Source organism: Medicago sativa, chromosome 2 (genome assembly GCF_051527215.1).
Source record: "Medicago sativa cultivar Bolivia chromosome 2, Bolivia_mono, whole genome shotgun sequence".
NCBI lineage: Eukaryota > Viridiplantae > Streptophyta > Magnoliopsida > Fabales > Fabaceae > Medicago > Medicago sativa.
This window is the reverse complement of record NC_140750.1, coordinates 71,814,918-71,880,030: the sequence shown is the minus strand read 5'-3', so window position 1 is coordinate 71,880,030 and position 65,113 is coordinate 71,814,918. Positions and strand designations below refer to the sequence as shown.

Below are 65,113 nucleotides of genomic sequence, written 5' to 3'. Positions count from 1 at the left end.
TGTAAGACTCTTTGTGTTTGTGATATGGTGACATAGTAAAGTAAGATCACACGTAGGCACAATATTGTAGAAAAGGTGGGTTGATCATGGTTTCATGGATGAAGATTTATTATGTTCCCATGTTTCATTAAGTGAGAGAAAGAAAAGTAGGAAAAAAAATATAATTTTTTTTTTGAACATGAGACAAATGATACGAGAAAAAAGAAGCGTGTTTTGTCCATGGTAATATTAGAAATAGAGTTAATGGTAATTTTTTGGGTTATTTGAAGGAGTTAGAGATTTATGAGTAATTATTTCATCAAAATTATAGTCAATAAAAAAATGTTCACATTAATTTAAAATATCTAATAAACATATACTACAACTAAACATAACACATATGTATTTTTCATTGTCAGATCGTGCTAAAAACCCTAAGTGAAAGTACTTGAAATGTAGAGGTTGGATAAAAAAAATTGCATGAAAGGGAACAACATCCAAAAACTTATATTTAATATAAAAAATTAAGCAATTAAAAACTAAAAAAAGTTCATTATAATGTTCAAAGTTCTGAGGGAGCCTATAATGGGTTTGAGCATCATATTTGACTACGAAAAAAATCCTGCAAGTTAGATTGACACCATATCTTTACCCTAAAAGCTTAAGACATTAGATGTATTAGTCTTCCCACCTATATGTTGTTCAATATATACTATTTCATTCAATCTATAATTTTAACTCACACATGGTACATTAACATCTCTTCCTTAAATGTAAGACTCTCTGTATATCTGATATGGTGTGATAGTCAAATGAGGTCAGAGGCACAACATGGTAAAAATGTGGGTTGGTGACGGTTACATATATGAATGTTTTTGTTTGTTTTTTTCATGAGAAGATATAAAGTAAATTAGAAAAAGAAATAAGATAAAAAAAGGAATTTGAACACGAGAAAAAAGATAAGTGAAAAAATTAAGGAGTGCGTGTTTTATCCGTGATGGTATAGAAAATAGAGTGAGTTGCATGTAATTATATAGATTTGTAAAAGGTGTTAGAGATTACTGAGTAATTATGTTACCAAAGTATTAGTCTCATTAAAAAACATCAATTTAAAATGTCTAATAAACATGTATTTTGTAAACTCAGCATAACACATCTATATTTTTCCATTGTCATATCCCACCAAAAACCTAAAGTGAAGGAATTAGAAATAACAGAGGTTGAATAAAAAAAACTGGCATGAAAGTGAATGACGAACTAAAATTCAAACCAAAAGAATTCAATGACACTCAGAAACTAACAAAATAAATCATCATAATATTAGGACTTATTCGGGAGTCTACAATTGATTGTATCATCACATTGGGCTAAGACTAACTACACTACTGAAATTGACATCACATCTTCTCCTGAAGTCTTAAAACATTAGATATATGGGTTACCTCACTTATATGTTTCTTTACATAAACTATTTCATACAAAGTGAAATTTTTACTAACACTTGACACAATATCTGTGTTCCATCACCAAGAACTTCTCCTCCGCAATGTTAAACATAAATAACATACCATCGTTGGATTTTCTGGAGGAGCCAGTACCGGTCGATCGACACATTTGAGATGGAGCAACCACATAAGTGAGAATGATACTGCGTCTTCATCCAAAAAATTCATGCTTAAGTATTAGTTTTTTTCCCTCTTATTAGTTAATAAACCTTCGTTGTTTTATCCCATGTTTGAATTTAACTGACACTAGATACATCATAATATTGTCTCCCTCAACTATGACAAAATTCTAGCCCGTGCTTGGCACGGGTGTCCATACTAGTACTAACATATTCCCGTAAAGAAATATAGTGAGATATATTTTTGTTAATATATAGTGCATATACTCATTTTTATTCTATCAATATATAGTTCCCATTAAATTTCAGAAATAAGAATATATTAATATATTCCCATTCGTTGTAGTTACTAAAATGAGTTTAAAAAAACAACAATTTTTTTGAGAGAATTTAAAAAAACAACATAAAAAATTGAAGTACGATTAATCGTACTTTTATGGTAGCGTGCAATTAAAACTGATCATTGACTTGCATGAACAACATTTTCAACAAATGGCAGCGTGAAACACAACAAATATAAATAAATATTTAAGCTGATAGTACATCTACCAATTTTTCTTATCTACTATTTCTATCTTGTGAAATCACCATCCACTATAAAATATCAAGTTTTTGTCATCATCACATTCAAAACAATTTATTATATCTTCAGAAAAGGAATTTTTTTTAGAGCAAAACAGAAAAGGAAGTTTTTTTTTGAGAGAACAAAAAAGGAAGTTAGTGATTACATTGTTCAGGTTTCTAATTTCTCTCTTTAACCTGCCTTTTCTCTTTCTATCTCCACACAACAACTCTCCTTTCTCTCTCCCTTGTTCTCACGTTTTTCTTTCCCACAGAAACCACCATCATGCCATCTTCTCTCTTTATTTTCTACAAACTCCAACAACCCTTTAGCAAAACAAAAGCCACTATTCAAAATTTGCTTCTCACGTGCCCACTTCCAAGGATTGGGAATAGTTGCTTTTTTCATATAAAATATCTGAAATAACCCTTCTCTAATTTTATATTTTTGGTTTTATAATTACATAAAATTACAATTATCGATTATATATAATAAGAAGAAGATAGTGAAAAACTTGGTATTTTTTTCTGTGTCCAAATGAAATGAACCAAGTCTCTATTTGTAGAGAAAAAAAAATCATGAATTTTGATATAATTTTTTTTTTAAATTATTTTTCGACAAAATAATTGATTTACAATTATTAAAAAAAATTAAAAACCAACCAACCAATCGAAACCCAACACGCGTCCATGCTGTCCAGCTTTTTTGCTTTCTCTCTCCAGCCTCTGCTCCCCACTTGCGCTGTCGGCGATTGTGATACACTTGCCATTTTTGCTCGAATCACAACGCGACACGTGGCACTTCCTTCCTTTCAAAGGGCAATGAAATTCCAAAAGTACCCTTAATTAGTAGTAAAAAACAACTGTGAAAATTAATAGAGTTAGGGACAGTTAAATAATTTTGCTAGTATTTTGTTTTGTTATATTGAGAGTAGATTGGCTCTTGGTAGATGAAAGAATTGGTGCTGGTAAGTATGAAAAATTGGCGGCTAATGTCACTTTTTATCTTTCCAAGTAACTTACTTGTAAATGTGGCTTTCCAATAAAAAAAATACAGTGAGGTTAGTTTGGTAAAATTAGTATGTATGTTGACTAATAGCAACTTCCATTAGTCTGGATAATAGCAACATATAAAACATCGACAATGAAATCATAATTAACCATCTCAATGACTATGTTAACTTTATCATCGACTGAAAAAACAATAACGATAAAACTATGTCATTTTGAAAGTGATTATGCAAAAACCTCGGCTGAAAAAAAAACAAATAAACATAAAGAAACGAACTTAAGAATGATTACCTGTCATATATTTAGTGAAGTTAATTAGAAACACTAAAACTTTAAAATAAAATAAACAAAATAAAATTTGAGAGTTAAATTCATCAACTCAACAATATAGAAGACCTATTCATATATTTAGAGCAGTTAGCAACACTAAATTTATCCTTTATGAACTTCACAATTCAAAGAGTATAAAAAATAATTGTTTCATTTGGAAAATATTGCAGAATAATCCTGCTTTATTATGTTTCAAAAAAAAAAACCCCCCGCTTTATTTAATTAGTGAAACCAAAAGATAAGTTCTAAGTGATGAGTCATAAGTAGATAGCAAGCCAAAAGATTGCAGAAAGGAGGAAATCAATTGCATTGTAGCATGCAAAGAATATCCAGATAAGGTGTGCACCATATTCAATCCAAAACTTTCACTCTGAAAAACGCGCTATAAGCCTTGTTCCTCCATCCATTGCAACATGGTGTGTGATGTGATTTGAAACCAGTAGTAACAACGAATCAAAAAATAAAATCATACCAAAATCAAAATCGAGTTGAAATAATATAATTAATGAATCGCCAATGAAATCGTTACTGAAACTATCAATCAAAATTGAAATCCACATCAAATTGAGAAAGAACAAATAGAATAAAAAATTAAGAATGAACAAATGGCATACCTCCATTGACGATGGTCTTGAGATGACGGGGTTTAGAAACTTGGGTGAATAAAATTGTTGTGTTTATGGATGAAAGAGTTTAGATGTTTTAGTTTTAGATGTGGTACAAAGGTATATGAGCAAGACTTATTTTACATGTGTGCAATAGAAGAGGTTTCCAGCACCACTAAGGTATGGTCGAGCTCCTTGAAAATAGATTGAATTAATTTTTTTCGTTTACAATAGCTCAGATAAATTAGCCTAGATAATAGGACAAATTGTAGCTGAATTCAAATTAAGCCTAGAAACAGGGGATTAAGATAGAAATATGGAAGAGTTTCAAAGCTTCACATATCACAATTAGCTCTATCAATTTTCAAGATGTGCATTAGATGCACTCATGATATACCTCATTAAATGCAGGTGAAACTTACTAAGGAAGCTAGGTAAAGATGTTTAGGAGGGAAATCAAGCTTATGATTAGGGTTAAGCAAAAGCTTAACCTTATAAGCTTTATAATAAGAAGATTCAGCATCCCAACACATTCTAATGTTTTTATTCAAAAAAAAAAAAACACATTCTAATGTCTCCTAAAAACGCTTCTATTTTGAACAAATCACCAAACTCTGCTTTTCCGTGAATTGGTAAGAGTACTTCCATTGATATATTCTCTAAAAAAAAGAAATCAATATATATTTTTGAATTATTTTATAGACATGTTTAAGATAGGCTAAACTGCAATTTTCATCCCCTAAGTTTCAAAATGTTGCGATTTTGGCCCCCTATTAAAAAAAATTAAAATTTGGCCCCTTAAGTCTTAAAATGGCTGAGAAGACGCCACGTGTCCCAAAAAAGGGGTCATAATCGCACCGTTTTCTAAAGATAAGGGGTCAAGAAACATATTTCCCTTATGTTAGGGGGTCAAAAGAGCATATTTCCCTAAACATGGGGTCACTTTTGTCATTTTTTTTAATAGGGGGCCAAAATCGCAACATTATCAAAGTTAGGGGGTCAAAACTGCAGTTTAGCCTTTAAGATATTATAGATAATTCTTCGACATGTGGTATCGCTGCCACGACAGACCTTCTTCTATTTCTCTTTCTTTTTTAAGAGATTCTATTTCTCTCTTATCCCTCTTCTACAATATACAAAAATGTATAAATAATCCTTATACTTTAGTCACATAAATTAACTCTTTAATATATATTAGTGAACGAATTTAAACAGTCATTTTTTGTAAAAAGTTTTTCTCTTTTACACTTTTCAACGTCATCGATTAACAAAATGAAGATAGATAAACAAAATTTTCAATGTTAATGATAACTAAATGTAAACACCCCTCAAATAAAATAAAAACTTAATGTAAACACCTTATTATCGATTTCAATTGAGAATTTGAAGTATCAAAAACAAAACTTGATATGTTAATCACAAAGTTGATTGGGGTGGGGGTGGGAAGTGCATAAAAAAGTTTTATTATTAGATTAGACGTAATAGACTGCAACATTCAATATTTTATTTTTTGACAAAAAATAAAATAAAATGGTTAAAACTATAAAACAAAATTAATAATGAGATCTTTGATGAACCACCTACAATGTTGTTCTACCTTAGATATTTTTGTTAAAAATTAACACAATCAACCAACTTGTTTATTAAAATTGTAGTTAAAGGATTTAAACATAACAACAATTAGTTATGAGAGCAAAACGAAACTAATAAATAAGTTAAGGAATCAAATATGTAATTTAGTTTTTTTAATTTGTGTAAAATGATCAAAACGGTTTGTAATTTGGGATGGAGAAAATATTATTTATCTTTTTTATTTTATTATATTGTTTAGTCATTTAATTTTTTTTCTTAAGTTTTAAAACTTTAACCCTTTGTAACCAAAAAAAAAAAAACTTTAACCCTTTGATTCATAACGGAATGAGATCATAAAAATCAAAGTTTAACCGCAAGAAAAGTAAAGTTTCCAAAGATTATTCTAGCATGAATGTAAACTTGAATTCTCTTGAATGACTCACCTCGGCTAGATTCATTAATCCATTGAGTTCTATTACTTAATTGATCATTTTAGATTTTTGTTTATAAATTTACATACATCTTTTATAATAAAAAAAAATTATCATTGTCTTACAATTTATGTCCAACAAGTTAATGTTCGATCTACGTCATTCGTACTAAAAGATATTTTTAAAGTGACAACCCCAAAATCAATCATGGTTCCTTCTTTGGTCTTAAACCAATTGGCGTATCTTATAAATTCGTGGCATGCATGTAATGGGACATATGATGCTCTTCAGGTTTCTACCACACATGTGTATTAAACTGTCAACCTCATAAACAATTTGTGGACAAAGACATCTTATGGCTAGCAGCAATTGTACACTTTTATTATTAGTTTATGGGTCCAACCGTCCATGACAAAATTATGGTATAAAATTGTAGAACTTTCCAACCAATATCAATAAGTCAATAATCAGTTTCCATTTTCAAGTGGCCTTACGTGCAACCATATGGGCTCAGGTGGGTCACAAATTTAAAGGTGGTAATTCTACACCATACAATAAACCTTTCATCTTAGTAGTCTCAATTTGTCTTCCTAATAACCACTCAACAACTCACAAATTATGGCTCATAATAACTCTTCAAGCATCTAATGAAATTTGAAAAACTTTAATCAAATGCAAACCTTTTATTTTGTCAAAACAAGTGGAGTCACATATTCTTTTTCTCAATGACTAAATTAGCCTTATATGTTCCTATTGAAAAAGACAAATGGGTAAAATAAAGACACGTGACTACTTGAAGGTGTGGTGTGGTATCCATGTCCTTGTCCACAAGAATTTGTCTAAAGCTAGGAACATTAATCAAGCTATTGTTGTAGTTATAAAAGGCCTTTATTCATCTACCAATTAGCAACATCATAAAATTCAAGAAACTATCAAGCTTCATTTATTCATCACGTATAACTTCTCAATTTTCATCAATATGTGCAAAGGAGCAGAACCAAAAGAACACAACTTCTTCCCAACATCTAAAGAGAGTGCTTCACATGACAAAACAAGAGATTATAAATGTTGTGAACTATGTGGATTACAAGCTTCATTGTATTGCCAAGCTGATGATGCATATTTATGTAGAAAATGTGACAAAAAGGTTCATGAAGCAAATTTTTTAGCCCTAAGACACATTAGGTGCTTTCTTTGCAACACATGTCAAAACCTTACAAGAAGATATCTCATAGGAGCCTCAGTAGAGATGATACTTCCAGCCAATATTAGCTGGAACAAGGGAAACCTGCCTAATAACACCACCCTTATAAAGTGTTCAAGAACTCATAGTAGTACTTCCATGTTTCTTTAAATTTATCTTTTCTCATTAGATAATCTTATGTAATAGGTCTGTTTAATTATCTCTTGGTTGATAGATAGACAGCTAAGTGAACAACTTCTTAAGCATACATTGTTGGTATTGTTGAACACTAGAAAATGCAAAACTTCTTTTTTCTTCCAATATCATGATTCAAAAAAAAGTTGCTTATACAATTAGATTAAGTAGATAGAAGACATGTCCAATGTTTTAGATTTCTTTAACTTTTGCAAGATTTAGTTAATTTTTATTTTTAGGGGGGAAGATTAAGTTAATTAAAATTGAATTTGTACTGGTTACTAGTGCACGGGAAATATCAATTGTTCCTAGATTATTTTGTATTTTTATTATAAAAAAAAATTATTGCATAATGATTGTCTATAATTTGTTTTACTACTATATTAAAGAAAATGCACAGTTTCTTATTAAAATATATACAAATTTTGTTTTTTATATAATCTCTTTGGTCCTTTTATAATAGTAAATAGTAAGAACTCAACATGTTAGAAATAAACTTCAACTTTGATAAACATTGCATAATCCTTATTGAGATTAGTTGTTATTGATGTATCTGTAGAATTATTCATGCTCAATATGTTCCAAAAAAAAATATATACGAACTCAATAGAAACGATACGCATTTGTTACAATTTCTAATTTGTTGTGCTGGATTATTTAATAGATTATTCGTGCTTTGTTCACATCTTCTTATCTTCTTATATATAAAAGTTAACCCGAGTGATTATTTTAGCCCTAATTTTAACCTAAAACCTAAGCTAACTTTTACTGTATTACCCCTGACCTATTTTGAGACCCCATACAATCTTCTTATATATAAAAGTTAACCCGGGTGATTATTTTAGCCCTAATTTTAACCTAAAACCTAAGCTAACTTTTACTGTATTACCCCTGACCTATTTTGAGACCTCATACAATCTTCTTATATATAAAAGTTAATCCGGGTGATTATTTTAGCTCTAATTTTAACCTAAAACCTAAGCTAACTTTTACTGTATTACCCCTGACCTATTTTGAGACCCCATACATCTTATATATAAAAGTTAACCCGAATGATTATTTTAGCCCTAATTTTAACCTAAAACCTAAGCTAACTTTTACTGTATTACCGCTGACCTATTTTGAGACCCCATACAATCTTCTTATATATAAAAGTTAACCCGGTGATTATTTTAGCTCTAATTTTAACCTAAAACCTAAGCTAACTTTTACTGTATTACCCCTGACCTATTTTGAGACCCCATACAATCTTCTTATATATAAAAGTTAACCCGGGTGATTATTTTAGCCCTAATTTTAACCTAAAACCTAAGCTAACTTTTACTGTATTACCCCTGACCTACTTTGAGACCCCATACATCTTCTTATATAAGAGAACGTGGTGAAAGAGAAGGAGAAGGATAGGAAGGTCAAAGAAGCTAAAATTGAGGAATCTGTTGATGCTGATCAAGAACACCGTTCATCCAAGCAAGAGGTTGAAAATAATGGTATAAATTTGATAACTTGGATTCATTCATTTGTGGTATTTCTCTGCTTCATTGTTCTTGAATTTATTGTATCATAATTTGATTGTTTTGAACTGAAATTCAGCATATTTTGCATTCTTATTAAAAATGATTAGAATCACCATAGAATTGGTACCAAGTTGAATAGGAATAAACACCAAGTTTTTAAGAGTTCTGCAATTGTATGTGGCCGATTTGCTGGTACCAAGTTGAATAGCAATAAACACCAAGTTTTTAAGAGTTCTGCAATTATTTGTGGCCGATTTGCGTTGCCGCTACTTTCAATATCAAATACCAATTTTTGATGATGACTTGAGTAACAGACCTTTTGATATACATGTTGTATAAGCTGATTGAATTTCCCAACCACGTTTTTCAATCTATTACTCCTTACTCCTCTGCTTCTTCCCTAACTGCCGTAACTGCACTCTTTTTTTTTTGGATCTATATCGTACCATCACAGGAAAATTGCCGGCAAGTGGAAACGAAAGATAGTTGTGCGCAAAATTTGTGAAGCTGCACAGATCAAGTTGGGTGCTCTGATGGTTTGGCCGAAAAACAAAGTGACAACAACTAATCCACACACCCACAAAAACACAAAATCAGCCGATCCTAACAAAAGCACGACTCTGCTACACAGAAACAGCAGCAAAAATGCTGTCAAAACAGAAAAAATGCAGACAGAAAAATCCCAGCCAGCAAAACGGTTGCAAAACTTGCATTGATATAACTTGCTTCTATTACGACATATAAGATAAAGTGTAATCATTGTTCACCTGTGGTATAACAGAACTCTCTTTTGAAGGAATTGGTCTCAACTTGCTCCAATCAAAGAGGATATGACGTGTTCAAACATCTTAGTTAGGAGCGTTTTTGTCTCTCTATTTTTACTCAAATGCGGAAATGATCCCCCATTCAAAGATACGCACTTTTAGTCGTTCTTAAAGATTTTTAAACTTAAAAAATGGTACGACTTATATGTGAACTATCTTTTATTTTGGAATAATATGTTTTTTTTTACAAGTATTAAAAACAGACGAATTGGTGTCTTTTTAGTCGGTAAGACCCGTGCGGAGCACGGGTCGATGGTCTAGTTAAAATAAAATAAATAAGGGTTATGTTAACTTCTGCCCTAAATGAACAAGTTAAGAAACTAAAAAAGGAACTAATCAATAAATACACAAGTTAAAAAGATTAAATTTAAAGTTTTCAAAATTAAGCATACATAATTTCCAAGATTTTTTTTCTATTTTCGGTTTCTTATCTTGTGCCCTTAGGGCATAAATCATCTTTTGGAGAAAAATGAGATGCACCAATCCTCATTATTGCAAACTCAATAGAATTATCCTAATGATTTTTACATGCAAGATTGTCAAAAGTGGTTTAAACATCATTCTACTATTGAGACGGGCACTATGTTCATAGTAACTTGTTTTGAGATTTGGCGAAATAGAAACGAAGAGATTTTTCAAAATGTGAAGAAAGATCACTGGGCTTCTGTCAATGGTATATTCTCTTATCATTCCTCCATGATTGTTGCTCTTGGTTCTACCAATAAGCATCGTGTGGTGCGTCATGTTCGTTGGTATCCTCCCCCTAAAGGTTATATTAAAGTAAATGTGGACGACTCTTCTTTTGGCATTCATGACAATGCAGGTTTTGGAGGTTTTTTGAGGAACAATAGCGGTGTCTAGATTCATGGTTTTTCCGGAATTTGTGGTAGAGCTTCTAATTTATTGGCTGAACTTTCAGCTATTTGCATAGGTCTTCAAATGGCTTGGGATCTTGGTTATAGGTCAAACATCTTGGAATCTGATTCTCAGACAGCTTTGGATTTGATTGCAGATACTACAGAGAATAATTTTCATCCACATGCAACTTTACTCTCTTTAATTAGAAAGTTTATTTCTCTTTATTGGGTGGTTTTCTTTACTCATACCTTACGAGAAGGCAATGAATGTGCTGATTGGTTGGTCAAGTTAGGTGCTACCAACGCCGACTCCTTGAAAATATGGACAACTCCTCCTCAATTAGATATCATTTTACTTGGGGATATTTCTGGAGCGTTAAGGCAGTGAATTACTTAGAGCCTGTTTGAAACACTTTCCAAAAACTCTTTTTTAGTTTTTAAAAATTTGAAAATTAAAAACTTGTTTGCTAAACTATTTTTAAAATTACAGTTTTGGAAACTATTTTGAATTTTTTAGTTTTGGGGACTAAAAAACTAAAACATGTAAAAGAATAACTATTGTGAAAAGATGACTTGTATATTTCAAAAACTGAAAACAAAAAGTAATTTTTTTTTCTTGTCTTTTTCTTGTTTTTCCCCTTAATAAAAAAAACTCAATAGTATATGTTACCATTTATAATTTGTTGTGCTCAACTTTTCTTTATAAGCAAAACTTAATGAAATCAATTCAAAGGGGGTACAAAGGGGTACTTAAACCTGATACAAATATAATTCACTCTCAACAAGCATTTAAATACATATGTTACATGAAAAATATGTCGATCATAGATTTTTTTTCCAATGTTTCTACATTCTTAACAAATGAATCAATTCCATGAAAGAACTTTGATATAGCTTACTATTCCATCATTCTTGAAGAATTCTTGATGTTATTTTTCTAGAGATATAACATTGCTCTATTCTTATATAACTTCACCACCCACGGCGCAACAAACCGTATTAAATATCATACCCTATATATATTTTTACCTTTTATATAAATTCCAAAGCTCAAAGGATATGAATTAGGAGCATGATGAGATATGCCTTCAACATCCACCACAAGAGAGAATTAGAGACCAATCCTTATAATAAAGTTAGTTCATAAAAAAGTGAATCTTACACGATAGATTTTAACTGATATCTTACTTACTACATTTTACCCCAAAACAATTAAGTGTTTTTTTATGAAGAAAAAAGTGTTTATTATTATTGCTTTGAGAATGAATTGCATAAGACGTATATATACGAACTTGAGATTAATGCAACATGCATTGGAAATTTGAAATGACATAAAGTAAACAAATGTTAACTGAAATTAACATATAATTATATTAAAAATATCAACAATTTGTGTTTTTCTTCATCCATTGATTGAGTTTGATCTTTCTTTTAACTAAAGTTAGTTGCATCTTCTAACTTTGTTTGTATGTTTGCTAGGTGAAGAAAGAAGTATCAATTAATTGCATCTTAGTTTGATCCTTAACAACTAACACATATTTTTCTCAACTCAAATCCATTAGGTTCTATCCCCTGCCACATAAAGCTATGTATTTATACACTTTAAGCTCATGCAACATACATTAGATTAGAAAAATAATTAAAATTAACTAACCTTGTGAAATTATCTCATATATTTTTCTAAAACATTCTCTCAACTTAAATTCATTAGATTCTAAAATAAGGGAAATTAAGAAACTTAAACGTAACAACAATTGGTTATGAGACCAAAACAAAATTAATAAATAAGTTAAGTAATCAAATATATAAATTAAATTTCTTGATTTGTGTAAAATGATCAAAACATATTATTATTTGGGACAAATGATGTATTACTTACCTGTTTTATTTTGTATATAGTTTAGTAATTTTTTTTCTTTGTCTTTAAGACTTTAACCCTCCAATTTGTAGCATAATGAGATTCTATAAATCAGAGTTTTGCCGCGAGAAAAGTAAAATATGACAAAGATTGTTCTAACTTAAATGTGAACTCGAATTCACTCGAACTACTCATCTTAAATGAATTCATTAAACACTTAGGTTCTATTACCTAATTGGTTATTTAGATTTTTGTTAATAAATTTATCCATTTTTTAGAAATAAAAAATGTCTTATCTTTTTACAATTTAGGTCCAGCAAGTTAACATCAGATTGACTTCTTACATAATGAAATATATTTCAAAGTGACAATACCAAAATCAACCATGGTTCTTCCTTTGTCCATAAACCAATTGGCGTATCTTATGAATTCGTGGTATGCATGTAATTGAATATATGATGTTCTTCAGGTTTCAACCACACATATGCATCCGCGACCTTTGTATTTTATAATAAAAGGGGTATCTTATTATATATAAAAAAATCAAATGAATAACAACTCATCTATCCATAAAATTCCTCGAACATAAATTTCTAGGGAACTGCTGCCAGCATCTCGGTGGTTAGTCCATCAGTTGTTGGTAGACCAGTTGGTGGGAGACCAGCAGAATGCATTTTGTTGCGAAGAAGAGCAGCCTTTTCATGATCCGAGTTACGCACCAGAGCCTGAATAAGCAGCTTGTATGTAACGCGGTTCGGACTGAATCCCTTCACTTTCATTTTCATGAATAACATTAATGCCTCACGACACATATTGCGGTTACATAGCCTTTGAATGACTATTAAAAGTTACCACACTCATGGAATTTTTTATGAAGAGGTTACAGAAGACACCAATCACATCATTTAACATTTCAGTCAAAAAATATCTGTGAAGGATAATATTAAACGACACGGTGTCCCGCTGAATATCAAAATTCTCCATCTTACTGAGCAATTCCGTTACTTCTGCCACCTTCTTGGTTTTGCATAAAGAGCGAGCACTAAATTAAGAGTATAGGTATCGGGACGTAGACCAGTGTAAAGCAATTCATTGAATATATCTAAAACTGAGTTGTCTCTATCAAATTCAGCACAACCAAGGATCAAACAATTATAGACATGTAAATTTGATATCAAACCAGTGCTACACATCTTTAGCAAAAGTAAGGAAACATCATCAACCATCTGACGATTGAAATAACCATAAAATAAAGTGATATAGCTAGACAAATCAGGTTCAATACAAATAGAATGCATATTGTCAAATAGCTTCCTAACTGCAGCCATTTCACCAACAAGGCAGTACCCATATATTAAAGAGTTATATGAAAAAATGTCAGGTTTAATGCCTGACCTAAGCATTCTAAGGATAGCAGATTTGGCAACTTGAAGCTTCCCCTCTTTGCATAATGCTTGTATCAGTGTTGTGTATGTGTACATGTCAAGAACTACTTTATAACTCTCCATTTGGTGCAAGAGATAAAGAGCTTGAAATTGGTTGACACGTGCAAACATGCATACAAGAGTATTAAAGTTATTATGTTTGGAGAAATATTTTTGGAATGCATCACATTATACAGTTTGAGAGCTTCTTTTGGCCTATCCTCTTTACATAAACAATTTAAGATTGTGTTGAACATCACTTCATCTAAAGAGATAGAATGACATTCAACTTGCTCAAGAAAGAGTATTGCAACATCAGAATCCTTAGTTCTACAGAAACTATCAATCAATATTCCAAATGTAAAATTGTCCCCTTCATAACCAACAGACTTAATCTTATCAAAGATTAGAAGAACTTCGTTAAGACGATTATTAACACACAAACATCTTAACAGTGTGTTGGTAGTAAGTTAGAGGTAAACCAGAAAGTATAGAGTTAACTAAAGTAATTTTATCTTCTATAGATAAAAATTTCTACTACATGATGATAATTATTTTATAATTATTGTCTATAATTTGTTTTACAACAATATTAAGCAAATCGTACAATTTCATAGTAAAAAAAAATATTGCTTATATATATATATATATATATATATATATATATATATATATATATATATATATATATATATATAGGGGAGGACATATCAAGTGAGAGGAGTCTTTGTGGTGAGAGATGAGAGGAGCAAATATTGACCATTAGATTAAATTGAATGGACCAGATTAAGTTGTGCACACTTTCCTTTGTTTTAGACTACCAATATCTTCATCCCTACCCCTTCGTTTTCTCTCTCTGGAACGCTTCTGATTTTCTCAATTACAGACTCATAATTCTTCAAATCCAGATCCAACTAAAAATAACTTAGCAACTAGAAAGCCACAGATTTTTAATAGAGTAAAACAATAACAATGAATGAACATAGTAATTTTTATGGGTCAAATTTTCATGCTTCATTACCCAACAGTCCAACACCAATTTGTTGTAGCCACCATTAATATTTAACCTTTCAATTCTTTCACTGTTTTTCAATCAAATTTACAAAAGTTTTCATTTCATTATCGATGATGATTCAGGTGTTTTTCTTCATCAAACGTATCTCTTTCAATTTTTGGGAATTTTTCTTCATCAAAGATTAATGGCTTTGTTGAATGAACATAGTTTTTGTCTTCTTCATCAAATTAGATTCGTGGCCAGAAATCCATGGACGCTTCAACAATTTACCATTAATTTTAATTTTTAAGAAAATTGGATAATCTTGTTTGAGAGCATTCCACCATTAACATGAACCTTCCTTTAACAAGCCATAAATGTAAAGCTTCCGGTAAGTGTTTTAGGGTGCAAAATTTCCAAACAAGAACAATTGGTCACAGCCACATCGCAGACGTAAAGCCTTTCCATAAAATAGGCGGTGGTGATGGAACTTTAGTTTGAGTGTAGGGGAAAAGAGGCGTGGGTCACGATAAATACAGGGAGGAGGAAGATGCCAACGTTTTAGTTTCAGCTAGGGATAGGGAAAAGAGAGTCATAGAAGTAACATTTAATCACAACCATCAAATTTAATCCAAGGGTCATTATTTCACCCTCTCACCCTCTCATTATAAAATGTCCTCTCATTTGATACATCCCATATATATATATATATATATATATATATATATATATATATATATATATATATATATATATATATAGTGATTTGCTAGAACACACCCACTAATTTTTATGTGGGAGTGTTTTAGCAAGCTACACCTTAGGGTGTATTTAACTACTTTTTAGTTATAACTTGCTAAAACACACCTTCTAAAAAATAAGTGGGTGTATTATAGCAAATGCCTATAGGAGTTGCTAACGTACACCCACTTATTTTTTAGAAGGAGTGTTTTAGCAACATTCACCTTAAGGTGTATTTAACAACTTTTTAGTTATATCTTTGCTAAAACACACCTTAATAAAAACTAGTAGGTGTATCCTAGCAAACCCCATATATATATATATATATATATATATATATATATATATATATATATATATATATATATATATATAATCTCTTTGGTTCTTTTATACATTAAATAGTAAAAACTCAACATGTTAAAGGTATGAGAAGAAATAACAAATTAAAAATTTATTTTATAAAGTGACTTTCCACATATTAGATTATAATAGTGGACGAAATAAACTTCAACTTTGATAAATATTACATCATCTTTATTGAGATGAGTCATCATTTATGAACTTGTAGAATTATTCATGTTTTTAGACAAAAATGGGATGCATCAATCCTCGTTAATATCAACAACAAATCAACAAAAACCTAACAATTACAAACTCAATAGAAACGATATAAGCTTGTTAAAATGTATAATTTGGTGTAATTTTCAACTTGTGTTAAGTGTTTGAATAACAACTTTTGTTGTTATATTCAAAACCAATTTCAAAGCAAGAAAAACTAATGTTTTTTTAGGGAAAGAAAACTAATGTTGTTATGTTAGCAAATCTATTACAAAATAAAATATCTTTACATATACAATTGTTTATTATATCATAAATTACATACTTAGTTAAACTCTTAAATTTTTGCTACAATTTTAACTAATATCTATCTAACACGGACAATTAAGTCATAATTTGTATTATCTTTAATCCTTAAAATAATAAAATATGATTTAGTTGACAAACTTCATAGTAATATTCCTTAAATTGTGTTGAATAATAGAAAGTTTAGATAATGAATCAGTAGTTGGTTTTTATTGTTAATAAACTTTGTATAGCAATTCATTTGTGTTTTTTTTTAGGAAGCAATTCATTTGTGCTTTTTTTTTTGTGTTAACTAAAGCTAGTTATATCTGCTAATTGCATCATATATGTCTGCTAAGTAATGTCTATGTCTAGTCCTAATCAACTAAGATTAAGATGTTGTCGCAACTTAAATCCATTTGGTAATATTCCTTGCTAAAAAAAGTTATGCATATATCTCTTGAGATTCATACAACATGAAGCACATAACATAAATAAATGAAAGTAACTAAACTTAAATAAACTTGTAGTTAACATAGTTATAACAACTACTTTCGTCTATATGCAATTGCTAACTACATCAGATATGTTTATTAGCTAAGGTTAGTTACATATACTACCTACATCGGATATGTCTTCTAAGTAAAGCTAGTTGCACCTAGTCCTTATCAACAAACACATTTTCTCAACTCAAATCCACTAGATTATATTCATTATCACAAAAAGCTTTGGGTTTACAATATTTTAGAATTGTGCCACCAACCTAAAACAATATTTTATTATTTGTCTTGATATTTGAAGATAAAAGTCACATGTCACCTATGAGCACAAACACTCTTCGGATTAGCCATGTCCTGGTGTCTAACATGTGTCGATGTCTGACACCAACGCGACAACAACACATATGATTACACTAAATTATTTTCAATGAATTGCATAAGATGTGTGTGTTTGTTTGTGTAGACTCACATAAGAACTTGAGATTACTGCAACATACATTGCAAAGCCGAAATATTATAAAGTAACAAATGTCAACCGAAATTAAATTGTGTCTGTGTTGTGTCCAATGTATGTGTCTTTGTTCGTACTTTCATTGTTGGTGTCATTGAAATACATAAGCATATTTATTTTTCTTTAAAAAAAAATATATAAACATATTTAGTTTGGTTTGTTATAATTTGAAAGTAACAAACATTTATATTTATATTTATATTTTTAATTAAAAAAAATTCATAAAAAAAACGCGGTTCTTAATTTTCAAAAGTTAAAAAGAGCTGAAAAACAGACACGTGAGTTCTCGTGTTTTCGTTAGTTATAATAATAATAATAATACTAATAATCAATAATCATACAAACGTGAAGTATTTTATTATGAATAAAGAAGTGATTATTTTTATTTTTATGTTTTTTTAGGGAAAAGGAGTGTATATTATCATTGCTTCAAGGATGAATTGCATAAGATGTGTGTGTTTGTGTGTAGACTCACATAAGAATTTGAGATTATTGCAACATACATTGCAAACCCGAAATATTATAAAGTAACAAATGTCAACCGAAATTAACACATAATTATAGTAACAATATCAATATTTGTGTTCATCTTCATCCATTGACTGCATTTCATCTTTCTTTTAACTAAAGACAGCTGCATTTTCTGATTGTGTTTGTATGTTTGCTAGGTAAACTAGTTGATATGCTAATTGCGTCAGTGTCTCTAGTCCTTATCAACCAACACATTTTTTCTCAACTCAAATCATTAAGTTCCATCCCCTGCCATAAAAAGCTATGTATTTATACACTTTAAACTCATGCAACAAACATTAGATAAGAGAAATAATTTAAAGTGACTAACCTTGTGAAAGTAATTCATTATTGAATAGCATTTGTATCAATAGTTTGTGCCTACACCTGCTAATTAAGTTTGCTTGGTAACTAAAGCTAGTTACATCTACTAACTGCACCTGTTTGCTAAGTAGTGCATATGTCTAGTCCTAATCAGCTACACTTCAGATTCATACAACATGAATTGGATAACATAAATAAATGAAAGTAACTAAACTTAAAATGAAATGAACTTGTATTTAACTAATAATTGTATCAACTATTTGTGTCTATCTCTGGTTGCTAACTACACCATATATGTCTATTAACTAAGGCTAGTTGCATCTACTAACTACACCATATATGTCTGCCAAGCAAAGTTAACTGCACCTAGTCCTTATCAACAAACATGTTTTCTTAACTCAAATCCATTAGATTTGATTCCTTGTCACAAAGAGCTTAGGGTTTACAATATTTTATCAATTGTGCCACCAACCTAATGAATATTTTTCTGTTTGTTTTGATATTTGAAGATAAAAGTCACATGTCACCTATGATGCACGGATACTCCTCGGATTAGCCATGTTTGGTGTCGAACATGTGTTGGTGTCTGACACTGACATGACACCGACACATATGATTACAAATTGTGGCATTTTCTGAAATTATTATCAGTGTCTATGTGTCAGTGTCTGTTTTCTGAAATTATTATCAGTGTCTATGTGTCAGTGTCTGTGTTGTGTCCAATGTCTGTGTTTGTGTTCGTGCGTCATGGATGTCACATGTTTTTGGTGCAAATAGTCTATACAGTGGACCACAATTTGATCAGTTTACTTTAATTTAATGGCAAACAATTTGGAACAGTAAAGGTAAAGTTTCTTACTTGAAACAATCAAGCAAAGATTATGAATAATCAATGTTTATACAATTATGAATAATCAGAAAAAAATGGTGTAATGAATCAATGTTTATACAATTATGAATAATCAGAAAAAATGGTGTAATCTAACAGTATATGAAATAATTGAGGAAGTATAAAGGTTGTCAAAGATGCATACAGTTGCTGCAGGTGGACAGTGGCTTCCAGCAAGTCAAGAACATGTATCGCAATCCACGGTTGACAATGCTAACTAATCCGGAATAAGGTTTGCTATTCTTGGACAATATCTTGAGATGGAGAAGGTAGTGTTTGTGAAGGACTAAGGTTTATCACTTCTTAGGAATGACAAAATGAGGTTTGCTTTTCAAACACCAGCTCTCCTTTTTTTTCCTTATTAGCCTGTGTTTATTTGAGACACACAAGCTCAGAGATTCATACATTCTAACCTGTTAAAGTTTAGGGCGGATCACCATCGACTCCCCTCTGCAAGCTAGAAAGAGTATGTAGGTCTGCAAATAATATAGTGGAAATTCAGAATGGAAAATGTGTGCTATCTTCAATGCATTGAAACAAACTTTTATCTTATTTGTTAGAAAAGCGGAAGCAAATGCAAACAAATCAGAATTTGGTCACTCGATTTTTTTAGCATCACCTAGATATTAATGTCAACAAGTATAGCTATGGTGGTAGTCTAGAGAAAAGTGTATTCAATTCAACTCTTTCTATAGTTTTTTTAAAGATAATCTGATATATAAAGTGGTATTTATCTTACCCTCCATAGTTTGTTCTGAAATGATATCGACTGTTATGCAATTTCAATGTGTTCATTACTCGTCTCACTTATAACAAACTACGCATAAATTAGGAATAGTGGTTAACCGCGTTTGATTTGTTTAATTTTCTTGATGTAATAAAAAAAATAATGACCTATCCAAAACCATACCCTTTCTTTTCAGTTAATTTTGTATGGAAACCTATGAAGCACGGACACTCCTCGGATTAGGCGTGTCCCAGTGTCGGACACGTGTCGTGTCCGACACCGACACGACACCGACACTTGTAATTACACTGAATTATGTGATTTTTTCAAATTATTAGCTGTGTCGGCGTGTCAGTGTCCGTGTCGTGTCCCGTATCCGTGTCCGTGTCCGTGCTTCATAGATGGAAACTTGTTTTATTGAAGGTTATTTGAGAATAATAGCACTGAGTAAGGTCAAATATGTTAAGATTTTACTTATACTTTAGACCATCAAGTATGTCTTATTTTCTGCTAATATTTGGGACTGGCAATCTCTTATTTTGAAACATCTTTGTAGACCAGCAATCTGTTATTATGCGATTTCCAAATGCAAAACCTTTTCTATATCTTGGTTTTCATCTAAATTTCTAAATACTAACCTATTGAATGCTTTAACATGTCTGTACCAACCACCCAAGTAGTCAAGTTTTGAATAATTATCTAGCTGCAATAAAATTTGATCCATTTTTCATAATTTTGTACGAATTATTTCTTTCATTAAGAAATGGACAACAGAACAATGTATTCACAAAGGGACTACCTAAGCTTACCAATCAGAATCTCATATCCTGCAAGGAAAATTTTGTGATTGCAGATAACGTTTAGTGGTCGCTCAAAAGAGGATCATAGTCATATGCTTCACCTGCTTTAACAAATCTACCTTTCACGCGTTTTCTTGTATCAGCCCTTGCTTTGCGAGACGCATATCTTATTTGCTTACCAAACCTGATTTGTTGTACCAAGTCAACTTATAAATTTAAGAATCATATGATAGTTAACGCTCGATGAGTTGTTAACTTTAGAATCATATGATAGTTAACACAGTCCAAATAAGTGTTAGCACTCTAATTCACTTATTTATGTTCTACAATAGTAATATAAAATAGAGAATAAACTTCAATACACAGTTATATATAATGCAGGAAGAAACAAAGAAAATAACAAAATAGTTGTAGATTTGTAGACACTTCTAATGACTTCAGCCTGTGATTGTCCATGAATGTCGACTTAAACAGGCATATTAGTCTTGAAAATTGTATACATTTTTTATAATAAAATTGTCTCCGTTCCATTTTACCATAGTATATATGTATAGAGTTGTGTTATTTAAATTATGATCAATGAATATCATGTACACCCTCCGGTCACTATTATAAGCAAAACTCAGCATTCTAAATTCATTCATTAAATAATGTATGTAGTCTTTATTATTGACTACATACATCATTTAATGAATGAACCTAAAATGTTGATTTTTGCTTATAATAGTGACCGGAGGATGTATATTTGAACACAATTTAAATGATTAGTGGATATCATATGTATTTGAAAATCTGAAAATCATCATGGTTAATGACGTTCAAAGTTGTGGCTAATTATGTTTAGTAGATGGTTAATGAGTTGTGATACATTGTCATGTTCATTAACCATACACTGAACATAATTAATCACATAATTGAACTGCATTAACCATCCAAATTGTTGTCGAAATTTGTTGCCAAATTTTGTATCAAAATATCATTTCATACGTATATACACAATTAAAAGTACTTACGTTCGAGTTTTCTTTTTCTCTTGGTATCTCATTTTGGCTTTATCCCTTGCTTGAGGACAAGCACCCTCCAAATTTGATTCCCAATGCGATTCACCAGGATGAAACACTGGAGGTAACGCACAATCTAGAAGTTCGGTAACACTGCTTTCACCATTTATGTTAGGTAATTGAATTGATATGCCTGAATGAGTTTGACTCTGAGGAAACCCTAGAGGCATGCTTCTGTTGCAACTAGGAGTCATAAGTGCACAATTTGCACCATTGTTGATGCCCTGCATCAAATTTGTTGATCCACCAGCCCCTGATGATGGAAAAATCATACAATCTTGTTGAACTGATGAAGAAGCCTAATAATGATAAAAAAAGATTTAGAGAGAGGAGAATGATAAAAAAAAATAGAAAGACTTAATTCATATACACTGTCAGTGTAAAGATATTTTACACTGTCAATCAATCATAACTACTTCTAAAGTCACGCATATGATTGGTTGTGATTTGCTAACAGCGTATAACTCTTAACATTGACAGTGTATAAAAATTAAATCCTAAAAAAATATTTTATAACCGGTAACCTCTACCGCAGTCTCAATGTGACTGCTACATTTTGTGACTGGAATGTTTTTATCCATTAATAGACATTCTATTCCTCCATCTCCGTGGTTGTATTTTGTGGCAGTTTGAGAGCAGTCAAATATTATTTCGTCGGCACTTTCAAAGTTTAATTGAACATCATCCACATTGAAACCTTCACATAGACCGGCCCCCTCATGAATTGTTAGATCCTTAACATCATGGCATCCTTGAAGCTAATTAGTTAAAGAAGAAAAATATTTGGTGTCAATTTTGGTTCAGCACAACAGTTACCATATTACTACTAAACTAATCATATTAATCACTTATCAACAATTACACGTAGCTCAGATCATTCATCAATCTTTAACTCGACTAAACTAAAGCACATAAAACACATGCATTTTTAACTGTATTCATGTCTCTAGTTATCTTTAGTTTTACTAAATTGAATGAGTGAATGAGCTTAGAGACTAATTCTTCGAATTGGAGATCAATTAAAGGGGCTGACCTCTCACAACAGGTGCTCTTCCATACACATCGGTCAGGAATCGAATTCATGACCGCATGCTTAAGGAACTCAGTTAGCTGCCAACTTTGTCACACCATATTGGTAAATGAGTGAGAGTATTAGTGTGGTGATAATATTATGAATATGTTTGCAAGTACATGGAATGATATATATTTTGAAATGAAGGAATAATAAAACAGACTAATTATATGCCAATCATTGGTGTGCTATCTTAAATTTAAAACTTATGTGGGTCGAAGAGGCAATGAGCATGGCTCTCGTTACGCAGTCTCATGTTCGAGTCTTGTGAATGGAAATCATAGGCACACTGGAAAAGTTTTGCCGCCTTATGTGCGTCCACCCAGCTCGGATAGTAACGAGGGTCTAGACCTAAAAAAAACTTAAAAAAGTATGCAGATATGTCACCAACTAAAATAAAAAAGATTAGAACGAAATCAAAACCTTCGGTTGGTTTGAGTCTTGATTAAATAAAAATGCTTGATCTTTGAAGTATTGTGTGCAGTTTGAATTTGATGGAATAATAGGAGAATTTTCAATCCAAGGTTCATATTTGACACATGGATCTCCTTCGCCCAACTTGTCATTCGCCAAACCAACGAAGCCATTCTTTTCGGGTTTCTGCTCCAAATGTTGATTGCGGCGGTCACTGATTTCAGTTTTAGGCAAAGCACTAGTACTAGGTGATTCCCAAGCAGCATTTGATGAATTTGCATCAACCAAATGTGGCCAAATCTTAGATAAGTCTGCCAAAGAGGGACAACCAGTGTAGAAAGTGAGTAGCACATGTTTATGTCCCAATACAAAACAGTCATTTGTATTCCAATCACAAACTTGACAGAGAGACAATTTATGATCGACGCAGCGGACGATTGCTGAGTCGAAATTACACTTATCGCAGAGGAGCGAGCGGGGATGCCTGCGAGACAGAGAATTTGCAGAGTGGACAATCCCATCACAATGCAAGCAAAGACGAGCGGAATCAGGCTTGCAGTAAACCACAGCTCTTGCAACCCCACAAAACTCACATAGAGCTTCCATAAATGCTCCTATTATAAATATCACTGATATTATTCATACTATTACTAAACAAAACTCTTAACACAGCTACCTGATGGAATGAAATGAAATGGAATGGATTGGATCGGATTGGACGGAACACAGCTTCTGTAATCTGAACTGCTTTGCTCCTTATCCTTTGCCATTTCAAGTAAAACAACCAAAGAAATCAAAGCATCATTACAAAAATAAGAGTAAACAGAATGAGTTTAACCACTATGCACTTACACCATGATCTAATCATAAAACGTTGTTATAGTACCAATGATTCAATTTTGATGAGGCCTTATCATATGTTTAAAAAGATTAATTTTGATGCACTGAAACTTTTCACACAGTCACACAACCAAAAAACATCATTTGTATGACTAAGGTTTATATGACTAAAATCACATATTTGTAATGATCTTTTACACTGCTAGTAGATGATATGAAGCACGGACACTGACACATTGATTTTGATAAAATTTTGAGAAAATGACATAATTCAATGTAATCCTCTGTGTTTGTGTCGGACACCGGACACATCTTCAATCAGAAGTGTAATTGCCAAGTATATCCAAGAAATAAGATTTGAAGAAGAAAAAGAAAATGAGATTAACACTTACCAAACCGAGAATGTGGAATCCCGCTACCCCCAAGAAACGTTGCTGTTACAACAAAAATCACCCAAGATAAAGAAACACAAATTCCATTAATTAGAATAAGAATGAAAGCAACAAAAAAAAAAATGAAGGTGGTGGAGAATAAGTCAACAAATTATACCATATAGTAGCAACAAGCAAGGTAGGTTGAGTGTGACATGAAAGCTATAACTATACACATGACGTATAGAAATATAGCAGTTGCATTAAGATTGATGATGGTTTTCTTATTTATTTTTTTGGGTACAAATTGGTGGTGGTTATTAATTCATGGTTTTCCTAAGTTTGATTTGTTGAGTTGTCCTCTAACGTGGCAACGTTTGTGGTGAAAAACTATGGTCATTCATTGTATGCATATATTTCAGGAGTTTTTATAGGACAGTGTAAATTACTCAACAAAAATATTATTACTATAACTCCTTTAAAAAAATAAGAAAAATTATCACTATGACAGTACAACTCCTTTAAAAACGATAATAATAAAACGAGCTCTTATAGGTGAACCACCTTATGTGGCATACACATGTTGAAAACGAGTAAGAGATGGATAACTTAACGGATATTTATGGGTAAAATAAATAAATATTTTACCTACTTATTATTTAATCGATATAGAGACGGTATAATGATATACACGTGCAGCGGATTTTCGTATTCGCTAATAAATTATCAAAATATCATATTAGAGCATCTTTAAATTCCAGTAACTCATTTTAGCAGCTTATCTCTCATTTACTTGAGTTTCATTGTACCATCACATTTATACAACCCGCAATATTTTTGTTGTGAAATTGATTAATAATTTTTTTTACAGAAACAAACTCAATTCATTAATAGTAGCAGGCGTGATACATGATGGCATATAATCATCATGAACTTGAGAACTAGACATAAGATAATGATGCTTTGGCTAACAAGTGGATAACATTATTTGCTTGTCTTCTAATGAAACTTATTTTAAAGTTTTGATGATTTAGAAGTGAAGTTTTGCAACCATTCAAAATAGCGTCGAACATGAAATTAGTGCTGAGATTGTTAGATATGTCGTCAATCACTTGCTTACAATCAAGTTTGATAGACACCGAAGGAAACCTCAAATTACCAAGCTATATTATCGCTTCTTTTAAACCGTTTCCTTTTGCCTCGTTGGGTTGTGGGAGGCCATTAAACCAAGTTGTCTACGCCTCAATGTACTCTCCTCGATCCCCTCTAAAACACATGTTGATCCCATAACACCCTTGCTCCTTAAAAATTACCGCATCAATACTGTATTTTACTGCTCCATCGAACAGTCTAGACCACCCTGCCCTCCTATGTTGTTAAGGAGAAAGTGTAACGTGTTAATAATTTTACGTGGGTATCAAAATAGGAAGAAGAATTATACATAATTATTAAAATAATAATATTTTTTTAACATAATTGCAATTTTTTAAAAAGATGTGGATATCTCACAATTCGTTAAATACATGTATCCTTATATTCACCTACATAATTATTAAATTCTGTATACGTGCAATTTTTTAAAAAATTAACCCATACATTTTTTTAAAGGGAAAATCAACAAATACGCGTGGATATCTCAAAATTCGTTAAATACATGTATAGCAGATACCCACGTAAATATTGAGGAAGCACGGATTTTCGCTAACTTGTCTCTAAAGGCACACGTTAAGAAGTCAAATATGGGTCTTGCTAACAAATGTGTATGACACTTGTTAAGGATGTCTTTCATATAGATATTTTTTTGTTGATGTTTTAATGTGTTAAATACACAAATTCCAAGATAAAATTTTCACTTTAAACTTCTTATTAAGTGCTCTAACTTGTTAGAATTTCTCTTTAAAATATTTAGATTTTTACGAAAAATGTTAACGAGTGTCCCAATGTACTCTTTAATGACCTTAAATAGTATGTTTTATGAAAATCAGTATACTCAATGCATTGAAAATTGTAATATAACTTTTTGAATGAATGAATTTTAAATTTAAAATCTTTAAAGAGTGTTTTAGAGACATTTGTTATCAAAATTCTTATAATAAAAAATTTATTTCTTATTTTCTTTTATAATTCTCTAACATAGCAAGCAAACTGGTTGATGGCTATTGACTACTATGTGTCCGTGGATAATCATCGCCATAACTAAATCCAAACAAAACAAATAGTGTCCCTAAACTTTTAAATTTGAAATATTTGTAATTAGATCTCTGAATTTATGGACACAAATACATTTTATCAATAGATTAAGACAAACCTATACTTACAACAAGTAAAGTCCATATTGTATTAAAAAATTATGCCAAATCCCATCTTTAGCATTCTATAAATTTTTTAATAAATTTATCGAGTCATTTATAGTCTATTTTACGATTTTCTAGAGGATTCAGAGTGAGTTACTCTTGTTTTTGGGAGAAGTCTATAATGTTTTACATCAAGTCATAATGTGTCTTTTAATTCCATAACCAAATAACTCTATATGGTATTTTGGTCTTTTTGGTATAAGCCATTGGGTTGATCCGATCAGAAAACAACATTGTGAAGTTACATAAGCAGGCAAACCAAGCGCAAAGAAAATTTGAAAGTCCTCACAACTTGGGAGAATTCTGCTTCGAATCCCAAGCTCATGTCAAAGATGAAAAGTACATAAAGAGTGAAGAAATTAAGAAAACCGTTCTTGGTCAGTGCGCCCTGCACATGAACTAAAGCACCTCGCGCTTGCTGAAAGTGTAAGAATGAAAGAAATCCCTCGTACACGCACCCTGCGTGTGATCCTGCGTATCGCACATAGAAAACATAAAACCTGAAAGTATATAATTAAAGATGTTTTTGGTCTCTTTAAATATACAAAATTTTTGTTTTAGTCTCTCAAAAAAAAATTCTTCAATTTAATGCGTCCTGGGATGTTTCTAGCCACATTTTGAAGTTCTCTTAATAAGTTTTTTTTAACACATTCTAATGTTGTTGATCATGTTTATTTGGATGCCTTTTGCATCAATGCATTTATAATATCATGTTCTTAACACTAAAAAAAACTTGTTAAAAAACAACACACATAACAATCATTATGATCTTCATGTTTAATTAAGTTTGATATCATTAAAACATCTAAATTTATACATATTTTATCATTAAAATTAACACTATTAATAATTTCTTAAAAAAAAAATTATTAATAATTTCTTTAATAATTGTGCAAAACTCAAATAAAACATCTAATTTAAGACCGGTATCATTCTTACAAGTAAAGTCCATACTGCATTGCGTAAAGGCTGTCCTCTTTTCAACGCATTTGATACTTTGATCTTCATTTCATGTGTGCGTTCTACTCAATCCTTTTCCGCACAGATCCACACTCATCGCTACGCTAATCGATTCAATTCAATTCCATTAGGTTTATCTTTCTCCCACTTTTCTCGATCCACATTTTCAATTATCATTTATCATCAATTTTCAATAACGATTTATTAACTATATAGTTTTGTTAATTAGTTAATTTGTTGAAAATTTGCATGTTGAAGATTGTTAGAAGAAGAATTGGAAGAAGAAGAAAAAGTAAAATCGATAGATACAGTTGATTGTGTTATTCATGTTTGCTGTTCCTGCTAATAGTCCTCACTTACGCAAATCTGGGAGTAGACCTGTTGTTTATGATCTTGGTACTTTCAAATTATTTAAGTTTAAATATGCTTTTAGTCTCCGCAAATATAGTGTTCTTCTTTAGTTTTAGTCTCTTTTTAGTTTTTGTGTTTGGATTTGCAGAAACTGTTGTTTTTAGTCCCTGACGTCAACTTATTGGGCCACGTGGCATGCTTTTATTGGGCCGCGTATGACGTCAGGTACTAGAAACAATAGTTTTTGAATTCAAAAAAACTTACCGTGACTAAAAGCAAAAAACGATACAATTGCAGAGATTTAAATCATATATAATTATACTAGTTTTTGGTGTTTAATTAATAGAGTTTATTGGTTTTTTCTGTTTGTAGATGAATTTGAGGAGGAAAATGGTGCTGATGAAAGTTTATTGCATTCTGTTGAGGGAAATGATTCGAGGGGTGGAGCAACGCCAATGAATGGTTCTGGAATGATGCCCTCGCCTGTTTTGTTGTGGAGATTCAAGGTTTTTTTTTTTGTTGTTTTAAAAAGTTTTTTGAACTTTGTAAATTCTCTTCTATCACTATAATATGTTTGATGCTTTTGATTGAGTGAATGCCAAAGTTGTCTGTATGGTGAGATGGAATGTGTCTTTTTCCTTTGTAAGTTGTCACTGTTGTTAAATGGCAGCCAAGGCACTTCCATGGCAGAGTGGCGTGGCGTATTTTTTGAAAACCTCCATACGTGTTTTGTGAAGAGATGCCTGTCATTGTTGTGTCATAAGCCAAATTGGCGTGTTTATATGGAGGATTTTTGGCCTTATGCCATATTCCACCATCTGCCATAAACAACACCGGGAGCTGCTTAATATTTGATTGCATTGGATAGAAAAATCTAGCGTTGGTTGACAATATCTTATCTGAGAACAGACAGTCATTCAGTTATATCATCTTTAGACTTGGACATGTTATTGTAATTATGAGATGCAATATGACTTTAGGTCTATTGTGTTCTTCAAACTGCTCTCTTTCCTTCTATTGTATTTTATTTTATAATAAATTTTCAAGAATTAATTGAAGTGAATGTCTAGGTACTGTTGTTTCTTATTTGGGGATTCATCTGTTGCAAGGTCAGTACTGTTTTCCCTCTACTACATTTCTCATCATTCCCTATAATGTGGTTTGAAATTGAGTTTGAGTTAATATCTTAAGGATTTCACGATGGTACTTCAATCTTATATGCCATAACGGAAAATTGCAGATTGGATGGGATTCTGTAATGAGAATGAGTGCAGACAAGCGGGAATTATTTCTATATGAAGCATTTTTGTATTTTAATCCTCTTCTTCTCGCGGTTAGTTTTTCTTCCCACTATTTCAGTTTCTATGTGGGTGTGCACACATGGATATATCTCTGTGTATGGATTGAAGGATGTTGTTAAAGATATACTTTTATATCTTTGCATTCTTCATTGTATTGTGTTTCATCTCATTTTTATGTTTCAGGCTTTGATGGTTTGGCTTTGGGGAATCAACTTATGGGTTTTTGCTCAGGGTGGAGTTAATTATGCAAAAATATTTGATCTTGATCAAAATCATCTGACTCACGGAGAAATATGGAAGGTATCAACTCATCACTTTAACTCATGTCATATTTTGCGCATGAAATCGATTTCTTTAGGACCATTAGGGAAATTAAAAAGGGAGTGGCATCGCCTAGAAATTTGAAGTTAGCATCCATTTTTGTTCCAATATTTGGTTTTCTCAACAATAAACTTTTACTTTCTTTTTATTCAGTCTGTTTTTATGCTTAGTACATCAAATATGCATTGAGTGGAATTTTAATTAAAACTAGTTAAGACTAATAAAGAACAAAACAATCATGGATTTATTGCTGTTTGCAAGGAATGGACATTCCTGTGCATCTAGGAGAGAATAGGGTTTCCTTAAAAGGTCAAGGTGTAGAACATAAGAAACATACCATTTGTTTTAATATAAACCAAGTAACATGCTCTGGAGGGTGTTCTGTTGGAATGGAAGGATCAGTCTATGTACTAAATGTGGTATAAGTAATCTTGCGTTTATTACACTAAACTTTTTGTTAGTTTTGTGTGCTCTGTTTTAAATTTGGGTGCTTTGCTTTGATTAGAAATGACAACATTAGAGAGAGTGTTGGGGTAGTTCCTATAGTAAAAAAGATGGTTGAAACTAGGCTTAGGTGGTTTGGGCATGTAGAGAGAAGACTTATGGATTTTTTAGTTAGGAGAGTAGATCAGATGGAGGGGAGTTGGATCACTGGAGGTAGAGGAAGACCAAGAAAAACTATTAAGAAAGATCTAGAGATAAATGAGTTGGATAGAAATATGGTATTTGATAGAAAATTATGGTGTCTCTTGATTCATCTAGCCGACCCCACATAGTGGGATAAGGAGTGGTTGTTGTTGGGTGCTTTGGTTTCAATTTACTGTTACGATATTGCTGAACGATAGCCTGATGCCTAGAAGGCACTAATGATATACGATATGACATGGACATGGGAGAGGATAGATTTAAAAATTATAGGATATAACATGGATGTAATTCAACCCTCAAAATTGGGAGTCTAGGTATCCTCCATTTAGCAAAGGCTCCATTTACTCCATTTAGGCTTTGGATGAGAGAACAAATATTTTACAGATTAGGTTATGACATTTTAAATATATTAAAATTCTATCATTTATCTAACTGTTGTGGTATTTTTATATGTAGTGGTATGAAAGTTCAAAAAAATTGGAGAAAAAGTACAATTAAAAGTGCCCCAACACGACACGACTACTGTTTATAAATCTTTGTGCTTTCTTGCGTGATGCTATAAAGCTCCCATCATAATAGAGTCCAGTGAAGGGTCAAATTGTTATGGTTATATTATTTGCAGCCCTTACGTTTTCCATAGGCTGATTTCTATGATATTCTAGTCAATAGGCAGGCATACAATAACAAATCCTACCGCTGTGCCAAGAACCCACTTTCCTGGATAAAAAATCCAACCACTGTGCTAAGAACCCACTTCCCTATTATTATGTCGCTAAATTGGCAAATTTCATGGCTTTCTTCTCAGTTCTCCGCCATTCATTTCTCTAATTCTTTTTCTCTTTTTATACTTTGTTCTCCATTTTCTAATAAGTAATAATTCATCTCAAGTGATTGATTGCTATTTTTCCCCCTAAAATTTTTCCGTGTTGATTATTGCAGTGTGCCATGTGGATGACAATCATTGTTCCAACCAGTATGACAGCATACATTTATCTTTATTCTCATGGAGAAGTCGCATATGCTGCATCACAACCAGTGTAATAGATGCATCCACACTGATTACATTTGTTTGCTTGGTTATCACTTTTATCAATTTAATATTGTAGTATTGTCATTTATTCATTGTTTTATATATGATTGATGAATATTTAATTTTATTTTGTGCTTCCTTTTATATATCTTATTATTGGAAGATGTTGAATTTTGTATGTAACCTTCTGCAGGTGCTCTTGTATGCTGCTATTGTGATGGTTTTAATATTCCCCTTTGATATCTTCTATTTTTCATCTAGATATTTCTTCTTAAGGACACTCTGGCGAATAGTTTTCCCATTACAGGCAAGTTTTCTTTTATTTGGATGTATTGTGTTCTATAGTTCTTGATGTGCTTCTCTTGAAATAGTGGTCAGTTGTTAACGTCTGAGTTATATTTATGCTATGCATGAAAGGAAAATATATAAGTATGAAAATAGAATGCTTGATTCATGTATCATATTTACTTGTGTTTTCTCTGTGTTCAGCTTCATAATAATAACAGAAATATACATGCACAAGTAAAACACGTAGAAGGTTGAACCTTTCTATGAGTTTTCTTTGAAGACGCCCATAATTATGGCAGTGTTAAAACTTTTTTTTTTTTTTTTGAAGAAGCTAAATTAGCCCACCCAAATTGGCACCGGGGAGAATCAAACCTGAGACCTTGAGGAGGAGCATACTCTCGGGTCCCAAGCCAATACCACCAGACAACCCAAGTGGGTTTGCAGTGTTAAAACTTAGATGTGAATTATTGTTTTTCTTTATTTATTCAGATTCTTAGGACTTGATATCTGAGCCTAAATCTTACCCTTGTTTTTCTCTATCCCTCACCAACTTACGCTTTTGGTATCTTGTTGGAGAATTAAGCTTGCATATGATTTGACATTTTTCTATTTTTATTAAAATAGGCAATATCATTCGCCGATTTTTTCTTGGCTGATATTTTAACTTCAATGGTAAAGGTATGTTTTCCTTCCAATATTATATTTCTCTTGAAAAATCTGTTTTCTCTCCCATGTTAACCTTCATTAATGATTTTATTAACTAGGTTTTGAGCCTAAGTATTAGTTTATTATTTCTAGATCTAAAGGTATACTTTTGCCTGTCTATTGGTATATACTTTTGCATGTATATACCTTTGTTACTAATACAAAGGTCCAACTCTGGCGCGCACACATGACACAACCTGAGAGTTTAGAATTGGCATAATTTGTTGATCTAATCCAAATTTTAGTTCCTAAGTTTCTTACTAATGCATATCAATTTTATTTTGATTGTCATTACAATTTTATGCAGGTCTTTTCTGATTTGGAGCGTTCAGTATGTAGAATGGTCCACCAACAGGTTTGGTTCTTATAAATCCATGTCTCCTATTCTGATCATTCCATGAATTTGGTCAACTTGAATATATAATAAATTTCTTTTTTATTGAATTGAGATTATGGAACAAATTCCCTTGATCCCATGCAAATTGTTTTCTAGAGCTAAATCAGCTCAGTGATTCTATAATATTGAGATTTGTAATTCAACTACAATTTTGATTGTGCTTACCGTTCTCCGTTCTTATATAACTTTTACTAATGATTAGACTTTTGAACCTGTATACATAGATTTCCCTAAAGTTGATGCTCAATTAATCATTTGTCTCATGAGAGGATGCATTTTTTATTTTTTTTGTAGGTTGCAACAATTGCTTGGTTGGAAGCTGATTCTGTTTGTGGCAGTCACTCTGTTGTAATTCCATTAGTTCTTGTTTTGCCTTACCTTTTCCGCTTCAACCAATGTCTCCGGCAGTACAAAGATACTGGAGAGAAAACTAGTCTTCTGAATGGTAAGATCTCTTTGTTGCTCTAATTAATGCCCTTTTCTGTTTCCTTGTAGAACTTGTGTTGTATCACTCATCATCTAAATTTTGCAAGTTTATGAAATTGATGTTATACATTACTACAACAGTCGAAGCCATTTTTCACGAAATTGATGTTATGCATAGTTTAATATGGACGTTTTCTTTTCCTTTTCTGTTTGGCTTTTATTGTGAAATTATGTTTGTAGTCAAATAAATACCACACCACACCACACCATTTAAGGGATGTTTTCCTCTAGTTTGCTTGTGTTGCTTCCAATTGTTTGGGACTCCACTTTGAGAGCTTCTGTTGCAGTTTGAAATAAAATTTGTCAGGCGAACTTAGGACATTTATTTTAGTCTTTGTTGGAGTCATCTTTTGCACACAGGTTGAGCTTAGTTCAACTCCGCTAACAAGTAACAAATTTATGGGTGAGGACTGCCCAAACCTTATAAGCACCAACAAAAGTCATATCTCTAGGCAACGTGGGACCAAACTAAACCCACGCCTCACACCTAGCTAACAGTGAAGGCGCTAGAGGATGCAATGAAGACAGCTAGAGTTGGACTGCAATTAAGACAGATTTTACACCCCCCTCCCCCCGCCACTGTAGGCCTAATGGATCAGAAGCATGAAGAATATATAGAGGCAACCCATCAGCTTATCTTTCATAGACTTTAATATCATTTTAAAATTTTGGGTGGACAAACTATATCCCACAACATTAGTTTTAGTTCTAAGGTGAGGATTTCCCAATCCTTATATATAAACACTATAATGGATATCTCTAGGCGATTTGAGACTAAATCTGTCCCTCATACCCAACACAACGAAGGTGCTGGAGGCTGCAATGAAGAGCGCCCGAATGCTATAATTATTAATAATGAATTTTTCATGTTTTTAAAAATGATGTTCTTTGTTGTCATGAACCATCCAAAAAACTTGAGCTGTTTTCTGAAAACACAAGAACAGGGTTATATTATATTTCTAGTATGCCCCCGCCTATTAGACCTTTTTGAACTTGATGCATGGCCCATGCATAAGTCCATCTTCATTAAGTTTCAACTCAACTTTTTTTATTAGAAGAATGGAACAACAAGGAATTGACCATTTGGTCAGAAAGGATATGTTATGTAATGAACTTATCCTAAAAGCTGAAGTTGTCAGGGAAAGACATCTGAATGATTTTTATATTATATTTCTAACAAGTTCTTTTGGTCATGGTTTCAGCATTAAAATACTCAACTGCAGTGCCAGTGATTTTTCTTTCTGCTCTCAAATATCATGTTTTCCCTGAACGGTGGACAAACTTCTATAGACCTCTTTGGCTTCTGTCAAGTGTTGTTAACTCATCGTACTCTTTCTACTGGGATGTGACTCGAGATTGGGACCTAAGGTATGAGGAATGTTTGTCCTACATACACCTTTTATGGTATTTCAAACTAAGCTAAGCTTTCTAAAATGTAGATTCTAATGTCAGGATCAATTTTATATCTTAGCCAAACACTTCTAAAAATGGAAGAAGCTGCTTTCATTCCCAATATTGAGTCTCCAGCTGGTACTTCATTGTTAGAATAGTATAAAATATCTTTTATAATTTATATTATACTTGAGTATCTTTAGTTATTTCCTAGGATTAGTTTATAATTTTAGAGTATCTTGTAGTATCTCTTAGGATTATATTTTATATTATGATTTTTTCTTGATTTGTGATTGAGTCTGTGTATTCCTATAAATAGGAATATGTATTTAGTCTTTTGTATTAACTATTAAGCTACTATCCAGTTAGTATCAAGTGATTATCAATAATATTTAAGGTTTTTAATATTTTCTCTCTCTCTTTTATCTAAAATCCCACAACTTGAATGATAACTTTTTCACCACTGATGTGACCTAGTGTGATATAAATATTCCTTTCTCTTTTGGCAGTGGCTTCACTCGAATATTCAAGTTCAGCAAACCACATCTGTTCTCATATTTGCTATATGGAAGGAGATGGGTAAGTATAGTTGTATGGCTAGAATTCACTAGCTCCTTTTCCTTTATAATTTGTCATTTGTTTTGATTTCAAGGTAACCATTTCGTAAGACTTCTCACTTTAACTTTGTTAATGAGCTTGTCTTGTACAGTTTCAAAAGTAGGGACTTCATGCTTTTTAATCTTTTCTGGGGTGTGTGGGGGCCATGTTTATTTAGTTTCCAATTTTAATGCTTTTTAATCTTTTCTGGGGTGTGTGGGGGCCATGTTTATTTAGTTTCCAATTTTAAAAAATATAGACAGGCCATGGATTCTTTATTACGCGATGAATGACTCATCGAGTCATCTGTGAATATAGGATTTGTATTCAGTCTTTGCATTTCCTTCAAAATTTGATAAATGTTGATCAAGTCTATGATGCCTTAGTGTAATCAATGGTTAAATTAGCAACTTGTAACTCCTTACATGCGTAAAATCTTATTTACGCGGTTCTCATTTTCTATCTGGTTTGTTGAATGTTTGAAATTCACGTGGTAAAAGAAAAAAGACGAACAGTAGAGAACTGAAACAACAAAACAGATTGTTTCATCATTGTTCTGAAGTAGTTTTGATATATATGGAATTGCAGGTTTACATTTGGGTGATTGGAAGCAATTTGGTTTTGCGTTGCACATGGACATACAAGCTTTCTGCCCATCTTCGCCACAATTACCTCACGGTGTTCACAATTGCTGCTTTGGAGATTTTCCGCCGCTTCCAGTGGATCTTTTTCCGTGTTGAAAATGAGTGGAACAAGATGAATAACAAATCACACATGCAGCTCTCGACGAGTGAAAAGTCAAATGAGGAAGAGAATTTACTTCATTCCATGAATTACAATGTATAGGCTGGAGAACAATATGATGCATGTTTCAAATATTTTGACGATAGGGGAGCTTCATTCTGTTTTGCTTCCCTTTGCATATAAAAATGTCATTCTTTTTTTACAAACTAAACAGCTTGTTCAATTATTACAGTGCTTTTCAGCGGTATTTTGTTCCATTCCGTAATAGCAATTGTATTATAATATCATGTAACCCTTGTTGTAATCCTTCAGGGTTCATAACATTGTTTATGAATGACCAAGTTGCATCCCCAGTATCCCAGTCCTCAGATGTTAATTATGAAGAAGAATCTGTAATTAATCTGCTACAAACCTTAGTTATAGTAACATCTATAATTTCATTGGTTGAAACAGTGGCTGCATGGCACATCCTTCACCAACCAACCAACCGGTCAAAAACTAACAAAACATTGATTTTGCCCTTGCTTTTTTTTGACTTGTAGCTATCGTTATATGGTCCTTCATAGGGGCCTTGTATTTGCAAGGCAGGAAGATACCTCTTATTTTGTTTTGCGCACGAATCAACCAAGCCAAGTTGCTGTTGCCAACTGTATATTCTCAGTAATGGCTTGGTTTTTCTAAGACAAATCACAAAGATGTGGGACCCCCTTTAAATAATATTAGTGGCTTGTGATTTGCAAATAAGAAAAATCTTTGCTACTGACAGAGCCACACACCTAAACCAGATAACATGCAGAGATGGAATTAGCTCCTTAACCATTCAAATAGCAAATATGAGCATCTGCAAGTTCAACTCCCCAGGGTGAAACTGAAACCACCAAGATGGCCTAAATGTTAACAGCAAGTGAGTACAGCAACCATAGCCGGCAGAATCAGCCGGTAACAGGGCCTGCCGAGCTAAACTTGCCAAGAGTGCTGTGGATCCTGTCTTCCACCTTAGAGAAGCTGGTGGCTCGCAATGAAAAACTAGTAGATGAGCTGAACCAGGAACTGGATAAGCTGAATAATGGCACAGTAAGATTAGGGAAGAGCTTGAATTTGTTTCACGGCGTAAGAGCACCAGGAATAAGCATACCTAAGTACTTGGAGAGGATATACAAGTACACTAATTGTAGCCCATCATGTTTTGTGGTTGGCTATGTGTATATAGACATGCTGACTCACAAGCACCCTGATTCTCTAGTCTTGTCCTTGAATGTGCACAGGTTGCTAGTTACCAGTGTCATGGTTGCTTCCAAGATGCTAGATGATGAGTGAGTCCCTAACCCCATTTTACTTCTCCTAAAGCTTAATGTTTTATTGCACTATTAAAGGAACTGAAGTTGATTTAAAGGCCTATTTGGATTAGCTTATCCGGGTTTGTCTATTAGCATAAACACTCATGAGACTCTTTGAGAGAGCTTGTGAAAACAGCTTGTGATATGTCCATAAGTTGTTTTGTGCTTATTATCACAACTTCTCCATGATAGCTTAAAAAACAATTTATAGTTTATATGAAAACAGTTCAACTTTATTTTATCTTTTGTTATTGAAATAGTTTATACATAAAAACTTGGCTAAAAGTGCTTAATTAAGCTATTTATCAAGGCCTTTTAAGTATGGTTAGTTTTACTTCTCTTTTAGCTTACTGTTATATTGTCTTTGTTCTGATTATGTGCATCATGTTCTTTGGTTTTCTGAGCTGTAGACATTATAACAACGCGGTATATGCTCGAGTAGGAGGGGTTAGCAATGCTGAATTGAACAAGCTGGAATTAGAGTTGCTCTTTCTGTTAGATTTTAAAGTTATGGTAAGCCCTCGAGTTTTTGAGAGTTACTGTTTGCACTTAGAAAAGGTGATGCTTGTAAATGGAACTGGCTTGAAGATTGAAAGGACATTGTCACCAAAATCTTTTGAGACTGAAATATCAGTTGAAGATCAGCAAAGCTCTTCCCCACCTCCAATTGTGGATTATGGACTGACATAAGCACTTTTCTTTCTTTCTGTTGTCAATTTTGGGGTCCCTTGGCCTGTTTAGTCCTTCTCTTTTTCTTCATGGCTAAGCAATTATTGGATTGTTCATTGGCCATTTTCTTATTTATATGAATATGATTGATACGAACTTTGTCAAATTTGGCTTTAGTTGTAACAAAATACAATTATATTCATTGTTCTCTTTACATTTTATTTTTCCTAAAGCTTGTTATTCTTGGAGTCATCATATAATATAGTTAATTAAATGGTAAAAGTTATACAAACTTAAAGTGATGCACGTCTACTTTTTCTCTCATTCTCACTTTTCTATTTTGGTCATTTTAAAATTTTTTTATCACATGATCTTGTCAAAATAATAAAATGAAAGATATAATGACCCCCTTGTATTGCACCTCTCCCACCCTTTTGTAACAAAAAAAAAAAAATTAATTTTGCAGCCCTACTAATACATCAGAACCAATTATGTATGTGACTTCCAAAAAAATTATAATAAAAGTCTAATGTTTCTAATTTTTTTTTTAAAAAAAAGTTTCTAATCATCTAACATTATAATTGATTGCCAATTTAATTTACAATGTATATATTTTTTAATTAAATACATAATTTGACACACCCAATTTTGCTAAAGAGGAAAAATAGAAGAACGAAAAAAATATTATTATAACACTAATGATTATTTTACTGTTGTTCTATATGAGATTTGGAACCTTGTTCGTTGATGTCAATTTAATGCACCCGCATATATGAAGAATATATGAATTTAGCCAATGAAGGTTGGTTTAGTTGGTATGGAGTTGAATGCATGTTATGCAAGAACATGGGTTCAACTCTCGCAGTTGCGCGTGATGACCTTTGTGATGAATGGTATGTAAATATGTGATGAATGGTATGTAAATCTCCTTTAAACCTCGAGGCTTGTTCTGACTCTGGTGATCCCTCAAGATTCAACTAATCTAAACTTTTTTTTATTAAAAAAGAAGAAAAGAATATATAAATTTTTCATAGGCGAGTTCTTTCCTTACAACTCAATTTTCTTCAAATGCAAGACAAATGTCGAGATCCTTTATCACTCGAGCCAACCCACACATTCAAATATGAATTTACTTAAAATATGAATTTCTTGCTTAAAGGACTTGTGCTCCTTAAACAAGCAGTCAAAATTTTGTACTGATAACAAGGTAAAAAACAATTATTTTTAATAAACTTGTCCATGTATTTATTAAAAAAAATATACTTTGTTTTTATAAAATGGATAAGAGTAAAAAAAAAAAAAAGGAGAATGACTATAATATAACAAAACACTAGATCGATGTTATTTATTTGTCGGTAAAAATTGGTTTAGTTGGTAACGAGTTGAAACTTATATCAAACAATGAACGAGTTTAACTCTTGTTGTCTATGCAAGAACCTTTTTAATAAATGGTATGCAAATATTTATATAAATGTTTTTTTTTTGACTCGAAACTTACTTGATCATGATGGACATCTAGACTCAATTCATTTAAACTTTCTTTTTGACACCAACACACCCAAACTTTTTAATCACAAAAAAGAAAGTCATTTATTTTTATATTTTTTGATGAAGAAATAAATGGAAAAAATAATAATTTTAAAGCTAAAAACATATACTTTTGTTTTTTATCTTTTAACCTAGGACATGACATACTCATAAGATAAGATAAAATAATAGGATATTGGTAAAATTGGAAGAGAAACTTGGAAAGAACCTCTGACGACAGCTCATAGGCGCAGTTGTTGACGGCAAACCAACGGAGTCACAAACAATACAAAACATCATTTTTCTTTTTTGTCTTTGAACAACAACGTTAATTCATTCAATTGTTTTCTTTGTTCAAATTCCGGTGAGGCCTTACGGTGGTGAAACATGGCCGTGTCTGGTGGTGACAACGATGATGCCTCCAAACAAGACCTCTTTCACCTCATCAAACGCTTTGGTGCTTTTGTTACTTTCAAGATCGGTCATCTCTTCTCTCTCGTATTCCTCTCTCTCTCTCTCTCTCTACCTTTTTTCATCATTCTATTGGATCTGATATATGATATAAAAATCTTGTTATTGTTATTTTTTGTGATATATGATTGGTTCTATTTTAACTATTTTGTATGAAATTTTGATATTTTTGATGGATTTTTGGTGACCCTTTATTGTTGATTGAATGATTAGGAACCAGGGTTGGATAATTAACAACCTAAAGAGTGAAAGTTTGTTTTTTTGTTAGAAACTTTAAATGGGTTTTTTTTGCTTTTAATGTTGGGTGTGGGTAGAAACTAGGAAAAATGAGCTTTTATGTGTCATGGTTTTTGTCAAATTGGGGAAAAATTGTGACCTACTATGTATTTAAATAAGGTATGGTTTAAGTTGGATAGTATAAATGATCAATGTAATGTTTTGGTCTTTTTTTTGGAGCATGTGTAAATAAGGACTTTTACACTATCAATCAATAATGCTTGTTAAATTGTTAAAACATTTGTCTTCAATCATTACTACTTATAAAATTACATATATGATTAGAAACAACAACATTAAAGAGAGAGTTGGGGTAGCACCAATGGGAGAAAAGATGGTGGAGACCATGCTTAGGTGGTTTGGGCATATATTGCAGAGAGAAGACTTGTAGATTATGTATTAAGGAGAGTAGATTAGATGGAAGGTAGTCAGATCACTAGTGGTAGAGGAAGACCTGAAAAACTATAAGAGAAAATATTAGGACAGATCTAGAGATTAATGAGTTGGATCGAAATATGGTATATGATAATAGAACATGATGGTGTAGCTTGATCCATGTAGCTAATCCCACTTAGTGGGATAAGGCTCTCTTGGTTGTTGTTGTTGTCGACAATATAAAACTTTTGACACAAATAGTGTATCAAAATTAAACTCGTGTAAATATTCCAAAGCTCATGATATTGTACTTGTTATTAGGATATTCGCACTATTGGGGCGGTAGCTGGTCTTGCTGTTGCGATTGTTTTCACTTGGAGGTTGTTGAGATCTCCTAATCCTACACAAGGGAGGCAACGGAAAAGGCAAGGTGGTGCATCTAGTAATCCTGGAGCTAGCACAAATTCAAATGCGTCGGTTGTTCCTTCTGATGCTTCTTTACCTTCAGATGAATTACGGGCACAAAATGTTGTAGATGAGTTCTTTCAGCCAGTCAAGGTATGATGTTTTATTTTGTTTCCCACTTTCCTTTGCTTAATGATTCAGAATTCAGCCAATGCATGAATGTTTGTGGATTAATATCCGCTGTATTTTTTTATAGCTTTGGTATTCTAAGTTTGCTTTTTTCTGAATTTTTTCAGCCAACCTTGGGGCAGATAGTGAGGCAGAAGTTGAGTGAAGGAAGAAAGGTAATCAAACATATTCTCTCATGCACTCTTTATGTAGTAGTGGTGTGTGTTCCAGACTTAGTTTTATGGTTATTTATTATAGCCTTCTAGAAATTACCATCTCCTGCGATCATAAGAAATGTCGATTTGGGAGACCACCATTGTCTTAGAGTTTAAATTTTTAATCTACTTAAGGTTAAATTAACATGTCATGGCAAATTACCTGTTTATAGCTTTATAGATTAGAATTGTGTGACATATGTCAATTGATTGTTATTACTCCTAGAGTATACAACTTCCTAGGCTAGTGCTTACTAATTAAGCATTCAATGAATTTATTGTAAAACCATTATAAATACGAAGTGTGTGATCTCATTATAGACACACAATAGACAGAATTTACACGAAGTTTACATATTTTACAGACATCAATAAGAATCTCATTACTTTAGGGGAACTTAAAATAAGTATTCATCAAATTAATGCTTTGTAAGTTATTTATTTAAAAGCGAAGGTTGTAAGTAAAACCAGCTTTAAAATACAAGCTATGTTTATGTTTCTCTTTAGGTTAAAGGATAGTGCTTTAATTTGTTATATTTTTTTAGGAGAATGTTAACCAGTGCCCCCGGGGCATTGGTTAAGCAGCTAAAAGAGGTAAGATTTTATTAAAAAGTTGTGTAATAATTAGTTAGTCAAAAGTATCAGTTTATATTTCCAAGACAATTTTTCTACTTTTGGATTCCTTAACAAGTGCCCCGGGGGCACTGGTTAACAAGACCCATTTTTTTATTGTCTATCTTAATAAGTGGCACTGATACTATTCTTTTTCTCTTGATACATCTAAATAAGATTGTTATATGCATGTCTTTGTGCGATATAGTTGCGTATAAACTGGATGGGAATACTTGATGACATGAGGAACATTTATTTACAAGTTTGTGTTGTTAGTTGTTAAACGTTTGTTTGACCTATGTTTCCCAGCTATTATGACCAATAAGTTGTATGTAGGTAACCTGTCGTCTTCTTGGAGTGATCCTTGAGGAAAGTAGTCCAGAGGAGCTTCAGGTGTGAAATTGTCCTTTCGTATACTTTTGTTTTATTTTATGACATCAAAACAGAGTGATAACAATGCTCTTCATTCTGTTCTTTGCAGAACAAAGCAACTGTGAGATCCTCTGTGCTAGAAGTATTGTTGGAAATAACTAAATTCTGTGATTTATATCTCATGGACCGGGTTCTGGATGACGAAAGCGAGGTGTGTGTCACTTATCACCATATATTAATCACTCATCATGTCTTATGTAATGAACTTGATGGAAATGATGCACAATGCTTCATGTTATATGCTGCAAATTTACCATTTTTCAATGTTACGAATATTTTTTTATGACCGAATGATTCTGTAAAAATGAACTGGGATATGGCAGTTACTTGAAGCCAAAAATATCTTACCCTAAGATTCAGAATATGAAATTTAAGCTAGTTTTTTTTTTTTTTTTTTTTGTAGAAATGATATTTGAACAACCATTTTTAAACAACTTTTGTGACAACTCTTTCTCTCTCATACTCTCGTTGTACTTTTATTCTATCTCTTTTCTCTCTCTCTCTCTCTCTCTCTCTCTCTCTCTCTCTATATATATATATATATATATATATATATATATATATATATATTGTTATTGTCCAATAAGAAGAGACGAAAAAAGACTGTCACAAAAGTTGTTTAAAATTGGTTGTACAAATATCATTCCTCTTTTTTTTTAGGGAGAAATATAAGCTAGTTGCGACATTAGATATATGAAATTTCTTTATTATTTTATGATCTTTTCCTAGTTTGGAACACACATACTGTTAAGTTATTAATATCACGCAACTGCTATTTAAGCTAGTAGAGAGATTTCTTAAAGCAGTTAGTCTCAGATTTCGAACTAAATTTGATCTCAGGCCTAGTATTCCTCTTGCTACTCTGTTGTAGCATACAATATTGTTAAACTGATTACATTCTATCTTTATGTATGGATTATTTCTGCAGAAAAAAGTTCTTGTAGCGTTAGAAGAAGCAGGGGTATTCACTTCAGGTGGTTTGGTTAAGGACAAGGTATGTCATGTGAACACTCCTCAAACATTGTGTTTTTTTCTTTATAGAAGTTAACCACCTTCTTGCTGGGCAGTGTTGCACTTTACGTTTGTCAAGTTTGCATATAAAAAAATATATTTCTTTTTTATGTAGTCATCCTTTTGTGTGCTGTAGTTTACACATGTTGATTGACAACATGAGAATATCAATATCATTTTTATTTAACAATTTTAAACATTATCTTTGACTGTGAACATTTGCACGGATAGACATCTTGATCAGAGATGTCCTGAGAAACATCTTTTGCCATTTTAAAGATTACCTTTAGAGAGAACCTTTACTCTTATCTAATTATTGTTTTTGTAGAAGAATTATGACTGATGTTGAGAAAACTGAAGACAAATTCAATGTGAAATAGTCTAGAAAATAAACCGTCATCATGACTAGGGAGGGGAGTCACAAATAATAATCATTATAGAATTTAATTACCATGCAAGGACAATGTAAAAGGTTTTACAAAAACATTCAATCATATATGCCTATCTAGAATCTAGAATCTATATATTTGTGAAGGTATTTTATGAACCAATATTATAACACGACACCATGGTAAAATATGATTGGAATCCTGTGCACTACTTTTTTTATACTGGCAGTGCATAATTATTGAATTCATAATGATATATGTTTGTTGCCATTTGCTGGCTGTATATGCTCTTTTCAAGACATCCTTGGAACCTAAAATTCTGATGCCTGCAAGAGTTATATCTTGTCATTTGAGATGTTACAAATTTAGATGGCAACAAATACTCCGACAAAATTGTGATCTGTAGCAAATGTTTGTCTTGTGTATCTAATGAATGCTGTAAATGTCAATGAGCTCAATAAACCGATTGCTGCATACTTATGTTTTGAAACAACCTTTTTGTCCTCTATTTTGATATCCCATACCTATATGCAGGTTCTCTTCAGCAGCACTGAGAATGGACGCTCGTCATTTGTTCGTCAATTAGAACCAGATTGGCATATCGACACAAATCCCGAAATTGTCACCCAGTTAGCTGTATGTTACTATATATCTTGACTTCAATCAGCTAGTCAAATTCATGCTTTGAATAGTATTAAATTATTAATAACCATATCATTGTTTCTTTCTAATGATTAACAACAAATCATGTTGCAGAGGTTTATCAAGTATCAGCTCCACATAGCGCCTTATAAAACAGAACGAACTGCCGCTAATGTGTTCAGTGCTCCATCTTTGGAACTTTTCTTTGGATCCACATGAGAACCAAAAAACACTACTAATCACATGTTATTCATAAGTGTCTACTAGTTTGGTTTGTGTCAGAATCTTGGATTCAACCTTTCACCATACATTTTTTCCCAGCTTTTCTAGAGACAGATGAGAAAACTAGGTTAGATTTTCTTCAAGCTTTGATGGGTTCTCACACTAGGTTGGTGAAAGACCTGCTTCTGTGCACGTGTATGATGCTTTGAGAAAGAAGTTATATTGTTTTCTTCTTGTTTACCTTTTGTTTGAAAATTGTGAATTAGATTCAGACATTTTGAACTGACAAGGTAGCAATTTATGTTAGATGTTTGTATTCTATCCTTTTACAAACATGATAATATGTCATCGTGGACAATATTAATGACCATCCTTCAACCAATACTTGTTAATGTAAAATTTTTTTGATGCTTAAACTTCACAATTTCGAAATGTTGGCATACTTGATTCACTTACAACTCTTCATCTCTCTGGTGACCTATAAAGTTGCTGAGTTGGACATAATTATAAGTATTTTTTTGGTTTCAAAGAGACTCGCGGCGAAATTTACACAAGTTTAAAGAAGGATATTGTTGGTTTGACAATATCCCTACAATTTTTTTACCATCTGAGCTGTATATAATACATGTATATACAGACAAACAGCTATACAATTAATTGGTGGTTTGTTGAAACAGTGCAATTTAAGTTGTTGATGTTTAAATAGTTATGAAGTTTAGTTGTAGAAGTGCATTAGGGGGCAGCACATGATTAAAATTTGGGATGGAATAGGTGTGGGCATCGGGAGATGGTTATCTGATAACATTAAACGAGAGGTGGCTAATGGGGCATCAACTTTGTTTTGGAAAGATAGGTGGGTGGGAGAAAGCTGGTTGTGCGATAGACTTAGCCGCCCTTTTTGACTTATCTGAGAATAAGTTGTTGTCAGTGACTGACATGTTCGCAATCGGTTGGGGTGAGGGAGGTAAGGCTTGGAAGTGGAGGAAGCGTTTGTTTGCGTGGGAAGAGGAACAGGTGGCCGAGATTATTTTACTGTTAACAAATTTTGTCTTGCACTAACAAATGGATTTGGGAATTACATTCATCCAAACTTTATTATGAGAGAAATGCTTATGAATTTTTTATTTATATAGACAATAGCGGTTCATAGATCAGTAAGAATATTTGGTTAAAATTGGTTCCCCTAAAAGTGAACTTGTTTTTGTGGAGACTGCTTCTTAATTGAAGTCCTACTTAATGTGATTTGTTTAAGAGAGGCGTTGTCCCTCTTGATGCTTGTAATTGTATAGGAGGATGTGGATTGTACGAGGACAATGATCATTTATTTGTTCGTTGTGTTGATTTTGGGAGGCTTTGGAATAAAGTGTCAGATTGGTTGGGCTACGAATTTGTGGGACATGGTTTTATCATGGATCATAGGAACCAATTTTGTGTTTTGGGTAGCTTATCTAAACGTGACAAAACCGTGATGTCTATTATATGGGAGTCTACAATTTGGGTAATTTGGAAAAGAACGCAATGCTCATATTTTTTAGTAGCAGGTGGCGACTATGCAAGTTTTATTAGAGAAGATCAAACTCCAAACATATTTGTGGTTGAAGTCAAGACTTGTTTCTTTTGATTTTGATTACCGGTTTTGGAGGTTGCATCTCAAAACTGTTTGTTGTGTGTAGTTTAGTTTGCTTGTTTTTTGGTGGTGTTTTTCCATGTTGTGACTCTTTGTACTTTTTAGAATTCTATTTGGCACGTCTTGTGCTGGATAGAATCTCGTTAATCTAATTCCATTTTAGCTTGCTAAAATAAATTATAATTTTTGAAAAGCTACTTTTAACATCTTTTCATTTGAAACTGTTTTTAGATTTTTTTTTTTTCCTTTTTGTAGATCCTGTTTTTTTTAACTATAACAAACAGAAACAATTGTTTTTAAAGTGATTTTTAAAAAAGTTGTAACTAACAGCCCCATAGAGCTTGTTTGTTACGGATTAGAATAAAAATGATTTTGACACTCAGCTACACATAGCTGCGCCTCTGCTGGAATGACACCATGGATCACCAAATTTGATTTTGTTGGTAGTCTATCACGTAGTAGCCTCCACGAATAAATAGACACCTTCAAAGGGACTTGCTTATGCCAAATTAAATCCATGCTTGATTGAACATGTGCATACTCCTGGGATGTCAGCATGTCATAAACACCACAAATGGAATAACGTCCTATCGGGTCCAAATGCCACTGCCACATATCAGAAGTAGTGTCCTGCAAAGGAACATCATGTAGTAATTCCCTACACTCTGCTAGCATCTCCTCCTCCCACACCCACAAACTACAACGCCACCTCCACGCCTCCCCTCCATCCTCCCAACCTAACAAAAACATATCCCTAACCGTGATCGCTTTGTTGTCGGCCAGATCGTAAAGACGACGAAAGCGATCACGTAAAGGAGTGCCGCCACACCAACAACCACACCAAAAATAAGTGGCCGCCCCATCCCACACCCTCCTCGACACACACTCTGTAAACCACCCATCACCACTACCTCCTACCCCTTCCCGAATTCTCACAATCTCTCACCACCACGAAGAACAACTCTGGCCCCCATCCTGCAACCTCCCGTCATCCGCACCATACCTAGCCACCAACACCCTACGCATCACTATCAACTAACAGACACCAACACCATTTCCTCAACAAAGCGGTGTTAAACTCCCTCAACTTCCTAACCCCCAACCCACCGTAACACTTCAATCTTTTGATAGTTCTTTTCTCTCTCCTCTAGATATGATTTTTTGTTACAAAAGATAAAAAAAAATAAAAATACGTTGATATGTCAAATAATTAAGATGAGACAAAACTATATTTGTGTCGGCCTTTAACTTTGATAAATAGATTCTTTCACAAAAAATATCATAAATAGATAATAAAAGATAGACTATTCATTGATACAATTGATGATTAGAAAAATTTGAAATATAATGAGTAGTTTGTTGAAACATGAGCCCGTTTGTTATAGCTTTTTTAAGAAAAAAATCACTTATTTTAAAAAAATAATCACTTTTAAGAGTTTTGCATCCGTTTGTTACAACTTTTTAAAAAAACTAGAATATGAAACAAACTAAATTATTTTAAAAAAAAATGATTTTGTAAATAAGGGAGCTTCTCAAAAAATAGATTTTTTTTAGAGGAGAGAGAAAATAAGGGTTAAAAGATTGAACTAATTTTGTAACAAAAAATCCCTTTTATATAGTTGTATCCAAACAAACTAAATTATTTTTTTTAAAAAAATGATTTTTATTGCGGTAAACAATTGCAAAATAGATTCTGATTTTTTTTTTATAAAATCTCTAAAAAATAATCTTTAAATTATTTTATGTCAAAATCACTTTTATTTTAATCCGTAACAAACTTGTCCTTATGCTACATAAATATTAAATATAAATTTAAAACTGAATTAACATATTTAGTTGATAAGATCAAAATAATAAATGAAGTTTGTTGAGATATTTATGCCAAAAAGAATATTAGTTTTAAAAAAATAGAAGAATTTTTTTTTTAAGAATAAACATGTAAGCGACATGTGACTTAAAAAAACCTTACTTTATATTGAACTATTGATTAATTATTTATATTTGCATAGTTAGTAACTATATATCCTTTTTTTCAAAAAAAAAAGTAACTATATATCCTATTTTTACTCCTTTTTTTTTAAGTTTTTTATTGTTGGAATTTTTGTTTGAAAAGTTTGGCTTTATGATCGCACTTTTATCTAAATAATCTGTTGAGATTTTTCCGATGATTGTTACACACACTCTTCCCTTATTTATTGTTACACACACTCTTTCCTTATTTTTGGATTTTTTTTGAATTATATTTTCAATAGTTATGTCAACAACCATAAGATAAGTTTGTAAACGAAAAAACAAAAAAAAAAAGAACTATAGGATAAGTTTAATTTTAGACACTTGCGGTTCAAGTATATGCTAGCAGTATATATATTCAACATATGCATGCTCTCCCAAATTTAAACACCTACAACCTACGATAAAAATATCATGAAGAAATTCATCCGACTTGGATGTTTCTTCCGCCCGCACAATGCGAAAACAGTCATGAATAGATCAAATCCTCACGTTGTTCCTAAACAATCCACCACCGCCCCCAACCACGTCGACATTGAAAAGCACAAGAAGAATCTCGACAAAAAGTTCCGCTCGTTCAAATATGTGTCTCATGAATCACAGTGAGTTTTAGCGTTTTTTAATTCCAAACCCAATGATGATAATAATGCTTTAATGTTTTATAATATTTGAGTCTTTATTATTTGATATACCCACTTAGTCACACAATGCCCTATTTGTGAAAGAATGTAGGTAAGTTTAGTTTAGGAGTGAGGTGAGACTTTTGCATTAAACTAGGAATGCACCAAACTGGGTCTGGAATAGATATCAAAAGAGTGTAGACGCAAAATGATATATTGCCATAGGGGAATAAAACAAATGCGGCTCATTATTAACACTTACCATCTTCTTGTCGAGGGATCGGGTAACATCGCATATATGTTGTTATTCGCATCATTAAGCAGGGAGATAATACCAAAATAATAAGGGTCGCATTTCCCCAACGATTGGTAGCATTGCGCTCTTGCGATGAAGGATCGGTATGGGAAGTTTCAGAATGAAAAGTCCACCTAAACTTCTACTCTGTTCTACATCACAAAATATAGGGCCACACACACACTAAAAGCGAGTGGGGGTGATCATATTATAAAGGTTAAAATATTATTACTTGACTAGAGTATTCCTGAGGGTTGATGATATTTATCATATCTAAATTAGTTTTATGAGTCAATTTGCTATAAAGTGTTATGTGTATTTGCGTCTTTTCTTTTTCATTATTTATTAAGGACAATTAATGGTTTAAATTTTGATTAGAAATCAGATTTATTTAATCTTTTTAAAACATGAAGTTTTTTCTTTAATCAAAGTTGGTGAAAATATTTTAGAGTTGTTTAGTTATGACCTTGTTTTTTTTTCTTTTCAAAATTGATTTGGGCTCTTATTAGTAATGATATATTTACTAAGAGTTGATATGAAATAGAAAATGTTGGATTGGATGCTCTAGGGTGTAGTGGTAACTTTGAGCAAATGAAAGTCCAAGTGGAATATATTCCTTAGAGTTCATATATATTGTTTCGGTTAATCACTTGACCATATAATATATTACTCTTTTTTTATTTTTTTATTTTGGTGGCATATTAAATGTCTATTTTTTTTGACTGATAAGTAACTACTGAGATTTACAAAATTGTAAAAAAAATAGTTTATACAATTGTGTGAAATCTAAAGCCCACACATGAAGTGAAAAATAAAAGTACAACGTTGTTGATGCTATTGGCGCCGTCACGTTTGTGTTCTGTCGTTGACACTCTCTTCCAAAGTTGCAACTTTTGTTTCAATGGAACCACCAATTTGCCCTATTATCTCTCCTTGTGCCAATGAAATCTCTTCTCTTCTTTCTCCTCCTTCACCTCACCAACTTCAGGTAATGTAATCAATCTCTTCATTCATCAACCCATTTTCATTTTCTATTCATTTTCCTCTTTTTTTTATGCAGGAATATTATCAAAACATTTTCTCTTCAAGGCACTGCAATGACATCACTGTCAAACATGATGACCAACTTGGAAAAGGTATTCATTATATCATTTGTTTATGTTCCATCACACCAATTCTTTTTTATTTTATTATTGTTCATGTTGTTAATTGTTGAACTGTATGCGTATGACTCATATATAGACATAGAATAGTAAATGTTAGGTGCTTATAACGCTTAATTAATTTCTGATTCTGGAAAATTTTAGGTGTGTATGCTGTAAAGGACTTCAAAGAGGATCAACTTGTTCTCAAGGACCAAATGCTTGTTGGGAATCAACACTCTTTCAACAAGGTTTTTGCTTCTTTTTTTATGTTCTTGTGCAGCCGTTTTAAAAGTTTTTGTTTCGTTATCTTATTTTCTACTTTACTTTGCAGATTGATTGTTTTGTCTGTAGCTTCTGCTTTCGTTTTATTGGTTCCATAGAAATTCAAATTGGTAGGAGGCTTTACTTGGAAGAATTAAGGGCCAATGAGAGTCATGATTGTGATGTAGGAAGCTCTTCAAAGTCTTCGAAAAACTGTCATGAAATGGATTCATCTGATGAAGAGGAGAGTACTTGGCAATGTAGTTCTGGAAGTTCCAAAACTAAAGTTCCTCTACCCGAAGGTGTTGTGGAATCGTTGATGAATGGCCAATTCAGATTGCCTTACTCTGAGAAGTTCTCTTTGCCTCAAGCTGTTCCATGCCATGGTGGATGTGGAGAAGCTTACTACTGCAGGTAAAAGCCGGTTTAGATTGATTTATTTGAGCTCATCTGCTAGCATAAGAACAATTGTTTAGAAGAGCTTACTTAAACAACTTATGACATGCCTATAAGTTGTTTTTAGCTTATTTCCATAAGCTCTTCAAGGCAGTTTAGGAAAACAGCTTATAACCTATATAAAAACAGTTTTAATTTCTTTTATATTTTGTTATAGAAATAACTTATACATAAGCACTTATCCAATCATGATCTAATCCTATGGTTGGTTGAAGAAATAATATTTGACATGTAATGCTTTCATTTTTCAAATCAGTAATTTTACTCGCCACCGAGCACAAATTAACAACTACTGTGAAAAACCTTGTGAAATATTGTCACAAATGAATGCTGCATGGGGATCCATACTCAGCTTCTGATTTCTTCTTATTTAAAGATTTAAAAGATCAAGAACCAATTTCGATTAGCTTCCAAGTTATGGGAATTTTTCAATTGACATAAGTTTATGGTTCTTCACTTATGAAAAATTCCTTATAAGCTTATCAATGTTTATAAAGTAAATAAATGGGAGCATCTGAAAAAACTGAGATGCATAAGCTAATTTTAACTCACATAAAATGCTATTGTTTAAAAATCTCATACTCATTATATGAATTCTTTTGAGTGTAAAGTATGAATTAATCTTGTCTGATAATGTTATCAATACTTGTAGCATGTCATGTGCAGAGGCTGATTGGGAGTCCTCCCATTCTTTACTCTGTACTGGTGAGAGTTCTGATCCAAGACGTAGGGAGGCACTCCTTAAATTCGTGAAACATGCTAATGGTAAGACTCCTTTGTTATGGACATCGATAATTTTCAACAATCCACATTTGTTGTTGACATTTTTTTTCTTTCATGTCTTGCTTATTTATTTAATTTCTTTTGCTCACAGAAACAAATGATATATTCCTCCTTGCTGCAAAGGTAGAGTTTCATTTTTGCTCTGAGTTTCTTATCTTTAGTGCTGTGTGAAATGAAAAATGATCATGTGCCAACACACATACTGTTTATACATGTGTATTTGATAATCTTACCTGGCATTATTATCATCAGAGTTCAATAAGTATTATTCTGCAGTAAATGCTTGTAGTCTGGCACATTAAATTAAACATAAAAATCAATCTTGCAAAAAAGTTCATTTTATAAAGTATAAGACCTAGTTTTGTCACATAGAGGCACTATAGCATAAACAAGTTGCTGTTGTTCTGTGATACACTATCTCGTACAAAATGTTGTCAAATAGTGGCTATAGTGGCGCTTTAGCACTCTAGCGTACCAGAGTTTGAACAAACTGCTATTTGCTGCAATCCACGATTGATTTTAAATATTTAACATATTAATTTTTCATTGTCTAAGGTCCCCTTTAATTTAACATATAGATAGGCTTGCATTGCATGTATTTACAGATATGCTCAACTTATCAATCAAGCTATGTTCATCAGTCTTGCATACATTATGCTTACTAGATTTATCTGATTGGAAACCTGGATGTATTTTATCACCAGGTCATTTCTTCTACCATATTAAGGTACCACAAGTTAAAAGCAAATTGTCCTGCAGAGAAAGAGAAATATGATGCATCCTGTGTTTCAGACCACTATAATATATCTCTTCTTTTGGAAGCTTGGAGACCTATAGCAATGGGATACAAAAAAAGGTTGTTACTGACTACTTTTTTTGTAAAACTCATCTACTAATCATATATACATTGTTCAAAAGAATAAATATAGTTTTACATGAAAGACTTTAATTCAAATATCCTACATTTGAAAATATAATTCCTTTATCTTATTTTGACTTCTGATGTTGAGCATTATTATACAATTTCATTTAAAATATGTAAGAGTAGTGACCTCAAAGTGTCTGTAGGTGGTGGGACTGCGTTGCACTACCAGATGATATTGATTCTTCCGATGACGCGTCATTCAGGATGCAAATTAAAGAGTTGGCATTTGAGGTATGATTCTTCACATGTTTATTCGCCGATTTAATATATTGCATCTAATTCTTTTTTCATTGATTTGATGTTTCAGTCTCTCCAACTTCTTAAGACAGCAATATTTGACAAGGAATGTGAGCCATGTATCCTTACATATGCTAATTTGGTGATGTATTCGTTTGTGCATGCTCAGTGACTTTTTGTCGAAATTTTAGCTCCAAACCCTTGACTCTTATCAGTATTCTCCCTTGAAATTTATGGACATATCATTGGCATGTTTGAGCTGAATAATCTGTAAGAGCCAACTTTGTGGGACTTTGTTTTTCTATTATTCTGTCTAGCCATATATTTTATTGTGTTTGCTTCCTTTAACATAACAGTTAAATATTGTGATATTGGTACAGCCATTAAGCAAACTGAAAATTTGAATAATAATTTATTCGGATCTTGAAATGTTTATTAATACCTTAATTATGTTTTTCAGTGATTTGGTTGTTGCTTCTCCTGTGGAGGATTACTTTTTATACATCAATGATATGTCGAATCCAGATAAGGTTAGAATTTTGTTCACCTTGCTTTAACATTTTATCTCGAATGAATTAGTTCTTTTACTTTGTGTTATCATTGATGGCAGAAAGAAGCTGAGAAAATTACACAACCAATTCTAGATGCTCTAGGTGAAGACTATTCTACTTGTTGCGAAGGTACCGATTTCACTGCTGTTTGTCTGTTGATGTCTGCAGACAAGTTATTTTTGTCTATTCATAGTTCAACTTTTTGTTCTTTATCTCAATTTTCCTTAGTATTATTTATCTGCCTTATCATTACTGAAGTTCATGCTTTGCCTTTATTGTCTGAAGCAAGACAACAGTCTTCAAGTTAAAGGTTTTGATTCAAAACCTTTTGACTGATAGTTTTTATTTGCCAAGTGGCTTGAAGTTAGCTTTTTATGAAATGATTATGCAATTGTGTTTTTTGGTTTTGGAGGAAGGCTATAAGTGTTGCAAATAGTGGTACTATAGCACTTTAGCATTGGAGACTTTGACTAATCCGCTACGAAAACTGTGACGCAATTTTAGTTTCGCTATTTAGGGCAACAGCCACTATTCCAGTTTATGCTAGCAGATTTAGTGTAATTTGGAAAAAGGAGAATTTTAGGGTTTTAAAAGTAATAAACCTAGCAGCCAAGTTAAATAATTTGTGCCGCCATCTAAGCAGTGGGACGCCGCTGCTCTTGTGAGTGTGGTGCTTTCGTTTGGCCTATATATGGCTTCATCATTGTATGTCAATACTTGTATCCAAAAAGTGCAAATCCAAACCAAATTTAAGGCCTTACATGTCCCCGCTGCCCTTGTTCCTGTCCAATTCATATCACAGTGTCACCATCTCTACCATTTCCACACTTATTCTCATCTGCCTCGCTTACACTATGGAACTCAACCTTAAAGGTCTCACGCACCATGAAGGAGGTATGACCCGGAATGTGGATGCTGATATGACTGCAATTAGCATCCTTGATCATTGCTTGATTGATTGGATCTTGACCAACAAACAGATCCAATTCAAGTACCTTCAAGAACGGTTAAGCCATTTGTGGCTACCGGAAAAGGGTGTAGCAATTATTCCCGTGGATCAAGGAAAGTACTTGTTCCAATTCTATCATAAGATTGTACTAGTAAGGTTCTCAATGGAGGGCCTTGGTTTTTTGAGAACTTCAATATCATTGTCCGAAAGATCCAATCACTGAAGAGGAGTGAATACTGTGAATAGGTTGCTTCGAGATCCAGGGGTGGTGGGACAAACGGTTACCAACACTGAAGGTGGCAATCGGCGGGAATTGCGGTGGTAACCGAAACTGAAGTGGCAACACAAATTTGGAAACAAATCTGGCAGTAACTCCATTATTGGAAGTAATAGAATTGTTATTGGCATTAATTTCCACTATTTGTTTCCAAATTTGTGTTACCAATTCCGTTTCGGTAACCACAGCGATTTCTGCCATGATTGCCACCTCAGTGTTACTGGCCAGTAGTACCACCGGTCTACTGGATCTCAAAGCCACGTAATCACAATATTCACTCCTCCTTTGCGTGACTCTGGCTTCAAATCATTGCTCCATTCTCGAATGCCGTCGTCTTCCTCCACATCATAAAGCTTGGCACATGATTTGTCCGTGTGGCCAAGGACACCACATAAGGAGCAAAACGTGCCAATTCTTTCATATTTAAACTTGGATGTGCTCCAAGCTCCTCCTAAAGTACGAACATTCATCTCTTTTTTCAAAGGTGAGTTGACATCAATTCGGACCCTCAATCACATAAACTTTTGCCAAACTTCTCTTGCATGAATCCGAAGAGTAGGTCATGCACTTGAACGCAAATATCCATTATGTCAAGAGCCACCACTTTTGGGATATCACCCGGCGCGATCTTTTGGAGAACGATGTTGAAGTTCTTGAAAAAGCAAAAGGCCTTCCATTGATAACCTTCTCAGCATCAATCTTATGATAGAATTGGAATAAGTACTTCCCATGATCCACATGAATAATTGCTACACCCTTTCCCGGTTGCTACAATTGGCTTAACTGTTCTTGGAGGTACTTGAATCGGATCTGTTTGTCAGTCAAGGATGCTAATTGCAGCCATATCAGTATCCAAATTCAGGGTCATACCCCTTTCATCGAGCGTGAGGCCTTCAAGGTTGAGTTCCATAGTGCAATTGAGGTAGATGAGAATAATTGTGGAAATGGTACAGATGGTGACACTGATATGAATTGGACAGGAACAAGGGCAGTGTGGACATGTAAGGACTGAAATTTGGTTTGGATTTGGATACACGTATTGACAGTCAACGAAGCATGCCATATATAGGCACACGATGTGTTTAGGTTAGGCCAAACGAAAGCAGCACACTAACAAGAGCAGTGGCGGCCCAATGCTTAGACGAGCGTCACAAACCGTTCTTCTCTAAACCTAGCAGCTGCCACTTACCCCTCTTTTCTTTTTCTTCTTCATCAACTCAAGAGGGGTAGTTAAAGCCCAATTTTCGGTCCGAAATCACCTCTCTAGATGGGTTTTTTACCCTTCCCTTTTGTTTAAATAATTGATTTTCACATATATTTAAGTTTTCCTTTTGCGATTTCATCATCTTGGCGTGGCATTGTTTTTCTTTCCCGTCTTGTTGAGGTGTCCGTTCGGTTCAAATCGATAGATTGCCCCAATTCATTGCAGATTCAACCAATGATTTTGGTATCTTCAAGTTATAGATCTGGAGGCATGAGTATTCCAGACACTTTAATTTCGTCATTTTTGTAGGCTTATCCATAATTGTAGGCATTTTGCCGTTGTATGCTATTAACATGATGTTGTGAGTTTGTTTTCAAATTCATCATGTTTTGTTGTTCAATGTATTTCTATCAATTTGAATGAATGAATGCCTTTTTTTTTTAGCAAAAAAAAAAGTAATAAACTGAAGAGTTTGCACGTCTGCCAAACTAAAAAGTTAATGAGTATTACTCCTATATTCATTCAATATGTAAGCTAAGATATGCCTCCACTCCCTTTTTATTTGTATGCAGTATAGGGGTGGCAAAAAAATCCGTGCCCGTGGGTATCCGCGGATAAAATCCATCATGGGCACGGGGCGGGTAGCTAAACGGGTACCCGCGGGTATATTAAACGGGTATTTAACTACCCGTTACTTTATGGACACGGATTTGATGATACCCGTGCTCCCGGGTATCCATACCGGTTAATAAATTACGTAAATTACTAAAATATTCATATGTGTGTGTGTGTGTCTATATATATATATATATATGGGTTTTGTTACAAGCCACCCTTTGGTGGTGTCTTTTAACAAGTCACACCTTAAGGTGTGATTTTCACTTTTTAGTTATAACTTTGCTAAAAGACACCTTCATAAAAGGTGTCTTCTATCATAACCCTATATATATATATATATATATATATATATATATAAGTGTGGTGTCTAAAAAAAACCCTAGTTTACTGTACGGCTTTTTAGTTTTCTCTGTTCTTTCTCTCAAGACCGTCAAAAATTTCTCTTCATCTCTTTTCTTTTATTTTCTTCTTCTCCTTAGAATGATTACTTGTTTATGATTTTAGAATTTAGGGCTTTCTAATTGTTTTATAGATTTGAATTGATTTAATCTTTTTTGGTATGAATTTGCTTGGCATTATGTAAGAATCCTTATTTTTGTTGGATTATGGTATGGATTATGAAATTTGAATGGAACATGTTATGTATGGATCTTTAAAAGTTGAATTTTTCTTTGTACAAAAAAAATATCAAAAATCCATGGGTACCCGCGGATATCCGTGGGTATCTAAATACCCGTGGATTACCCGTATAGAGATACCCGCACGGGTATGGGGACGAGTACGGGTACCATATTTATCCAACGGGGCGGGGACGGATATCATACTACCCGTACCCACGGATACCCATTAGTATGCCTTCTTTTTATATGATTGACATATTTCAAGGGCTATGCGGCTTCCGCTAGTGATAAAAGGATTTTTGACGTTTCATTATTTCTGCAATCCGCTAGTGATTACACTGTTTTTTCAACGACGGACAGCTTAAATTCCCACGTTCCACGCCCCTCCTTAAACATAAATTGAGGGATCAGGAAATTATGCATCTCCTTACAAATTACAAATGTTATGTCTTGATGAACTTTTAATTGTGATTACTTTACATCTTCTGACCCTGCCCAAGAAAACATTATAACACTACCTTGATGATTATAGGAATAATGCAGATTCATTTTGATTATCATCCCTAGGAGTTAGAATATATCCTGATTTATTTTTAACCAGTGGTTGATAAATCTACTTAAATTGTATTCCAGGAACTGCATTTTTTCCTTTGCAAAGCTGTTTGAACCATTCATGTTGTCCTAATGCTAAAGCTTTCAAAAGAGACGAGGTATGTGGGGCAAAACTATCTCGATTTTATCTTCTATTTCGATTTAGTTTTAGTTGATGGCTTATTTGACTTCTTTTAATGCCAAAGTAGTATAATTCGATTGTTTTCTTTAGCGGTTGATATTCTTATTCATGTTTTTGTTTAACTTGAAAAAGAAAAAGAAAGAAAAAAAATCCCATATTGCTTACATGAGAAAGAAAAATCAATTATGTTTAATTTTTCTCTTTACACATCTTTTATATGCATAGTAACATTGAACCTAAAGATTTTACTACCTCTTTGCATGCAGGATAGAGATGGCCAAGCAATAATTATTGCACTGAGGTCCATCAGTAAAGGAGAAGAGGTTTGTTTATGCCTATATCTTTATATCCCATTTTTTTGTTTTTAACTACAACAATTTTTATGAGATTTATATACTAAATTTAAATGTTTTGTAAAATATCAATATATTTGACGGTTATACAACCAAATGTTTTTATCAAATATATTGCCATGATCAACTAATTAACATTTGGAAGGACTTTACAGATAACCATTTCATATGTTGATGAGGACCTTCCATTTGAAGAGAGACAAGCATCCCTTGCAGACTATGGTTTCAGATGTAGATGTCCAAAGTGCATTGAAGAAGAGCCATAATACTATGACGCCGTCTAAGCATTCATACATACCACATAATCCAACTGTTTTACAAGATGGCACGAGGCATTTCTTAATTCTTATCTATCACTTAGTTAAAATACATTGGAAAGAGGAGGAATGCAAGGTTCAAGTTCAACAATAATTTTACAATGTGGTTTCTCAAGTTTTTGTTTCCCATGCTTGGAAATAGAGAATTTTTACAAATTGTTTTGATATGAATTTTGCATTTGATTCACATACTGAAAATTTAGGATTGTTTGTTCTATTATCATAGATCAAGAGATGAAAATGTGCGTTGAGATTTCTCCATGATTAACTAATTTAATTATAGATTTTGTAGACATTTCAATACTGTTACCAAATAAAAAACAAATAGCACTAAAATCGGTAGAGAGATCCTTTGTTTTAATAAGGGGATTCATGCAAAGAGTGCATGAAAAGGAAAAATACCAATATTGCAGCACATAATGAAATGATAATGGATCATTTTTAAGATTGAGTTTAATTGTGGTGGGTTGACAGTCCAAAACAATTTTGCACACACGATCAATCAAAATATTTTAAATTGCCACGTCAATTAAAAACAGTGCAATAATTTAATTGACGTGACAATTTAAAATGTTTTGATTGATGGTGTGTGTAAAATTGTTTTGAACTGTCAACCCACCACTATTAAACTCTTCTAGATTTGTTGGAAATTTCTTCGAATATTCAAAAGAAGTTCACAATTTCTTAGAATACACAGAATCAACACTAAAGTGGCAAAGAAACTAATTGATAGGAAATTTCTTCATATTTATAAAATAGCAAATTAGTCTTTTAAATTTAAAAAAAAATCAACCAATTTAATTCCTTAGTTAAAATATTTTCTTGGTCCTTCAAAAAAAAAATTATTTTCTTGGTAAACACTCAAAAAATATTATTGTAACCCAATTTGTTAAATTAGCTTTGATGTAAGTCAGATACAAAGTTCCCCATTAATGTGAAACATTCAATAAACGTTTTTATTTTATATAAATCAGCCTTTGCACTCTAAATATATTTCCACTAACCTAACTAAACATTCAGATGCAAACTTTTTTTGTCAAAATATTCACATGCAAACTTTTAAAGAAAGTATATGCAAAACAATAACTTGGGACATCATGATAGTTTTCAATTAGGATATGGGTTGAATGCCAAGTTAATTGTGAATAATAGAAACAATAAACAAGTGCCAACCTATGAAAGACTTTTCAACCAAAATAAAAATCGTAAGTTTTTTTTTTTTTTTTTTATAAAAACCATGTTATTTTATTTTGAATTTGTTGATATTTAAATAAATAGCATATAATTATATTTACGTTGTAAATATATTCTAGCTTACTTTCTAAGTTACTTAGCCTAGAATATTATGAGAAATATTTCTTTTGTAAGCTTTGTGTCCGCATGGAAGGTTTGAGTTTGCAGCGGCCATATGTCCCATGCAAAGGCATAGATTTTTGCTCTTCACCCTGCACTTTTCACTCGCGCCCTGCAGTCATGTCCAAAATGCCCATGCGCTACTTAGCTCACGCCGCGTGAGTTAAGTCACGCAGGTTTTATTTTTGCACAGCCATGCAGCTATAGCTTCTTCCCCTGTTTTTTCTGTATTTCATAAACCATCATTCAATATTCATTTTTTGTTGAATCAAATTCACATACACTGCATACTGCATATTGTTGTTTCATCCTTAGAAACAAGTCTTCAATAATATTATTACAACTATTTTGATAATCACTGGATTTTCTCTTCTTCCTCTTATCCTTGCTTGCAATGATCTTCAATCACAGATTCTTATCAAGTGCCTTTTTCTCTCTCTTGCTCTTCCTCATCAACATCATCTTCATCTCCCACCCCATAATTTTCCCTCCTCACAACACCACCATTTTTTGCATTCCTCTCTGCTCTCACCTTCAATATCTCCAACAATTCATCCACAACTTTCTCTTTCTTCCTCCAATTCTTAATAAAAATGATAAAATGAAGAAGAAGAAGAAGAAGAAGAAGGACAAGAAAAAGAAGAGGTGAAACAATTGATGATGAATGAGTTGGTTCAGATGAATGAGTTTTTACACATGCGTGACTTAAATCACGCGGCGTGAGTTAACTCGCGCCGAAATTAACACCTGCGTGAGTTAACTCACGCAGGTTTTGTTTTTGTTTTTGCATTTTCAACCTTTAAGAAGAGCCAAGCCACCCCAATAATGGTTTTATGATGCATAACAAAGTGAGTGTGAGTGTTAATTAAAAGAACAATCACATGGGGATGAAACTTTAATGCAAATACACTTCTACATCCATCTACAGTGTTTACCTTAGCATGGTTCAATTTGGCTAAGAAAGGTCTGGCATATTTGGTTGGAAAGTAATGATGCATTTTTTAACAGAAACGTGGTGAATGTTTTGGAGATATCATGTCAGTATTGGAATGGTACTTACTACTTACACAAATATTATTCTCCCTCACTTCATTTTGGCTCCCATGTGCCTTGCTTGGCTGCTTCCAACATACACAGAATGTTAATTCCACTTTTGAAATTTTGATACCTGCGTGAGTTAACTCACGCACGTGTTAATTTCGACGTGAGTTAACTCACGCCGCGTGACTTAAGTCACGCATGTGTAAAAACTAAGTTCCGTTTTTTTACACTTGCGTTAGTTAACTAGCGCAGAGGTATTTTCGGAATGGCTGCAGGGCGCGAGCGAAAAGTGCAGGGCGGAGAGTAGTTTTCAAGGCATATGGGGTTTTGTGGCGGCCAAAATTCAGCCCCAACAGTTTCAAGGGCTTTTTTTGCGTGGGCTTGAATTCCACCGCAAAGTTGTCTTTACGTAGGCTTTTTTGCACTTTGTGTGGGAATTTGCTCCACGCTAATTCTTGTAGTTACTTTCACCGAATTAATTGTCGAGTCGAATTTCGAACTATATTCGAGTTGGTTCAGTTCATTGTCAGCCCTATATATATATATATATATATATATATATATATAGAGAGAGAGAGAGAGAGAGAGAGAGAGAGAGAGAGAGAGAGAGAGAGAGAGATGGTTATGCTAATCAACTGTAGTTACTTGACTAATAAGTAAATCTCTAACTTACTCAATCTTATCCAACTAACTTCTAACTAGTAACTGAACTCTAACAAACTTGTGCTAATCTATAATATATACATCATAACAACTATACATTATACTAGTGATTCAATGCATCTTCTGCGATGATCCTCTAAACTCATCCTCTGTACTGATCCTCTATATTGACCCTACGTACATATTCTCTATATTGATTCTATGCACTTATATTTTGTACTGGTCCTCTATGATGATGAAGGGGTGGCCCTGAACATGGGTCGAGAGGGCGGCAACCCAGGGCACCATATTTTCAGGGGCATCAAAATTTTATTTTATGCCTATATATAAGCATAGTTTTATATTATTTAAATTATGTAAAATACTTGCTAACAAAGTTATAGAGGCATTACAAAGTCAAAATTAATGAATGCTTGTGATTAAATAAAATATTGAATATAAAATCAATTAATTACATCCACAATTGAGGCACTACAATTAGAATAAAAATATAAAGTATGAATAATTTTAGAGTCAGATTTTTAGCTTTTATATACTAACACTCAAAAGTCATAGTATTTTATCCGAGTTTATGTGTATCATTTCTTTCTAATTCTCAATCTCTAATCTCTCCATCTCAATTCTGTTAACACAAGAACACAACTCATTGACTTTTGACACCATCCAAAAACATAAGTGTCAGTGTCGTATAAATATAATAGTCTCTTAAGAGTAGGTTTCAAATGATCTATTTATTTATTAAATAGAAATACGATTCTTTTTTTATAGGTATAATAGTAAAAAATCAAACGATTTCTTGGAGGAGGAGGAAGAAGTCTCTTTATAGTGGGTTTTTAATATAAACATTGAATTATGATCCATGTGTGCAATTGTCAAAAACATCCATCTTCAGTTACTAAATTCACAAGTGTCGAGCGTAGACTTTGGAACATGAATCTTAGTTTAGAACCATTTGGTTCACATTTCAAAGAACCATACTCGTGTTCTTTTTGTACAATGTCAAATGAAAATGTGCAATAATCTCCCAGTTAATTTCTTTTATCCTTGTGTATATTTTGTTCATTTTTTTTATAGGAGCACCATCTCATGATTCACCCAAGACATCTATATTCAAAGGATCGGCCCTGTGATGATGCTTTCGACCTCTAATCCTCTAGATCTCTAGTATGAATTATTCAAGTCAAATAAACATGACTTAATAAATCATGCATTCCAATTGCAAACACCACCATCAACTACATGAGCGAACCACCAGTATATATTTTTCATAGAGTTCATATTTCCTCCACTCTTCATATATTAAATATGATTCTTTGAGTCAGACATGTTATATGAAAGTAAATATAATATATGTTAAAAATAAAAATTGAATTAACTCTTACTACATTTATGAACTATGTATCTATTATCTATCAAATATCTTTTTTGATTTATTTTGTAACGTTCTGCTATTTCATGGAAAAATTATATATCATATTATTGAGCACATTACAATTAGACGAGGAACATTAACAAAATTATTTTTCATTTGTTTTCATCTACTTGTATTTTATTCTATTTCTCTCTTTCTTTCATTCTTCTTAAGAAACACTTTTACAAAAACGTGAGTACAAGTTATAATTAACATATAGGCCAAATACCTCCCCATGTCCTTTAAGTTTCATGTCAGATAGATCCTTTAAGTTTCTAAGGTTTCAGATGGGTCCTGTAAGTTTGAAGTTTGTTTCGGATTCCTTTAAGTTTCTAAGGTTTCAGATAGGTCCTTTAGTTTCGAGTTTGTTTCAGATAGGTCCTTTCTATTAACCTCTGTTAAGCCAAAGTTGATTTGATAGAAATGACATATCTGAAACAAACTCGAAACTTAAAGGACCTATCTGAAACCTTAGAAACTTAAAGGATCTATCCGAAACAAACTCGAAACTTAAAGGACCTATTTGAAACCTTAAAAACTTAAAGGACCTATCTAAAAGAAACGTGAAACTTAAAGGACCCATATAGGTATTTGGCCTAACATATACTATTATAAAAAAATTTAATATCCCTCTTCGGTAAAAAAAAAGATTATAGCTTAGCGTCCATCTAAGTATTTATATCTATTGTATGTTTATATTGCAAAACAATTTGATCTCCCTTCATATATGGGTCCTGAGCGATCGCTCGGGGTATCCACTATAATGACTAATATATTTGGTACCCTAATAAAATATTATCGAAAAATCTACTAAAAAATAGAAAAAACATATTAAAATATGGAGAACATTAAAAAAATATAGAGAACACTAAAAAGTTATATTCCTCCTGAAAAGTTATACTCCCTCCAGTCCTATTTATAAGAGAAATTTGGATCCACTTAGTATTGCTCAAAGATGCCACAACAACCTGCAGCATCAAATCCAACATTTTCTGTCCTCGTAGGCTTAGCTCAGATGGTTGGGACAATACATAAAATATGCAAGGTCCGGGGTTCAAACCCCGGCCACTACCAAAAAAAAATCCAACATTTTCTATTTCATATGTACACTTAATATGTATAACTCAAAAATATCTTAAAAAAACAAAAATATACCATTGATAATAAGAACCCAAATAAATTATGGAAAAAAGATCATAACAAAAGGATTCTAGAATATTTTCACAAACTTTGATCACAAAAATTTATGTTTTAAAAGTTTAAATAAATTTAATTTCTATTAGTTATCACACCTCAAAATTTAAAATTTACTTTGATCACAAAAATTTATGTTTTAAAAGTTAATAAATTTAATTTCTATTAGTTATCACACCTCAAAATTTAAACTATTAATAGTCCCCAAATAATAATAAAAAAAAACATAATGTTACCTTTAACCAGAACACATACACATAGTACGATATGAGTAAACTCGCGCAATCAACGATAAAACATAATTTACTCATAAAACTTGTTTAGACAAAATATCATCACCTCAGGAATACTCTAGTCAAGTAATAATATTTTCACCTTTTGAATCATGATCACCCCACTAGTTTTTAGTGTATTGTCCTATGCTTTGTTTGAAAATGTAGAACAAAGTATAAGTTTAGCTCAAATTTTCATTCTGAAAATTCTCGTACAAATCATTCATCGCAAGAGCTCAATGCTACCAATAAATGGGGAAATGTGACTATTATTTTTTTATCTCTTGCTTAATGACGCGAATAAC

General features: G+C 32.6%; 6 protein-coding genes, 1 long non-coding RNA gene and 1 pseudogene across 12 annotated transcripts; 5 read left to right on the top strand and 3 right to left on the bottom strand.

Moving 5' to 3' along the window:
* Positions 1 to 2,723: 2,723 nt before the first annotated feature.
* On the bottom strand, positions 2,724 to 4,869 carry LOC146950391 (uncharacterized). The gene is made up of 2 exons (XR_015027513.1): positions 4,120 to 4,869; positions 2,724 to 2,973 (listed from the first exon to the last, which is right to left on the bottom strand). It is a non-coding gene; the product is annotated as an uncharacterized LOC146950391 (long non-coding RNA).
* Positions 4,870 to 10,411: 5,542 nt separating this feature from the next.
* On the top strand, positions 10,412 to 11,074 carry LOC146950390 (uncharacterized). Its single transcript, XM_085748636.1, has 2 exons — positions 10,412 to 10,652; positions 10,749 to 11,074. The coding sequence occupies exons 1-2, from the start codon at positions 10,412 to 10,414 to the stop codon at positions 11,072 to 11,074; spliced, it is 567 nt and encodes a 188-aa protein (XP_085604762.1).
* Positions 11,075 to 13,137: 2,063 nt separating this feature from the next.
* Positions 13,138 to 16,284, bottom strand: LOC146950389 (uncharacterized; annotated as a pseudogene).
* Positions 16,285 to 19,224: 2,940 nt separating this feature from the next.
* On the bottom strand, positions 19,225 to 24,862 carry LOC146950388 (putative zinc finger protein CONSTANS-LIKE 11). Of its 4 annotated transcripts, XM_085746300.1 has the most exons (8): positions 24,747 to 24,862; positions 24,590 to 24,631; positions 24,034 to 24,118; positions 23,367 to 23,668; positions 22,396 to 22,629; positions 21,824 to 22,170; positions 20,820 to 20,994; positions 19,225 to 19,759 (listed from the first exon to the last, which is right to left on the bottom strand). In XM_085746300.1, the coding sequence occupies exons 1-7, from the start codon at positions 24,804 to 24,806 to the stop codon at positions 20,871 to 20,873; spliced, it is 1,194 nt and encodes a 397-aa protein (XP_085602426.1). In that variant the 5' UTR covers positions 24,807 to 24,862; the 3' UTR covers positions 19,225 to 19,759; positions 20,820 to 20,870. The 4 variants fall into 4 exon arrangements, with proteins under 4 accessions (XP_085602426.1, XP_085602424.1, XP_085602425.1 ...); XM_085746298.1 differs by lacking the exon at positions 24,747 to 24,862 and having other exon boundaries at positions 23,367 to 24,118; positions 24,590 to 24,657; XM_085746299.1 differs by lacking the exon at positions 24,747 to 24,862 and having other exon boundaries at positions 22,402 to 22,629; positions 23,367 to 24,118; positions 24,590 to 24,655.
* Positions 24,863 to 27,893: 3,031 nt separating this feature from the next.
* Positions 27,894 to 36,495, top strand: LOC146950387 (uncharacterized). 3 transcript variants are annotated; one of them, XM_085746319.1, is made up of 15 exons: positions 27,894 to 28,013; positions 28,141 to 28,278; positions 28,382 to 28,458; positions 28,606 to 28,739; positions 29,304 to 29,342; positions 29,474 to 29,566; positions 29,718 to 29,834; positions 31,443 to 31,538; positions 31,727 to 31,840; positions 32,446 to 32,499; positions 32,834 to 32,881; positions 33,218 to 33,368; positions 34,612 to 34,777; positions 35,311 to 35,380; positions 35,987 to 36,495. In XM_085746319.1, exons 3-15 carry the CDS (start codon positions 28,449 to 28,451, stop codon positions 36,242 to 36,244), a joined length of 1,350 nt encoding a protein of 449 aa, XP_085602445.1. In that variant the 5' UTR covers positions 27,894 to 28,013; positions 28,141 to 28,278; positions 28,382 to 28,448; the 3' UTR covers positions 36,245 to 36,495. The 3 variants fall into 3 exon arrangements, with proteins under 3 accessions (XP_085602445.1, XP_085602442.1, XP_085602443.1); XM_085746316.1 differs by lacking the exon at positions 28,382 to 28,458; XM_085746317.1 differs by lacking the exons at positions 28,382 to 28,458; positions 32,446 to 32,499.
* A 498-nt stretch (positions 36,496 to 36,993) lies between these two features.
* CYCP2;1 (cyclin p2;1) lies at positions 36,994 to 38,380 on the top strand. Its single transcript, XM_085746320.1, has 2 exons — positions 36,994 to 37,455; positions 37,890 to 38,380. Exons 1-2 carry the CDS (start codon positions 37,034 to 37,036, stop codon positions 38,167 to 38,169), a joined length of 702 nt encoding a protein of 233 aa, XP_085602446.1. The 5' UTR covers positions 36,994 to 37,033; the 3' UTR covers positions 38,170 to 38,380.
* Positions 38,381 to 39,852: 1,472 nt separating this feature from the next.
* PEX22 (peroxin 22) lies at positions 39,853 to 45,275 on the top strand. The gene is made up of 8 exons (XM_085746315.1): positions 39,853 to 40,173; positions 41,119 to 41,355; positions 41,499 to 41,546; positions 42,534 to 42,590; positions 42,679 to 42,780; positions 43,558 to 43,623; positions 44,564 to 44,665; positions 44,786 to 45,275. The coding sequence occupies exons 1-8, from the start codon at positions 40,063 to 40,065 to the stop codon at positions 44,888 to 44,890; spliced, it is 828 nt and encodes a 275-aa protein (XP_085602441.1). The 5' UTR covers positions 39,853 to 40,062; the 3' UTR covers positions 44,891 to 45,275.
* A 5,012-nt stretch (positions 45,276 to 50,287) lies between these two features.
* Positions 50,288 to 59,169, top strand: ATXR2 (histone-lysine N-methyltransferase ATXR2). The gene is made up of 15 exons (XM_085746314.1): positions 50,288 to 50,433; positions 50,506 to 50,581; positions 50,753 to 50,838; positions 50,922 to 51,265; positions 51,960 to 52,072; positions 52,182 to 52,213; positions 52,795 to 52,946; positions 53,159 to 53,246; positions 53,323 to 53,371; positions 53,468 to 53,522; positions 53,713 to 53,782; positions 53,863 to 53,932; positions 58,105 to 58,181; positions 58,471 to 58,527; positions 58,713 to 59,169. Exons 1-15 carry the CDS (start codon positions 50,347 to 50,349, stop codon positions 58,821 to 58,823), a joined length of 1,467 nt encoding a protein of 488 aa, XP_085602440.1. The 5' UTR covers positions 50,288 to 50,346; the 3' UTR covers positions 58,824 to 59,169.
* Positions 59,170 to 65,113: the final 5,944 nt, after the last annotated feature.

Bases quoted from the DNA above. Each gene is read 5' to 3' on its own strand.
- LOC146950387 (XM_085746316.1), top strand. From the start codon at position 28,209: ATGTTTGCTGTTCCTGCTAATAGTCCTCACTTACGCAAATCTGGGAGT. The intron at 29,343-29,473 runs GTCAGTACTGTT...GGAAAATTGCAG, and splicing joins GGGGATTCATCTGTTGCAAG to ATTGGATGGGATTCTGTAAT. The intron at 35,381-35,986 runs GTAAGTATAGTT...ATGGAATTGCAG, and splicing joins TGCTATATGGAAGGAGATGG to GTTTACATTTGGGTGATTGG.
- LOC146950388 (XM_085746298.1), bottom strand. From the start codon at position 23,963: ATGGAAGCTCTATGTGAGTTTTGTGGGGTTGCAAGAGCTGTGGTTTAC. The intron at 22,630-23,366 runs GTTTTGATTTCG...TTAACTAATTAG, and splicing joins AAGACTCAAACCAACCGAAG to CTTCAAGGATGCCATGATGT. The intron at 22,171-22,395 runs GTTACCGGTTAT...TATCATTATTAG, and splicing joins ACATTGAGACTGCGGTAGAG to GCTTCTTCATCAGTTCAACA.
- PEX22 (XM_085746315.1), top strand. From the start codon at position 40,063: ATGGCCGTGTCTGGTGGTGACAACGATGATGCCTCCAAACAAGACCTC. The intron at 41,356-41,498 runs GTATGATGTTTT...GAATTTTTTCAG, and splicing joins AGTTCTTTCAGCCAGTCAAG to CCAACCTTGGGGCAGATAGT. The intron at 42,781-43,557 runs GTGTGTGTCACT...TTATTTCTGCAG, and splicing joins TTCTGGATGACGAAAGCGAG to AAAAAAGTTCTTGTAGCGTT.
- ATXR2 (XM_085746314.1), top strand. From the start codon at position 50,347: ATGGAACCACCAATTTGCCCTATTATCTCTCCTTGTGCCAATGAAATC. The intron at 50,839-50,921 runs GTTTTTGCTTCT...TTTACTTTGCAG, and splicing joins ATCAACACTCTTTCAACAAG to ATTGATTGTTTTGTCTGTAG. The intron at 53,523-53,712 runs GTAAGAGCCAAC...TATGTTTTTCAG, and splicing joins ATGTTTGAGCTGAATAATCT to TGATTTGGTTGTTGCTTCTC.
- LOC146950390 (XM_085748636.1), top strand. From the start codon at position 10,412: ATGTTCATAGTAACTTGTTTTGAGATTTGGCGAAATAGAAACGAAGAG. The intron at 10,653-10,748 runs GTTTTGGAGGTT...CTGAACTTTCAG, and splicing joins TGGCATTCATGACAATGCAG to CTATTTGCATAGGTCTTCAA.